At 42.5% G+C, this 53,679-nt stretch overlaps 2 protein-coding genes across 2 annotated transcripts; one reads left to right on the plus strand and one right to left on the minus strand.

Annotated features, from left to right (window-relative positions):
- Nucleotides 1-14,821: 14,821 nt before the first annotated feature.
- On the plus strand, nucleotides 14,822-42,263 carry pcsk2 (proprotein convertase subtilisin/kexin type 2). The gene is made up of 12 exons (XM_053436573.1): nucleotides 14,822-15,022; nucleotides 16,989-17,093; nucleotides 21,972-22,085; nucleotides 22,552-22,660; nucleotides 23,655-23,692; nucleotides 28,497-28,573; nucleotides 29,561-29,649; nucleotides 30,316-30,491; nucleotides 32,376-32,591; nucleotides 34,737-34,837; nucleotides 36,137-36,364; nucleotides 41,217-42,263. The coding sequence occupies exons 1-12, from the start codon at nucleotides 14,822-14,824 to the stop codon at nucleotides 41,704-41,706; spliced, it is 1,944 nt and encodes a 647-aa protein (XP_053292548.1). The 3' UTR covers nucleotides 41,707-42,263.
- A 2,216-nt stretch (nucleotides 42,264-44,479) lies between these two features.
- On the minus strand, nucleotides 44,480-52,824 carry LOC128453762 (filensin). Its single transcript, XM_053436841.1, has 8 exons — nucleotides 52,451-52,824; nucleotides 51,341-51,401; nucleotides 50,809-50,904; nucleotides 49,130-49,222; nucleotides 47,175-47,288; nucleotides 46,273-46,493; nucleotides 45,678-45,769; nucleotides 44,480-45,450 (listed from the first exon to the last, which is right to left on the minus strand). Exons 1-8 carry the CDS (start codon nucleotides 52,822-52,824, stop codon nucleotides 44,480-44,482), a joined length of 2,022 nt encoding a protein of 673 aa, XP_053292816.1.
- Nucleotides 52,825-53,679: the final 855 nt, after the last annotated feature.

Consider the following 53,679-nt stretch of genomic DNA (forward strand, 5'->3'; position numbering starts at 1 on the left):
AGACTTTAGGTGATTTGAGTAGCTGAACGCACACAAATGGGACTACCTCTAATACCTCAATATATATTGCACTGGAGCATAACACAAGTTCGAAATCATGGTGCTCTAGACCTGAAGAAATGGCTTGAAGAAATGTTATCTTGACCTCTGAATTTTTATTAAATACCCCTGCTCTAGAACGATGGATATAGGATATAGGGATTTAGGCATGTGTGTGTTTGTGTGTGTGTGTGTGTGTCTGTAGTGACTGACCTAATCGGTATTGTCTTAAAGGTGCTTGAACGATAGGGTTTGTCGTCTCGGATTTTCTCGAGTCAGAAAAGGCAGGTTTGGCCTGTTTGCTTTAAATCAATCAGTCAGTCAGGATGAATCAGTCACTGCTAGAGCCTGGGGATCAGCTGTGTCCTTCTCGCCTGATTAATGTCCAATTCATTTAGTATTAAAGTCTGTTTTCGTTTCAGGAATGTCTAACTACCAATTGGCCTGACACCATATGTGTTGCTGCAACACAATGACAATAAAGTGACAATATAAGAGATCGATGGAGAAGAAAATCCAACTTCCAAAACGTTTTTTGTCTTTTGGTGTTTATCCACCTTACTGTCAGTAATCTATCCGTGTGTCTGTTTCATGTCTCTGACTCAAGCAATTGCACAAGATAGTGAGATTCCATCCATTTTCTCTGTCACATAACCACACAAAGAAACCATTGATTTCATTTTGTGTTTGTTCAACCCTCCAAACAGCTCAGCACTCCATTGTGTCTCCTACTGGGGCGATTACTGCTTTATCCTGGTGGAGGAAAAAATACATCTGAGGATAAAAACCCTGTATTTTCTGCATATTACATTGTATTTGAGGTGAAAGGGGACAGTTGATAAATGAAATGAGGTGAAATTTGGTCCTCTTCACAGGTGGGCCATCTCTGTCACTGTATACTCACAATTTCAGTTGATCAAAGTACATAGACTCAGCCGAGCACTACTACTGGTTAGGTTTACCTTTGCATAGAAAGCAGCCTGAGCTCTACGTAGCATGGATTCCCCAATATGTTTGAAGCGTTGGTATGAAATTCTTGTCCATGCTGACCTGTGACATTAAGTAATTTCACAGCTAATATCCTTATGTTAAATGTGAATATTACCGGATGCTCCTGACCTGCACGAATAAGCTAGCTGACAGGTGTTCCTAATAAAGTGCTTATTGAGTGTACACACGTCCGATGAGTCTTATCCCTAAAATCTCCTAAATAGTAGAGTATTGTAAGTGTGTGTCTGTGTGAGTAAAGAAGATTATGTCAGGAGTGATTATTATATAAACCCCTTCATGCAAATCAACCCTCTTCTTGCTTTTCCCATCAGCTTCTGTCTTTGGATGGGGAGGGGGGGGGGGGGGGTGTTGCCAGTGTATGAGAAGACCTTCAATAATGATTCAAGAGACGCTTTATGTAAAGTAGCCGACAATCTCTATTTGACTAATGACATTCTCACAGGTCAAAGGTCATAAAGAAAAAGACGGGAAATGAACGAGGAAATTGAAACGCAGCCACCGGCTTGCAATATTCAGCAAATGGAAATCAAGATACCCTTTTCTGGCTTGACACACTAGTTACAGATTAACCATTAATATTAATGAACACTGAATTAATGTGTCAATGAAAAAATATGGCAAGTTATTCAGGTTCCAACTGGTGTGCAGCCACACAAATAAAATATGTGTCATTCACACCTCTTTCACTTATTGTTGTTTTGCTCGAAATATATATTTTACAGATCACCATCCTTAAATCCTTCAATTATGAACATGGAAGATCAATAATTTAAATTGTGCATAATGACCAAGTATTTCCCTATTTGTCACATGTCATGTTATCAGAGCCAGTTCTCTGACACCAAACAATGAGGCAAAAATGTCAGGGTGCTTATCTGCAAATGCTTTTCTGTGACAGACGGCCACACACATGCCTCCACATACATGATAATGCTGTGTGTTTGCGGCGATGCAGTAAAATCACTGTTTACTCAGAGGACGTGTCGATCAGATCTGGACTCTCTCTTTGTGTGCACAAGGGTTTTCTCTCACAAAACAATGCAGCTCGGGTTAATTAGCGACTCCGCTGTGTGTTAGTCATGGGTGTAAATGAGTGTTATATGTCTTCATGTGTGGGTGTCACCCCACCTATTGTATTCTGTCAGCTGGGATCGTCTCCGGCCTCCAGCAATGATAAGTGCTTATAGGAAATTAATTGATGTGTAAATGCCAGATTTGCAGAGGAGTCAAAAACCAGAGATCCCCTTATCTGTCTCCTGAATCTTTTCATTATTTTTATTCTTCTTATTGTTTTTCTGATTTTATGTAATTTGAGTTTCTTAAATTCGTTTTTATTCCACACGTTTATTAGTCATTTTATCATATCAAAATCATGATATTATTGTATTTTCTCTGAGCTTTGGGATAAACATCTCTCCAGAGACACCAAATGAACACACAATCCAACCATCACGTCTGGGCCTGACAAAGCTTTAAGATGTTAATTTATATCATAGCTACTTACCTTGTTAAACACACTGAGAGCACAAAAGAGCCTCCTCTATTCATTCCTCGGGTCGTATGATAGTGATTTGAAGGTCACATACTGCTCACAGTCTTGTCTATAACGTGTAACATAAATAATACATGTGTTTAGGTAACACATAGCTGGAGGTCTTGGCAAAGGCTGTCAGCTGCGTTTGATGCTTACGAGTCACGACAGAATCTACACCTGAAATCCAAGTAGAAAACGGCTTTTCAGTGCGTTTGCATTGTATCAGCGTGGCACCAATGGAAATGATTCACTGTATTTCTTCAGATAAAAAAACAACAAAGGATTTAACTTCAGCAGAGACAGAATACCTCAGTGTCTTATTATAAGAATATGCTGTTGAAGCCCATGTTTCCTGAGGAGTCTCCCTGCATCAGGCTGATGGATTGCTTTGAGGAGTGGAGAAATAAAAAGGCGATCATTTCATGTCTTGCTCTAGTTTTGGGAGTCGAGAGGGGAGGAACGCTTCCATCAGAGATCGTATACGTCCTGTCTTCAAATGTCTTTGCAGAGGGTTTTTCTTTTTTTTTTGCACAAGCCTCTGAGCTATGAATAGATCCCGTGTTTGTCATGACAACCAATTACCCATTACAAAAGCAGTGAGGCTAAGTAAGGCAATTAAGTGCTGAAACAAAAAATGTGTGTTGCAAGGATTTCTCGGTGTGTTCCCGTTCACTGTATGTGCACGAACACACAGCTCAATGTTCTCCCGTGGACTTTCCTATAGGAAGATTAGCCCTGTTGTCTACTGCCGATCATAATAATCACATTTCTACATTATGCTTTGTTATTTACTGGTAACAGTGACACAGTAATGTTTGGAAGAGTGAATAGGCATAACAAGCGGGAAGACAGGCTGAAAACGTACACACCACCCCATAATAAATAACAACAACAACAACAACAACAACAACACTAATAATAATAATAATAATACTCTTTATCTATATAGAAACCTTTTAAAACAAAGTTATCTGCTTAAATTGACCAATAGGAAACAGAAGGAAAACAATAAAAGTAACTCAGCAATTTTAAGATCACACAACATTAGAGGACAAATGCATAAATAAATAAAAAGTAACAGATAAGAAAAAGGTACAAACTAGATAAATAAAACATTGTAAAATAATTGAATTTGATGGACTTAGATCTAGGAGAAAACACAGCTATAAAATGAGGCCTTGAGAGTAATTGTAGAGCATTATTAACTTTCCAACTCATGATCATTGGATTATAACTTAAAGTATGGTATTTAAAGCGTAGCGGCTCATATTCTAATCTAGATGCACTGTGTCAGCGCGCTGCATAAGGCCGGGGTTCGTCTTTTAGGTTTTGTCATGTTTTCCTTTGAGTTTCATATCTCAGTCCCGCAGCCGCCGGAGGCCTGTTCCCAGAGACTGACATGACTGACAGTGATAAGAAAGAAAAACATGCTGCGACTATACTTCCCATTATGGAGAAATAATCATGTATTATTCCATTTGCTATATTTCCTATCACTGTATGAGCGGTGCATGCACATGCATACATTAGAGGTGTTACTGCGTTCAGCGGGAGGTTATCTGCGTCACCGAGCGGGTTTCTGTGTGCGAGACTTGTGAAATGCTCTCGTTAAATGATAAAGGGGTTAAATGAGAAATTGAGAATGGAGTACGTCAGAATAAAGCCACGTCCTGCTTTGTGCAAGCCACCTGCCTCTGAGCCATCCCAGGTGAGCAGTCTATCCCAGAGTACACGCTGTGGCTTTCCAGAGCCGAGGCAGGGGCTGTTTATAGACCCACCAGGTTTGTTAAGCCTAATGGTCCTTGTATTGATTGGCTGGGATATCCTCGCAAATCGCAGGGGCAGAATGAACAATGAGATCCTCATTGAGGTTCTCTAAACGCATTTCAGCTTGTAGTTTTATTGACTCTCCTGGAGCGGCCAGTGCAGAGTTTATTTACACACCCTGCTCATTGCCTGTTTTTTAAAATGGCGGGAGGACTCTGTGAGGAGGGCGATTGAAGAAGCATCGCACATCGTCCGCTGCACAGTTGACTGCTTATAATGAACCGAACGGCTTTTAATAATATCTCAAATAAAGTGGCGATGGTTTGTAAAGTTGCAGAGTGAAAACAATGAAACCACATGCAAATGAGTTACCTTCGCTCGATTAAATAAATGAAGCCACACTGAATAAATGTAGCAGCACAGTACAGAGGCTCTAATTAGCCGCGCTGACTTCACAGACAGTCGGTAGAACGGCCGGGCTTATCGTTGGAGCTGCTGTCGACTCGGTGCAGCCGCTGAGCCGTAAAGAGACTGTGGCTGTCACTAATCCCGGCCTGGATCAAACGACGCAGGGTCTCACATCTGTGCAAAGAGTTTAATGAAAGGTGTTAAACTCCGTGTTTTCCGTGAGAGTCACTGCTCCTCGGCCGAGCGGCATGGAAACACCCGCTCATCCACGCGCGTGATGCACATGCACACGTACAAAGGATATTTTTTTTCTTTTTACAAAACATTTCACTGCATCCATTGTTACCTTTGTTCCCAGCAGCCGAGGCTTAAATGTCAAGTTGTCTTATGAATGGGTTTGTCTCTAGGTTCCTGGAATTATTTACTCATTATCACCCTTCTTTTATCCCCAAATCTTTTCCCTCCTGGCCAGTTTGTTATTAAAGGATGCTGTTAGTGAGAAAGCAAGTGATATGTTGCTAATTGCCTGTGGCATAGTTATGTTTACTCAGTGCCCTGTGTGGCCTATGAAAAATATCCATTGTTTGCTTTCCTAATGGACTGTGCTCTTTGGCTCCTTCCATACTGTATGGCAGTGCTGGAAATAGGTTAGGAAACCTCTGAGATACCATTACCATTAGCCCTAATCTCCTTTTAAAATGGAAAAGCACGTCAGAGCACCCCCCCACACACACAGATTGCTGTGTATGCTGTTTGCATGATACAGCCCCACTGTCGTCCTCTCCTGCCAAGGTCACTCGGCCTGTCCCCTCTGTGTCGTCCCCCATTAGAAATAAGGAACATTTCTGACCCTGATGAGCTGTAACTGAACATTATACACTCTAGTCTCTAATGCATCCTCTGGAGGATACATGCACACCTTGCTTCTAATCACTGTGAATTCTCCGGATGGAAAGGGTGACCTCTCCTGCTAAGACACGGAGCTTAACACGGTTTGTGACAGTCACATGGTGATTATTTCCTGTTGTGCCTTAAAGGTCAGGCTGCCTCATCACACTCTCCAAAATGGCACACATTTAACACTGCATCATCCAAGCATCACAGGCATCAGATTGGAGGTGGCGGACTTCACTGGTGACTTAATGAGCGCAGGAGGGGAAATGGGGAAAGTTGGCCGTGCTGTGAACGCACCGCAGCTACAGGTACAGCTCAGGAGGCTTTGGTTGGAGAAAAAAAACATTTCTTTGACGTATTGTTTTCCGCAGTGACCGACCAAAATCACCAGAAGCATAAAGCATCGGAGGTGTTTGATGCCGGCGTGTTAGGGGACGCTCAGCATGACACACTAGTAATGGCAATTAAACCCCTGCGGCCCCGACAACAACATAATTTCTGAATCCACGCTGGGCACAAACTCGTGCCTCAAAGATGAGAATTGCTCATCCACGAACTCACTGTAAACTCTGAAGCACCCGCTGATATCATTTAGCTGATTACTGTGGCGCTTTTGACAAAGCACGTTATGTGACACAGTCGTGACTGCTGGTAAATGAGCTCCGCTTAAGACCCGGTCCACACAAAAAAAGGTCAAAACACATGTTCCCGAAATGCCAATCTGACTGTTCCTAAGTGACACGAATCAAATTATCGCAGACAGGTGCTGACACTGTTTGGACATTTTTCATTAGCAGCAAAGCAGGAACCCGGTGACCTTTTGGGAGCAAAGTGTGTGTGTTTACAACACGCTTCAATATGAACATCTTCATTTTCAAATGTTTGAAATAAGGTTATTCTATCTGCTACATATATGTCTTGGATAAAAAGACCCCTTACCATTTTATTGCAGCTGAGTAATATGACAATAAAAAATATTTGAATCTAGCGTCAGTGAACTATTCGTGAAAGCCCAATAAATAAAACTGCAAACTTGAACTGTCTCTATCTGGCCCCTTTTTTATAAACAGTCCATCTGTCCCCATTTTATAATGTCGCTCTGGACATGTTCTGTTGAACGTGAATGTGTGAGTTTGATAATTAATCGAAATCAGACTAGGTGTTTTTTTCCCTCTCTCTCAATGAGCGTGATTCATCCGTGAATTTAATTTGTGTGTTCTTTTATTCCCTCCTAGGTGCCGCGTTCATTAGACATCGCAGCGAACTCACCTCAAAATAAGTAACACAAGGGGAAATAATTGTTGTGATTACGCATAATCTTTGCCCGCGCAGTTGTTTTTCTTTTCCAATTAAACTAAATTAATATTCCGAGTATGCTCTGAAGGTAAAAGCAGGTGGCAGGGTTCTCTCGCTGCACCTCCATTGCTGTTTGTGAGGAAAGCTGTGGGGAGAACTGCTCTGCTACAGGCTGTGATGGCGGATAGCCTTTCCAGAGACTATTAATAATATAGTAATATTGAAAAAAAATTATTCTCTGTCCCCATGGCTGAGCCTTGTCACGAACTCGGCAAGTCTGTGTGTACAAGGATTAATGGAAGGAGCGGGTGAAAGAGAAAAAAATGGCTGCTTTGTATTTCTGGGAATAAGGAAAACGATTGTGTAGTTTATCTTTCCGGGTGGTGAATTAAACATAACGCAGCAGGTGAAATAACTTTGTGATGACTCCTACATTTGTTCCCTGCTTTTCAAAGAGAACAGCAAAGGTGTGGAGATAAAAAATAATGACGCTCACAAATCATAAAACAAACTTTATGTGATTGTAACATTATTATGAAACAGTATATGATAATATTATCGTTCGTAGTTTGCTGGGTAATAGGCTTTTTAGAAGAGTTGCGGTCAGTATTTTTTACATAACAAGGTTTTAGTGGTTACTCATTGCCCCATGGAGCCAACTGTGGAACCCAATGGAACGTTTTAACTCACTGTTTCCATTTCTTTGCCCACAACTTTAATGATTATGTTCACTCTAACTGCTTTTATAGCAAACACTAACGCCTCTGTACACTACCCACCCACTGCAGCACCAAACAGCAGCCAGGCAAAGACACTAACAAGCTAGTGGACATCATCCGGATGAATGAAAGACAATGTTTCTCTGTGTCAGCTGGATGTGTAAACAGGCATCACTCTGCGGAGAAGTTTACCATGTCAACTTAGAAGGATATAAAGTATCAGAGTGGTTGTTTCTGTGGCTCAAAAGTAACTGCAAATTTAAGATTTGACACATGAAGCTTATTGAAAGTTGTTCTGCACATCAAGTCTCCTTAGCCTCATGCACAGCTGCTGCTGTCCTTAATCTCCACCAGCTCGTTTTTCTCTTTTCATCCAATCACAACCTGGCATGATCAGGTCAAACCAATCAGTTTAAAATGTTTTCTCCCCATCCTGAGACCAATACGTGATCCACCTCCACCTCAACTATGGATACTGGGTCATCTCCAGTCAAAACGTCCAAACAGAATCCCTTCATCAAACTCAACATGTTCCTGTGTCATTCTTCACCCCCACCACCAGGGTTTGTAGGATCAGGTTATAAGTCTCCTTCTTCAAAAGCACCTAATTCACTGCTTCCATGGTGTTCAAAGTTTATTCCTGTTTTCAAAAAACTGTTATCCTCTTCTAATCTCCTAATTTTCACTCGTTCTTTTTCGACACCAGCATCAGCCCTTAGCACCAAAAGCTCTGGAATCTCATCCTTTTAAGTTGACCTTTTTATCTGCATCCCCTACATGTGTGGCACCTCTTTTTCATCCGGAACTTAGTTGTCGTGTTTTTGTTTGTATTTATGTCTGTTTTTCGTTAGTCGCGTGTTAGAAACGTCATCATCACGCCCACTCGTACGCTGCGGATCCTCTCCTGCTGTATTCTCACATAACTTCTTGGACAATCTCAGGAGTTATGACCAGTGTGTGGGCAGGAGAAAACCTGGAGAATGTCCTCAGCAACGGACTCAGTCATTTGGGTTCTCTCACACAGCCCCTCCAAATAATTTCAGGGGTTTATCCAAGGTTCAGTGCCTGTCTAAAAGCAGCCAAAATCTTTCCTGATTGAATTATGTTAATTTCAATATAACGAATCGGGTATCAATCAATAATCCCTTTTTTATCTTAAAATTTTGGATAGCTTTCGTCAAGTTGAGGTCAGATCTGTGTGGGAAAGTGAGTCGCTGCAACCTCTTCACTTCATGAATAGACTACATGTTAGACTCTCTGAAGTACAACAGTACTTCACACTTTTTACTATATTCGAGGTTAGCTCAAAGCCATAAAGGAGCACAGGCAGGAATACCAATGGAGTCCGCGGTTGGCCAGCATCCCCGCCGAGAGAAAATCAAAACATCACACAACAGGGTAGCGCTGGACCTCACAAATCAAAGCTATGGGTTGTGGTCAAATAAATTAAGGATATCCCACCAGGCGGTTGAATCTTTCCTGAGACAGCACTTACGGCGACTTGACAATTTTCGGAGATGGAAGAGTGGAGCGAGAAGGAGATGGGGGTCATGGAGGAACATAAAAAGTGTGAATGAATAAAGTATGATGAGGTATGACAAGGATGACTTTATTTCAATCATCTTCTGTGCCAGGTTATGTGATCCGGGGCACATCGAGACAGTACTTGGCCTTTCTTTCTTTTTGTCTGCCGCACCTCACGTCACATCAGGTTCCAACATACCCTGGTGCTGTCCCCTCTGCTCCCTGCTATCTGCCCTTCCAGCTGGCCCGATAGAAGTAATGGATCTGTACATCACACATTTACAGCCTCGTCTGCTTGTAGAGAGGCTGCAATTAAACCCTTCCTCCGCAGTGACTCACTGCGGCTGCAGGTCACTCTTGAATATCAGAAGTGTGAGACTTTACACTGCTTGCACTGCTGTGCACGCTGTCCAAAAGTTTTGTGTCCCTTTATTCACAGGAGTAAGAGTTGATTTTTACACATGAGTCAACCAAGACTTATTTAACAGGCGGCTCCCTTGTCTGTAGAAGACCACAGTTGAAGTCTAGGATTTAAAGCAAAGTGACACTGTAGTAATGGTATGTCATCACCTGTCATCACTCCGACATCGTGATGACCATGTGCTGTCTGCGGGTTTTGATAGCCGTCTACCTGTGAAGGCCGACATCTTATCTCGCCGAGCCAGAGGCAGACAGCGGCTTCCTATAGAACAAGAGAGAGAGAGAGAGAGAGAGAGAGAGAGGCGGGCCACGGAGAGAGGAGAGATCGAGCGAGGCTGCGAATGAAACCATCAGAAGTGCAGCTCCTGACACTATCCACGCTGCAATCAATGCAGATAGAGTACCCACAATCCCCTAACCCCCTTCTGCTCCATTCACTCAGAGACATCCCATCCCACAACTTGTGCAGCGGTGCTCACAGAGCAGCAGAGTGTGGAGCTGCCTCTGACATGACAGCTTAACTACAGAGGGGGACAAGAAAGGCCCATTTCTGCTTTTGTCTTTTTATCTCTGCCTCTCTGAGTTTTTTTTTAGAGGCTCTTATATTTTGACCGGCCCACGGCTCCATTTGCAGGACTTTAATCTCTCCGACCTCTTTAACACCAACATTGATGGGTATGAGAGAATGAGGAAGAGCGTCTTCCTGGAGAGCATCTGAGTGTCATGTTTCTATTAGTGCCAATTGGAAGCAATGCAAACCTGTCTACTGCTGAGTCATCTGACCCCAGAGTGGTGATTGTATCCATTTTTATTGCAAACAAAAGGCAGATGTTAGTGGGTGTCAGTGTTTTTGTGTGTGTGTGTGTCTGTGTGTGTGTGTACTCACTCATTGCTTTTAGTGACATACGTGGCCTTGCCCGCTGACATGGCCTTCTACTCACCTGAGACTGACAAACACATCAGAGCATGTCAAAGACACAAAAAGCTTTTAATGGCAGACTAATATAAAATTATTCCCTGACAATGTGTATGTGTGTGTGTGTGTGTGTGTGTGTGTGTGTGTGTGTGTGTGTGTGTGTTTGTGCATGCGCATGCCTGATTATCTGCTGAGTATCAGCTTGTAGGTGCCGACATGTTCTCTCTTGCATTCGCTGAAACTCAGTGGAAACACCGACAGGCATCCACTCCAGCCTGGGGGCGAATATGAAAGATTAAAGATCTGTGTTTCTCCGCTCCTCCTCCAACACTACTGAAACACATCCGTGCTTCTGAAAAGCTCCATTACTTCACAGATAATCTATAAGAGTTGTTTGATGGTACAGTATAAATCAACTTTTTAAGGTTTCTAGTTCCAACAAGTCACAAGTATCAAACAAACCCCATTACAAACATGTTATTACTATTATAATGGACAGATCAGTTCTCAATGAGATCCACAAGACACAAAAAAGAAAAGTCTGGGAGGGAATTAGGGAGTTTATTCTGCGTGGACAGATTAATTTGCTTTCACTGCCAACGATGCAGGTTTACCCGTATGCTTGATATGTGGCGAGGAATTAGCAAACAACAAAAGATGTAATGTTGAAAGACATCTCCAGAGCAAGCACACAGCATTTCCTGAAAGTACCAAGCTGGAGAAGAGCGGAAAAGCATAGTTCTGTATTTCATTTATTTCAAAGTAGGCCTACACATGTATTTTGTTCTCCTATTCATAAGAGTTTGGTGTTTTCCTTTGTTGTAACAGGTAAAATTAGCAATAAAATGTCAACAGTTTTCTTCATTGTTGTTCTATAATTTCATAAATGCAAAAAAACTTAGACTGACAATGGAGGAGAAATGGCCCATATTGATCTGTGAGTTACATTTCATACACAAAAAAAAAGGAAACCTCTAATCCAGTTGGTAAGATAAAGTAACATTTCCTCATTACATGAACATGAGCACAGACGCCTCTGCTTTGGGAATTATTATGAGCCTAATCTTTTCAAGCATGTGCTCAATCGAATTAATTGTAATCAGAAACATCTTAAATGTATTAGATATTCCACAGGTATTTCCCTAAGGTCTTCACTAATGTCTTGCACTTAATTGAAATAAACTGAGCTGGAACATTCGATGAAAGTGATTAAATACAGAAATTACCATAAAACATTGGTTTTAGATATTGGTTTAATATGTTTCATACTATACATGTGCAGATATTATCCTGTTGGTTAATAAACTCACAGACAAAGTAATCCTCCTTTATCCTATAAATGATGAATCATAATGAGCAATTCTAACCATTATGAAGTGCTAAAGCATAAAAACAGTGTACAACGAGCCTGTAGTCTGCATTAGGGTTCAAATGGATTCCAACTTATTTTTTATTACTCTTTATGGACAGGAGGTAGAGCTGTTTGTCCAACAATCAGAAGGTTGTTGGTTTGATTCCTGGCTCCTCCAGTCTGTATGCAGGGGTCTCCTTGGGCAATACTTAAAAAGCGCTTCCAAAAAAGCTCCTGCCAGTTATGTTTACTATGTGTATGATTGAAAGGGCTGTGTATAAAAGCTAGAATATAGAAGATCACTACATAAATACAGTTATTCTTCAAATCGTATTCTTCAACCTAAGCGCTAAGAAAAAACATATTATACACAACTGCTTGTAGATTATATAATGCAGACCTGAGTGACATTATTTCCACCAAGACACTAAAAATCACAGTCATACGTGAAGCAGAGCAACATCCTTTCACAACATAATTTGTTATTGATCTGTCAGATAAGCCCAGTGCTGTCTAAAAGCAGCATAAGCTCCAGCTTTTTTTCCCACAGGTTCTCTCAGACATATAGATGATGAAGAGGATACAGTGCATGTGATTCAGCCCTGTGGATCAGTCACAGGGGGCCCAGCAGTGAAGAATGGTGAAGTGATGTAGAAGGGAAGGATGCGGACTTGCCCGAGCTAAATAAATAATCTCTGGGCTGCAGGACGGCAGCAGTGTGGGAAGAGGTCTGCAGGGAGCATGGAAACAGTGATTAGTAAAGTGGAGCCACTTACAGAAACCCCCCCTTCATTATGGTTCCAGTCATCTATGATGACCGATTCCTGTGCCACTGCACTTCCTTGTAACCACGCATTATAGATAATAATATGTAAGAGCGAACATTGTACAATTATTGTGATTAATTGCAACTTTAGATTCTTTAAGTACAAAATATTGCATATGCATTTTTTTAACAAAGCTTCTTTTATTCTCTTCATGTTCACTTTATATTTCTTTTTACCAAACAAGTGAAATAATTTACCAATAAGACTGCAGAGCTTGAAAAGTTATCATTTATCATCAGAGAATTGATTTTGATTAGATTTTACGAAACTGTCTCTATAAAATGTATGCAATGCTGAATATTAGGGTTTCTGAATAAATTATGAAAGCCCAGGAGATCTTATTAGTTTTACTCAAGATCCAAAAAAAGAGAAAAACTTACACTTAATCCTCATGATCTTCTGCCAAAACACTTTAAGCCAGTCTGTGAAAAGTTTCCACATATATCCCTTAAAATGATCACTGGTGCTCTATGTTGACAATATTTTGAATATTAGCACTATATCTTTCCAAGACATTTCTCTTGTGTTTTCCTTTCCTTCTCTTTCCTCATCTCCCTCGTCATAACATTAATGTCTCATCAGCACCTGCTACTGAGTTGTCTTCTCACCCGGAGTCTGTGTGCTTTATCACTGTATAGATCGAGGCTGCGACCAGATCATGATTGTGATCATGGATGTGCCTGCTCACATATTCCACCAGTAAGGCTGTGATTTCAATTGTAATTGATGCTTCATCTCTGTTAGACATTTTTTTTGATAAGTACTCTAACAATGGCACACGCCTTCCTTTATGTTAGACAATGTCTCCTCTCATGGAGCCCATCTGTTGCACTTCTGTCCATCCCGGGAGAGACATCCTTCATTTGCAACTCTCTCTGAGCTTCAGGGTTAAGGGCTGAGGATGTTGCACTTTAAGCCACATGAGGCAAATAACGATTTGTGAATACGGGCTACATACATAAAATGTGATTGATTGATTGATATCATGATAGTCATATCAAATTAATCAAAGAAACATTCTTCCAGGGTTCCATGGAATAGTTTATCTTGTAGAGAGGCCTTGCATGAGGTGATCACCAAGTCTTCAGGGTTGAACTGAAAAGAACTAAGCTGTAGAAACAGCTGGCTGTGCAGCACAAAGCATGCATGGTCCTTTTCAAGGAAACCCTCATTCTCTCTCGCTCTCTACTTTACTTAAATACACGTCATTGTTAAATCCTTCAGCAGCAGCAGCTCTGTATCTCATTCATGTAGGTCATCGGCGTATAGCAGCAGGGAAGCAGGAGGAAAGCAGTCGGGCTCTAGTCTTTTAATGAGCCAGTCTTTGTAAGAGCAGTCCTTCTACAGCCCCCTAAAGACCTACTCTCCATCCAAATGACCAATTATCTTCCAGCAGGACTGTTCTTACATTCCACCACACAGTGAGGGTCAATCTGGTCACTATGGAGTTATATACAGTATGTCAAATCTAAAAAAAGAACAGTAGGGATAGGCCTGGTGTAGAGCTGAGTTATGTAAATCAACCTGCAAGGATTAAATAGGAATGTGGAAGAGGTCATCATGAGGATTTACCACTCTAGTCCTCAATGAGACATTAGGTGGACGTGTTGTCCAATCAGCTGCAGACACTAATCAATAAAAACGCTATCATGATGGGAGGAACTCTCCAAGGTGCTGAAAAGTGTCCCCGAGCTCATCCGGGGAAGGAATCTGGAAGACACACCCGCCGGAGCCCATTGGTACAACGTCACGAGCAGAAACTATCCGAGCGAGGAAGGTAAATTAATTACAAATGGAAGGAGGAGGAGGAGGAGAGACAGAAAGCTGAGGATGCAGGTTTTGGTCAAGCACAACGCACAAGCGCGCACATCAGAAGCGGAGTGAAATCCAACTCCCAGTGGTCTCCATCAGCTGGAAACGAGGGAGATGCGTCCGCAAAAGCTTTGACTCGACCCCCCTTTTGCATCCTCCTCCTCCTCCTCTTCCTCCTCCTCCTCCTCTTCCTACACCTCCTCCTCCTCCCACCGTCGGCGAGGAGCATCCCGCACACTGATCGCACTCCGACGGGCAGGCAGGCTGCAGGCAGACGGGGCTGAGTGACACGAGCCAGACACGATGCGCGGATCAGCTCGACACGGGACAGCCGCGGGATTTACGGTGCTGCTGAACGCGCTGCTGCCGCCGCTGCTGCTGCTGCTGGCGACGCAGGCTGCAGACGGAGTGTTGACGGACCATCTCCTGGTCCAGTTGCACGAGGACGCGCAGGATGAGGCGCACCAACTTGCAACACAACATGGGTTCCAGAGTGCCCGAAAGGTAGGGGTGCTCTACGGCCATGCACTATACTCGCACCATACGCTTATAGTGTTGAGAAAACAAACATCAATTAATATTCTATAATTGCGAATCTACTATTTAAATCAAACACTAAAAACACGAGGCTGTTGGGCAACGTTTGTTTTTGTGTCTTACACCAGAAACAGTGACGGACAGTACTCAGCAGTTTGCACAGAGCAGAGGAGAAGACACCAAGAAGCTTGTCTGTGTTTTCTTTTGCTTTGACTCATTATACTTTTTCCCAATCTGATGACGTCATTCCTACTAAAATGCAGGTCCTATTAAGTAGTTTAATAGGCCCATGGCTGTTGATTCAACTATTCCCAGTCCATATTCAGAATTAGGCTATGTGTAAACAATGTAATTATCCAATGTCCAGAAAAGCAAAAATACCACTTGAAAGCCAAAGAAAAATCTATTAGAAAAACAGGGTTTCTTCAGAGTTTTGGATTTTCCATGTTTTATTTTTGAATTTGTAGTCATTCAACCCCATTAATGGATGAGAACTAGCTTGTTTATTTGTTGTTGTTTTATTATACGATTTCCCACCAAAAAACCCACCTTTTCTCTCTTTCACACACTGAGTGCACAATGTATTCACTCATTGCTTTTAGTGACATACGTGGCCTTGCCCGCAGACATGGCCTTTAACTCACCTGAGACTGACAAACACATCACAGCATGTCAAAGACGCGTAACAAGCTTTTTAGTGGCAGACTAATATTAATTATTCCCTGACATTGTGTGTGTGTGTGTGTTTGCGTGTATATGTGTGTATGTGTGTCTGTGTGTGTGAGTGACTGACTGGCTTGTCAAATGTCAAAATAAATGTTTGGGTGAAATTGGCTGGAGCTGTAGCCAGTGAGGCGCAGCAGTGAACAGAGGAGTGTCTGAGCTGCTGTGAATGAGGATTCCACCTTTTTTTTTTTTTATACCTCCACAAAAAAAATATAACATTTCCAGTCTGTAACGCGTCACGTTGTGATATCTGCTCCGTGGCCGTGCAGCCTCACCACTCCTGTGATTGCCTGTTATCTTTCTTGTATAGGCTGCAGATCCCCCCCCCCCCCCATTCCCACCCACACACCCCCATCTTCTGCCTCCCTGCCTCCCAGGTTATGTAATCGGCAGCTATATTTGTCTTGATGGGATATGCATCATTAAACAATGTCTCTGTGGTTTGAATTCTATTCTGTTGTTGCTTAATTAAGCAGACCGGGACACAGAGCCGACACACACGTACAAATGTGAGCACAAACAGACTGGAGAGATGGAGAGAGACACATCTGTAATAAGCTAGTATCCAATAATAAACCATAATTGGTGTAAGAAGATTCAATATAAGTGCATTATTTCTAATTGCTTTTCTCTCTCTCTCTCTCTCTCTCTTTCTCTCTCTCTCTCTCTCTCTCTCTCTCTCTCTCTCTCTCTCTTTGCATCACATACGTGTTTGTCTACTGGGGCAACAGGAGCAGAATTAAAGAGCAGTGCAAGATAAGAATAATCCTCATCCTTCCACAACAATTTCATTTTCACATTTTCACATTTTCACATTGGATGTGACAGGCGCATCTGAGAGCATTTATTTTTAGGATTGACCTGCACCCTGGTGGTTACTAAAGCATATGGGGGTCTTTAATCTGTGCCCAGTGCCGGAGGGAAAGCTCTGGATGATGCGTCTCATTTCCCTGGCCTCGTGATTTATAAGGGTTGATTCCAGCATTGTTCTCTAGTGCCTTAAAATAGCTCCTCGCTGAAAGCCAGGGAAAGAGCTCCCCTATTCCCACCTGGAGGATGACCCTCTGTCCTTCTCCTCCATTTATATTCTATTGCATTGTGTGATTTGCCGTTCTCACAGTGTCTAACGGCTGCCTCTGTGTTTGTACTAATCTCTGCTTCTGTACTCCTCATCCATCGTCTTCCTTTCTTTTTTTTTAAAAACCAGCTTTCCTTTGGAGATGGGCTCTTTCACTTCTATCCTCAGGACTCCTCACAGAGGCGAAGCAAACGCAGCATCCGCAGCAGACAGCGGCTCCAGAAAGACCGCAGGGTGAGCATACACACAGAGATACACACTGAGGATAGCGCAGCGTGTGTTTCTTGCCTACATGTGCCCACAGCAGCATGGCTATTATTATTATTATTTTGAGGCGAGTATTTATGTTAAGCACAGCGGGACATCCTGTTCTATATGTTACCCTATGGAAGTTGGATGCACCTTGCAAAAAGAAATTAGTACATTGTGTTCTTGTTTTATCCATCGTTGGGTCTTAGATAGTCTGTTTGTGTTAACGCTCCAAATGTGGAAACAATAGTCAGATACAAAAAGAATCAACACAACCGTGTCAAAGTGAAAAGTATTGGAGGGGCGATGCCCTGCATGCATAATATATACTCCAATCAAGCAATGATGCCTTCTTTATGTTCTAATAATATCATTTCATACTGACATTCTTTGAAGATAACTGATTGGTTAATCTAAAGAAGCTTCATATTGTGTCTAAAATTTGAATGGTTGCAACAGTTAATACATTACTGCTCTCTATGATGTCAGAGTCTGATTTAATAGGGATGTAATGATGATGTAATGCATAACTCATTTTCAGATCTAGGTTATACGAGCCTTAGGTCATGTCTAATGTCCAATAGGAAGCAAATGTTTTCTGCATAAAATGCATTTTTTAAATATATATGACCTAAATTTCTGTCTCCATCATGACATCAATTATCATATGATCATTTTCCGATCAACAAAAGCTTTGGATTTTCTTCCAGTTATTTGCGGAGATGTCCTGCTCAGCTCAGATTTTGGTTGACTTTGACCTTGACATCTCGAGCAACTCCAAAAGTGAGTAATTTGGAGAAACCCACCCAAATGGTAAGCTTAGAGTTATTTTGTGATGGGTGAAAACAACACCCTGCTAGCATGAGGCAAACAGGGTAAGAAAGCGTGGACTTTGTGCGTGTTTACTTTACAGTACCTGATGATGTCACAGTCCCCACTCGTCTTGTTGTCTTTGTAACATTTATTAGAGCACCTGAGTGGGACTGTTTCCTCTCAGAATCCTCGGAATTCCCTTGTGAACAAGAACATTTCAGAGCTATAGATGATATTTTGAATACAGGGACTGAAGAACGTCGTTGATGATTGGGGTCGTTGCTTTTGCGATAGATAAATAAATCATTGCATGTTCTGGTCTTTCTTTCAGTATTACAGATCCTCTGGGCTTTCTGACTTTCTATTCTGTCTTCTCTCAGCTATCAGGGCAACTTAAAAGCTGCTGAGACGCCACTGATTCAATATCTATTTCTGAATATTGCTTTAAATGTCATTCCTGTTCGAGAGTTTCAGTGTTTTTATGTTGACGTGAAGCTGATGATTTCGAAGCTGATGAATCAGTGCTTCATGACAAATTATACTAAGTCATATAATCAGTAATGTAAATAAGTAATCAGTGACTCACATTAAAATTATTTGCTAGATTTAAGCTGTAACAATATGTATTGAGATGTGGTAATACGAGACAAACATCTTTTATGAGAAGCTGAATTCAATTTATTACTTCATCTTCATTATTATTTTACAATCAATGAATCTGCTTATTTTTTTATGGTATTTAATCTATTCAAGGTCAGAAAATAGAAAATTAATGTCCCTCACAATTACCCAGAGTGCTTGTTGGCAATTACTTTTATTTACAGTCCAGAACCCAAAGATATTCAGCTCACTGTTGATGAAGACACGGCCAAGCTGCAAATGATCACATTTAAGAGGCTGGAACCAGTAAATATTCTGCATTTTTGCTTGAAAAAAGGCCTGAGACTGTTCACTTATTTTCAAAATAATCATTTTATCCACTTCGTGATATAAAAGATCTGCTGCGTCTCATGTGAATCTGAGCACTGGGCTTTATGAGCTCTGCCCACAGTTGGGTGCAGTGGAAGTGGAGGTCTCTGCTGCAGACAATCAACCGACCTATCTAATTGCAGTTGTGAGAGGCACTAATGAAAATAAATGCACGCCACTCCACCGAGCTAATAAAGCTAATGGAAGGGAGACAGCGTGGACACAGCGCTCGGGTCCACGGTCCAGTGCCGGGTTTTAATCAGATGCTCCACGTGCACATATGCGACACGGCAGCTATTGATTTTTGTGCATCTCTCGTGGATGGATGAGGTCAGCGAGTCTCATTTAACGTCGACTGTTTATCATACTGAAGTGTCTCCCCGACCATTTTTCAAGACTTTAGGGCGGACGTATCTCAGTCTTCCTCATGTGGTTCTGTCAACAAGGAAGGAGCTCGTTTGCTGCTTTAGAAAATGTTTTAGCAAAAAAGGTAAACAAATAAAGGTGAAAAATTGAATTTCAAAATTTGCTGTCATATATTAAGTGGTTCTTATATTTAAAAGGAGTCGTTCAGTCGTGCAGCACTGAATTCACTGTAGTGAACTGGATGGATTGCTCAGTTTCCCGGGAGCCATGTTGGACTCTTAATGTGGCCTGTTGACCCACTTCCTCGTGTCTGTGCTCTTCGTCTTTCTCTACACTTACTGGTCCTTTTCCTCTCTTGGCCTTTTCCATCTCAAGCGCTACATTGATTGCAAATGTGACGTCCGTGTATTCACACATCCCTGCCCTCGCCCCATCCATCCATCCATCTATCCTTCCAGTCATCCATCCATCTATCCGTCCATCGATTCATCCATCCATGCATGATTCCTTCCTCCCATATTTTTTTCACATGAGGTAAATGCATTCAAAGTCTGTTTGAGGCACATACTAGGAAGTGGGGGTGAATAAACACATGTGGAAAATAATAATCTTAATAATAATAATATTAATAATGATAATAATAATAATAATAAAAATGAAGAAGAAATCTTTGTGAAAGAGCAGTATACCTTGATCCTGAAAGGAACATGTCTGGGGGAAGAAAGGAAATAAGGACGAGGTGAAAAGAACGAGGCGGCCATGGCTCTTTGATTTGAGGTGAACCGAAGCGTTGTGAGTTGCGAGGAGGCAAAGGCGGAGAGTGATGGTGGTGCACGGGCACTGTTTGATGTTGTGAGTGGGCAGTGTCACATGCTGTCTCAAGGGAAATACCGGCTCTCCTGCCAAGTGATGGAATAAATGGATGATGGACGGAGTGTGTGTGTGTGTGTACTGGCAGTCTCCCTCCGAATGTGAATTATATGATGGGATAACAAATATAACATGAGGCTAATTCAGAAAGCACTGGTTTCCCCCTCAGCATTTCAAAATCCTCCAAGAAAGAAACATGCAAATGGAGCTGTGGATTTCCAGGGCGGACTTGTTATTTAAAGGATTTACTGACTGACTCCATTTACACTGTGTGTTTGCCTCCTGATGGTGATGCTGATGCCGCTTGGAGTGTGCCATAAAAGAGAGATGTGGCTGAATAGGCTGTGGCCGCTTTAAAAGGCCGTCTTAAGTGCTGCTCTGCTCTCTTATCTGTGGCGGTAAACACAGCGGACAATGGCCGGTTCCCTCAGATGCAAAAGAGTGAATTTGCTCAGGGATGAGCACAACAGGAACATTTAGTGGGCAGGAGCACGTTTTCACAACGCAGCTTTGGAACTGTGAAAAGACGACATTTCATTTTTATTAGCATCAATAACTCCGGTATGGAAGCGGCATTATAGGGATTTCTTTTCAATGAGGTATGCATTTATGTGTAGTGTTGAGAATTTCCTGTGAAATGAAAAGCCGGCTTCAAGCCTTTCTTGTTATCCTACACACCCACGCAGGCATTAAGAGACAGGGAAGGATCTAAACCTTCATATCAAATCAATGACATTGATCTGTGACAAACAGATTGTTCCCTCTGCCAAGGCGGTTGTGTTTTCACCCCCGTCTGTTTTCTTTGTTTGCTGGTTTGTTTGTTAGCGAGATTCTGCAAACGCTCCTGGAGGGATTACCACGGAACTCAGTGGAAGGAAGCAGAATGGGTCAGGGACAAATCCATTTAATTGTGTTTTGTGTCCGGATAAAGGGGCGGCTCCAAAAAATCTGCCATTTTCGGGGGGATATTTATGAGTTTGTGCAATTCAGTCCAAATAAAAATCGGAATGTAATGAATCTAGATGTGGTTCCATCGGGGGACTGTTGGGCCTTGACGGAGGCATGTGCTCTACTGTATGAGCTTCTCTTCAGGCTTGGTTTAGCTATTGATTACTGGAGTTGCATTTCCTTCACCTCCGCCTCACCTCCTCAGTTGGGTTACCTCGTTTGAATCTGATTAAATTCACTAACAACCTCTCGGGGGACAGGGATTTCAAATTAGAAGGGCTCGCGTTGATCACTGTTGACCTCACATCTACTGGCAAATATGATGTCAGGGAAACACTGGGAGTGTAATCTGTAGAAGAGGTAAATACAATATTAATAATGATAATCGCCCTGCTGACTGTCCCCATGCCAATCGAGCACCTGTATTTACGTGTAAGACATTTATCCCCGTCATTTACCGGCTGCATCATATCTTATCTTCAAGGTATTGTGGCAGTTTTCGCTACGTATTTGTAATATAAAGCACAGCTGTCCGTGTCATTGGCATTTCTGATCGTAATTGCTGGGGCTTTTTTGCCGAGAATGTCGTCAGAGGAAAAACATCTCCATCATTCGAGGGGGCAGGTGAGCTTGGGAGCCTTGGCCCTCGGATTTGGAGAGGATGACTAGCCCCTTTAATTTACAGTAGAGCTGGGTTTGGTGATTTTGTGCAGAGAGCAGCTGCTGCCTCCGTCTCAGCCGGTCGCAAGAAATCCTTCTGTGTTTCCACTTTTTATTTACATTTTCAGCTGCTCTGCCCCTTTTGCTCTTTGCATAATCCCCATGTAAATGTTTTATAAGACCGTCATTTACCTCCAACCGACAATGAACTCACATTTCTTTTTCTCTCTCCTCCAGGTGAAGAATGTGTTTGACCAGGACGGCTTCGACCGTCAGAAGCGAGGCTACAGAGATCTCAATGACATTGAAGTCAACATGAGCGACCCTCTGTTCACCAAACAGTGGTATCTGGTGAGTAATCAGCCCGGCAGCTGCCTGCGTGCCGCCTGACCTTTTCGCACCAATCCACATTCTTCCACCTTAATTACTCGGAGGCCAGGCATATTCCCCACTACTTTCTGAATCAATGTTGTTATTCATTCGTTAATTAGCCTGGCCAATATTGTGCGTGCCACCTCACCGCTGCTTTCATGCCGCTTAGTTTCCTCCCCTCTTGTTTACCCTAACCTGACTTTTATGGCACGGCGAGCTTGCTGTCATTCATCTGGCGAATGCACTGTATCTCTGACATTTACTTCCCCTTCCTCTCACCTTCCCTCTCCCACCCCCGAGCGGTCCTTATCTATTGCCTCCCCTTCCCACACAGACACACTAACACACACACACACACACATCCTCCATGCTGACTAATTTCCTAATGGTGGCTCACCTGGGTGCCGTGAGTCATGGATGTTCTCCATGTTGTCTGAATGATTAGATAAACACAGGCCAGGCAGACGGAACCCCTGGGCTGGATCTTAATGTGGCTGAAGCTTGGAAACTGGGCTACACAGGCAAAGGAGTCACCATCGCCATCATGGACGACGGTGAGCGTGACGTGCTGTTGTTTTGTCCCCGGGACAAATTAGATTAAATACTTTGCTCTTATCTGTTTAATAAACGACACCATGAGGACTAACAACAGGTCACTTTCTAGAGTATGTGAGTATGTGACCACTGGTGTGCTGGATATGTTATGAAAAATATGTACTGGTGACTCACTTGATTAAATTGCCATTCAACAACTGTACACAATTTTTTAATTATACTTGCTTTCCATTTGTAAGCCTTCAGTGTTGTTGAATTGTCTCAGCTTACGTTTCATTAAATCTTTAAAATCACCAGATATGAAGTTAGAATTGTATTTTTATCTATTTACTTTCTTGTCTTGAGATGTGAATACTGGCCCATTGCTAAATATTCACAGCAGCAGCTATACAATATTCTATACAATACAATAGAATTATATTTTATATTTTATTCTATTGTATTGTATTTTATTGTATTCAAATGTACCGGCTGCTATGACGACTTAATTTCCCCTCGGGGATGAATAAAGTAATCTATCTATCTATCTAGTGGCAGAAAATCTTTGTGCAATATTGTGTAGGGCTAACACTTACTAATACTTATACTAAAAAAGGAAATGAGTAAAAAGTAAAGTAAAAAAAAGAAAAAGACACACTGATCCCATGGTGACGCTCACATTTCAAGTTTAAAACCCAAAGATATTGAATTTATGATATAACCGGTAAAGAAAAGACAACTCTTTTCAATATAACTTTTGATACTTTTGATTGATGATATTCATCAATCAACTTAAAACATCTTCTGGTCAGCCATTTTCTTTCAATCAGTTTATTAGTTGTTTATTATTTTTGTTTATAGTAGCATTGTTCCATATCCAGCGTTATCTGTTTGTTTGAAGTCATTATAAAAACTGAACAAACATGAAACTTTGTTGTAACAGCAAAAAGACACTTGAGGTCACACATTCCTTATCATGCATAATCACTGATTAATGTCAAATTCACATTTCAGGCATCGACTTTCTACACCCAGACCTGGCATCAAATTATGTGAGTACCTCTGCGTTTCCAAAATTCCTACTTTCCCTCATTTGTTTGAAGTGCTGCTAATAAGTGAAGCAGGGGTGGATTTCATGGGCTCCACGCGGCGTGCCAGTGGCACTGACAGGTGCTTTCCGGGTTTGCGTTCATGGCTGCCGAGTCTCCTTGTATTCCTGGAGGACACGGAGACAGGCAGACGGCCAGCCAAGCTGTTTAATGTTAATGCACACTGCACTGTGGCAGGCACAATGGCAGGCCGATCTGTCACAAGCGGAGATAATGCCAGGGTGGTTGGCGCTGCATAATGTGATGCTCTATCTCCAGAATACTGATAAAACCTTAAAGGACGAGAGGTTCTGCTAAACTGGACAAGCTAATGCAGCAGACTTAGTTTGATGGGACTGTAGAATTTGCTTTGTCCGCTCTGTATCGTTCTGTTGTTGAATCCAGACAAATGACATCTTACACAGAATTTGATGATGTGAGTGAGACTTTAGGTAATGTGCTACTTATCCCACCTGTTTGTTAATATTGTGTTGCAAAGACATTTAAACACAATGATTCTGGAGTAGGTTTCCTCTTACCCCAGTGTTTAGGTCTTTCCACCTCCGCTAATGTGCACAATGTGCAATCAGTTTAAATGTGCTTTTGAAAAAGAGTGTGTATGTGTGTGTGTATTTTTTCTCTCTGTGCATGTTCCTGTGCACCTCCCACCATGTTTGCCTGTGTTTGCATGTTTCTTGCCTGTGAACAGAGATGAGCCCCGGCCCAGAAATAACACTCGGCCTCAGCTGGGGCGATGCAGGAGCATGGTCTACTGGATAGATGGATCCTGCTGTGCATAGAAGTGTTTGTGCATGTGTGTCCCTCTGTTTGTGTGTGTGTGTTTGTAAGTGCGAGTGCATGCAAGAGAGAGACAGAAGCACTGTATGCAGCTCTATTTTGTTACCCGTCGTCATGGTGTTTCACAAACCCACAAAGATCTCCTACTCTCAGCTGAATAAACACATGAAAAATAGAATATATTTTGAAATCGTGATTTTCTTTTTGTTAGATCAGAGCTGAATGTGGGCCTTAGCCTGCATGTGTGTATCTTCTTTTGAAAGCCAAGTGTCTGTTTATGAGATAGAGGGCTCCGTGTCTTTCTGGATCTAGCACTGATGCGATAATCCTTCTGTAGCAGCCCATATGATACATTTGGACACGGTGAATCAATTTTGAGATTGCGTGTCCCGAGATGAGTTATTTCTAAACTTGCTAGTTCAATTTCATGGCATGTTTATCTGCTAATGCTGAAGCGGTCTGAATAAACAAGTTCACCTGTACAGATTCTGGTTTTACATTACTGACTGATATAATGGAAGATATGCTGTACTGCTTATATCCAGCCTTTAACAGATCACAGAATTCAGATGGTGGCAAAAAAAGACAATTAGATAAGTGGAGTGTGATCTGATTCCTGGACACAGACTGTCGTCTTTCCGTTTCCACACTTAAAAGCACATGATCGATCCTGAGTGTGTTCGGGTTCTACATTATTCTAAGGATTTCTAAGTAATGGCAGCATTAATCAGGGGATGACCTTTTTCTTTTCCCTCTCGACGAGAACCGTCTTTAAAGGAGCTGAGGTGTGTCATTGGGTTTTATTCCCCTTGCGAGTGATACGGCATAGCAAATATAACTCTGTACGCCCTGGGATGTTACCATGATTTTACATTTCCGTGAAGTTCATCTCATGTGTTGTTTTTGTTTGGATTGGTACGAGCGACGTGTCTGCAAAAGTAGCTTGAAGGGATTTTCAGCATGTTGTCGGGTCATTATTACACCCGATGGCTTCAGGCAACATTCACAGAGACATTTACAATGGAAGGACAATATCTGTTTTCACTGTCTACTCTTCAAAAGTTAGCTTGGACCTCATGTTGTAGATTTTTTTCTTGATACTTAAAAACATCTGGCGAAGGACATTCAAGGTCGCATTGTAGAGGAACCCTGCATCAGCGCTCCTAGATTATAGATAAGGTTATCAGCATCAGATAAATGGCCGTTTATTCCGGGCCCGTAACAAGGCAGGAATAAAACACAATCAGAACATTAGAGGCAGTGACAGACTGCATGTTGGATATTTGCCTTTTGGTGGTGGAAGACGTACTCAAACCTAAAAAGTAACATGTACAAACCAGTAGAAGTTCTTTGTTAAACAACAGAAAAGATAAATATTGAGAATATCAGCCTTCAAAGTTGCTCAAGTACTTCACAGCTGTACTTAAGTGGAGTAAATGCACTCTCTACTACAGTGGAAAGCTTTTTATTTTTACTTTACAATGTGCCATCAAGCTGATGACGTCCCCCTCATCCTCTTTATAACTATCATTTTTCACCATATCTGAAACTAGACACACAAGCCAATGATGGCTTCCGCTAGAGCAGCATTGAGTCATTGCTCTTTCCTGTGGACGGACGAGGGTTGCTGGGGAAAGGTGAGGAGGCTGATGCTGGGCACCATCCATTAACCTGTACCTGGCTGTTCACAGGACAGTGGAGGAAGAGCAGAGCTTGATTGATGGCAGGAGATATGAGGTTGAGAAGTGCTGCCAGTGATTCATGGACAAGCCTCATTAGGTCATTTATTACTGAGGCTCAGCACTTTTCACTCCAAGTAAAGGAAAATAAAAAAAAACTCATCCATTTCTATTTCTGATGTGAGCAAAAACATGTTTTCTTTCTACTCTTATATAATGATAACATTTTACAGTTCTTAGACTGTAGAAGTCGTTGCTAAAACCCAGTTCACCCTGTTCACTGCTAAATTCGTCAGTAACTTTGTAGGTAATGTTGTACGTTCACGTTCGTCTGAGGGAGGTTATCAAGATCACAAAATACAATAATGTGGGCCTGACCAACGACAGCCTTTCTGAATAATCACGGCAAGGTACGGATATTGATGAACCTTCAAAAATACAATCAGATGACCCCTGTTGTAGTGCATACAAATGTACAAGGCCAGAAAATTAGCTTGAAAATTAGCCCACACTTTTTAAAAAAGAAATGAGGTAAAGCGTCATCTTAAATGTTCATTTATCTTTATATTCTAGTATCAGACGTATCAAAACACTCCCTCACATACACATCCACTGAAATGGGATACAACAATGTGACGTATAGTGTCTCTACTCATCATGTTGCTTATTTTACAGCATTTAGCTTGTCTGTGTCTTACATGTTAGCGCATAGAAAATTCTAGATGGCTGTTATGTGCATTGCCAAGCATGGATTCTGAGAGAAAGAGAAAGAAAGAGAGAAAAGGAAAGAAAGAAAGAGAAAACTCTTGTTCAAATGACACCTTTCTATTTATGGCCACGTCTACTTAAACAATCGCAGAGCTACGCATCTCTCTCCATGGCCACTTCGTCATGCAGCAAGCATTTCGTCTTTCCACTAGTTACCTGCTCCACGTCCTCATAATTACGATGTTTCTCTACTGGGTCACTAAGCTTTCGCTGTTTTGCTTTCTCCCTGTCGCTGACTGAGTCATCTTGTCTAAATGCCAGCGAGCAGGGCCAACGGGCCGGAGCATGGAAACAGCCCCCAGGATTGATCTGGTGTGTTCGGGGTGTGTGGCTCTCGAACACGGCTGTGGCTTCTCCATGCCCATGACCGCACTGGAGCACCTGTTACGGGCTACTGCAAAGATAAATAGCACTGCAAGCCTGAATATGCTTTTGGCAGTGAGTTCAAGAAAGACAGAGCAACACGTATCAGACTTTCCCAAGTGTGTGTGCGCGTGTGTGTGTTCTCCAGATATGGCTGTTCTAATAATTATGTTGACTGCATTAATGATGTGTCTGCGATATCTGCTTTTTTCCGCTGCTGCTCGTTCTGATCCTATTACTTTCGGCCATGTGGAATTATTTCATTTTCTCAGCTTGAGATCCCTGCTGTGATCACACATTATTGCAGCATTGCTCCGGAGTAAAGATTTGCGACTACATACCGCATGGTGTTCACATCAGTGTTCATGTGTACTATTTGCCGTTGGGAGTTTATTACGTGAAACCAAAACAAATGTATTCTAGTGCAATTGCCCTGGAATCAATTTTTAATGATTTATGAAGTTTATTATATTGAGGTTTTGTTGAAAATGTTGCACAGAGGTTGTTTTAACGTTAATGGTCATTAAATATTAAAACACCTCGCATAACAATTAATTAAATCCAGGTCTGCTGTATTAATAAGTAATAAGTAATTAGTATTTTGGGATATGTAATTATCTCTTTTTTTTTGCACAAAGTTACCAGAGACACTCCACACTACTACCAACACTTCTAAAAGTTGTGAAATCCACAAACTCTTTAGAGAAGACTCTACTCTACTCTACTGGACTGTCTCCTCGGCATAACAGATATCAGGAATTGAATCCGGGATATTAAGTGTCTTATATATATTTGCCAGGACTCGGGACACCAAGCTTGAAAGTGGGACAACCCTGGATAAACAGCTGGTCACAATATGTTTTCCACTGGTTCCTGTGCTGAGCTAAGCTAACAGCTGCATTTAGCAATAAAGTGACTAATCTTATATTAAACTGGTCCTTTAGACCGTGTAAGTTACTGCTGAATGTAACAAATAATCTATAAGCAGCACTTTTCTTACAGTAAGTCACATTTTTGGACTCAAATCACCCCCAGCAGGTGCATCCAGGTGATAAAGAACTCAGAACTTCATCATGAGACGCTTTCCTCTGCCGTCTCTCCTTCTGTTTTTCTGCCTCACTGTTGTTGTTTTGGAAAATGCATCCATTTGGTCCTTTCAGAACGCCGACGCCAGCTACGACTTCAGCAGCAATGACCCGTTCCCGTTTCCACGCTACACAGACGACTGGTTCAACAGGTAAAGCTCACTCAGCCAACCCCTGTTTACATACTTTCTTTGTTTCTGTGTGCACGGCACGTGTACGCCCTCCCTCTGAGTCAGGCAGCTTTCCTTCTATTGATTTTCTCTCAGCCTAGTTCCATTAAGACATAATGGTGCAGTATAAACAGAGCTGTTGTCCAACCCAACACAATAGAACACATAATGCCTATTTGTTAGCCGCTCACTCGGAGGAGGTGAGGTAGATAAAGGGGGACTAACGCAAATCTCCTCTTAGAGTAGCAGTGTCCACAGTGGTGACCTGCTGTCTGATAACGCCTTATCTGCCTCCCATCTCCCATCACGCTGGGTGATCCACTGCCACCGCAACACATGTCGAGGAGAGGAACAAAGAGAAATACATTCTTCCTCCGCCACTTCTCCTGGTCCTCGACTCCATCTGCTTAGACGTGTTAGTGTGTGTGTGTGTGTGTGAGGGAGTGAGAAGGGAATATTTGAGGTTGCCAGTGTAGCAGTTGCCGACTGTCGGGCACAACTCGCTGGCTAATCAGTCGGTTGTTATAAATAGCTGCCTGTCTGTAGCAAAGCATGCTGGGAGAGAGGGGTTGACTCTCTGCAGTGTCCCTGTGGGGAGCCGAGGGATGGAGAGATAGACACACGTCACATGGTACAAGCAAAAGCCGATATGTGCAAACACTTTCCGTCTGGCTCAAAGAAATGACAGAAAAAGAAAAACGATCAATCTTTCTCGCCGTCCATGAGCTATAATAATATTCATGTTTCAGAATCACGGATTGTTTATGCTAATTTTAATCGATTTTGGGCTCCAAAAATGCTAAACCTTTTCTATTAACAATTCCCTCGTTCTACTCAGACACAAGGTCAACAATAGCAGCCATCTAATCTGTGAAATCTTATCTCAGAACGTTAACCCACAATATATCCCCTTGTAAACAAATGTAAATGAATGCAAATCCTGTGTTTTCTGCATCTCTGTGTCACCAGTCATGGCACACGATGTGCGGGAGAGGTGTCTGCTGCAGCCAACAACAACATCTGCGGCGTGGGGGTCGCCTACAATTCAAAAGTGGCAGGTGTGTGTCATATTAAAGCTGCGTATTGGACAGTGAGAGGAATAACAATGAGCCGACAGTGATGATAGCAAACAACCGCTGTGATAATGGTATGATGGAAGGATCAAAGGTATGATGAGGGTGATTCATTCCGAGGGGAAACGCTGTGTGAGGCAGAAAATGTCGGTATAATATTGTGGAAGAACAGATCGGCATTGGTTTGGATCTACTTTATAGAATTACTGCAAATTACTGCAGAGTTCAGACAGAATCCACATATGACATTTTTTCTGTGAGAAACTCGGTAGAAATAAAAGAATGTTTAGATGGGTTTAGATGCTAAAAATACAGAATATGTAAAAGTACTGTATTGACCCTGTAGATAATGAAAACCCCATCTAAGTGTTTTTAGTTTTTATATTTGGCTAAACTACACTGAGCTGCATACAATGGTCTAGAAGTGCAAAACACAAAGTACAGAAATATTAACTTCTAATGGAAAAGGGATGTACCCACCATCGACAATGCTCGTCGCTGATTGGACAAACACAATATCCATCTTTTAAACAGGAAGGAAATGCTGCCAAAAGGTGTTATTTGATTAGTAGCAGCAGCAATAATAGCACAATAAACCAACATTAGCCTGAGTTTACATGTCAGATTGATATGGAGATCTTGCTCCGTCAGGCATCAGGATGCTGGACCAACCTTTCATGACTGACATCATCGAGGCATCGTCCATCAGCCACATGCCGCAGGTCATTGACATCTACAGCGCCAGCTGGGGACCAACCGATGACGGCAAGACGGTGGACGGACCCAGAGAGCTCACGCTGCAGGCTATGGCTGACGGCGTCAACAAGGTAAGGGCGTCTGTGGACGGTTATCTAGACATGCAGGCAGTTTCTGTAAGCTCCATTGGGATAAAACCCATTTACGTTGGTATCACCTGACCTTCTCTGTTTGTAGGTTAGAGCTAATTGCCTCTATGTGATGGACTGGCGCAGACTTTGGCACAATGAATTGTAAAAACTTTGGTGATCCCTGGATGTCCCCATAGCGCCAGTATCGGGTCTCTTTAGAGGCTGTCCATCCATCATAGCATCCCATAATGTGTGGCTCTACACCTCCAATGGAATATTTTTGTATTAGCTAACCACAGAGAGGTTTCAGGGCCTCTGGAGCCCCGAAGGGCATCAATCCTGTTTCCCCTCCAAGGACACCATGGCAAGGTTAAAACTCTCCAAGGTCTGCTAAGGGGGCTTAAATGTAAGCCCTCTGGTTGCAGTCATTTCAGACACAGAGACACACACACACACACACGTACACACATAGAGAGTTGCCATGCTAACAGTGCCACTGCCAATTTCTTGCTCGATTAATCCACATGCACCGTTTGCCGGCAGGTGTGCGTTGCTCTGAAATGACCCTCTCTCGGGCAGGGGTGGCTGAGGAGGAGCAGCTCTGACTGTAATCTCTGATCATGTAAACACAACTAATCAAGCAGCCACTCTGCAATCTGCCTCTCGGATTCTAATGATCACTTATAGAAGCTTATGTTGGCTGAAGATGATGGGCACTGTGCAACATTTAGAATTCAGCATGTTGTGCAATACTGAGTCACACTGAGAGCCTCTACGTCTGCATCTTAGTGGTAATAGTAGGATTTTTCGAAGAACCATCTTTGATTTTAGTGCATGACAAAGTACATGTGGAAAATGAAAGTGCCGTTTTTGGCTTGTGCCGGTCGACAGAAGGCTTGAAGCTCAGCGAGGCTCAGATCTTTGGAAGTAGAGAGACAGAAATAAGCGATGAATTGAAGGACACGACACTTCTCCTCCACTTGATCCTTTGTTCTGTGCGGGAAGCCGTCGGCCCTTTTGTAGAAACAGGTGCGTTTGGTGGAGAGGACACTGAATGGAGCCGGAGTCAGATGTTTGGTCTCAAGGCGCTCCATCAGTGACTATGATGACTTTTTACTCTGTGATCCCATTTAAACATGCTGCAACAAGTATCTACTGACAGGTCAAAGCACAAATTAGTCTGATTTAAATGTATCCGTTTACCTGATGTTACTCAAAAGAATTAAAATAATCAGGTTCATCATGTTGTCTTTAAAAGAACAACAGCTCTTCCATCAGCTCCTTTTCTTGGTAAGATCTACCTTTTATGGTACTGCTGGATAGTGTTAACGATATCATTATTACGATGGTTTACTTTAAAAGTGATGGCGGCTTTTGCTCACTCAGTGTGAAGTCGAACGAGGCACTTCACTGTTATTTATAGCAAAATAACACACAAATTAAACACCCACCCTCTGAAAGGCCACAGCAACTGCTTCCCTCTTGCAATTCCTCCAGACGCACGCAGATGCACATAAACACACTAATTCATCAATCATTTGGAAAGAAACAATAAAAACATTATGTACTTTTGAATGTGACGATCGCAAGGCAACATCACCATCTTAACCTAGAGGCTGATAAACTGATTGTCTTAGAAATCTATTTACTGATTTGTTTTCCAGTTGTTCTAACTTTGTTATCCAGTTTCCTTTTTTGATCAGTTGGATTCGGATCATGTCCATAATTCATCGGCTTGCCCACGCTGGCACCTACTGGATAATTACACTCCAAATTTCCAAATTCCTAGCTCTCATTTGGACCATGTAAATCCCCCTCGTAACAAGCAGAACTGTGACATATTCTCAATCCACTCTAATGAGGATGATAATGATCTCGTTTTAGGGACGCGGAGGCAAAGGCAACATCTACGTGTGGGCATCGGGAGACGGTGGTAGCTATGACGACTGCAACTGCGACGGTTACGCCTCCAGCATGTGGACCATCTCCATCAACTCAGCCATCAACGACGGGCGCACCGCCCTGTACGACGAGAGCTGCTCCTCCACGCTGGCCTCCACCTTCAGCAATGGACGCAAGAGGAACCCAGAGGCGGGCGTTGTGAGTGTGTTGAAGTCAAACCATCTCCTTTTCCCTCTGTCGGTCTATGCCCTCAAAGATGACTTGTTTCTGTGGCCTTCGAACTCGCCTCTTTGTTCATAGATTGAGCTGTAAATAGCTTTCTGTTTGCCCTGGAAGCAGTGCATGCTGGGACTTTCAGGAGATTGGATGAGGCCTGGGATAAAAGCCTGAGAAGCTGCAATTGCTGGCTGGTTGAGAAAAATGGTTTCGTTTAAAGTGGAGAAACGGGTCTGATTCCCTTCCATCCAGGTCCATCATTCGGCTGTAGATGCTCAGAGAGGCCACCATACTGTGACTACCAATAGAAACAATTGGAAAAATGTCTTTATTGAATAATTACTAACTAGTTATTATCGTTGGTTCTTGTTCACCAGTGTATTTGTGCCACTTAAAGTAAACACGTTTTTCTTTATACTCCCAATATCATGACCTTTTTCTTCTCAATTACAAAATTATAACTATACTGTTATGATATTATTTAGCAAATTATCAAGAATTTCCTTTAAAATGGCCCTACTACTCACGTCATGATGACAAGAGGGAAGACCAAATAGTTTATTTTCTTTTTTTCTTGTTTGTGCTTTGAAAGAAAAGTTACAAATCAAGCAAGCGAATCTAGTGTGTGACCTCAGCGCAAACAAATGGACTATAGCTGTAACCGGTTCAGAGCTACCTGAACATTCACCTGGGGAATCGTCTCACCAGCGGGTGAATCCCTGAAAAAAAAGTAGTGGATGAGTCACCAGAGTCAAACAGAGAGAACCCATACCACCCATGAGGCAGCTGAAGCTTGAAGGATGAGTCTCTCTACCTTTTATCGAGGACAGATGCCAGACACGGATTGTTATTGTCGGGATAATGGACCTGCTCTTATTTGTCTGCTTCGAGAATATAGGCTGACATTCTCCACAATGCTTTAGAATCTTCCGCGTGTATACTCAGAGTGAGCGGGGTTTGTGTTTGTGATTATGCAAATCACCTTTGGCTGTTGACAGAGCCACAGATCTTCCCTGGGGTTCCCCGTCTAATTGCAGTCAATCTGTTATCATTTCTAATTAAGAACCAAATTAAATGAATAGATGCCTATTTAGGAAATATAAACACAACTTGCCGGCCAAGGTGTTTATATAGCAATTCAGCCAATGCACACACGTCCCTCTTATTTATCCTTTGCTGGATTTATTTTAAAATGTACACTACATCAAACAAGGAATCATGTTGGTTGTCTTTAAATGCTTTAAACATATTGAATGTCTGCGTTATTACTATTCATTAGGTATAAAATTCATCAAGCGCAGAAAGGGGTTATGTTATGCAGTATTTTAGGGGAAGAAAGAGACTGAAGTACTTTATGAGGAAGAGTGAGCGACGATCTTTGGTGTCTGAACTCTATCTTCACGAACAACAAGAGCAGAGAGCGTTTGTCACGAGCAGCTCCCACCATCACTTCGATCTGCTAGTTTACTACAGCAAAGTAACGGCCTGTCATCAAACAATATAGAAGTGTCGTATAAAGTGAAAAATAAAGTACGGCTGATATATTGAGTTTACCGGACCCATCTTTACTGGACAGATGCAATATTTATTTACTTCCACTTTCTTGAACATTGAGAGATAGTGCATTTTTTAGGCATAACTTGGCTTATTATATATACACACAAGTGAAATATAGTGAATCAATTATTTTTAGGGTGGTCTTTTTTTCGGTCACTGTTAAGGTAACAAATATTCTTCTCGACTTTATCAGAGAACGAATACAAACAGTTTGAAACATGCATCTGATATGATACATGTGTAATAAAGGAGATCTCTGAATGCCCGTCCACTTTTATAATGTCGAGCATTATTTTGGTAAGTGCTGACTCCACTTCTGAAATATGGTGGCTACATGGAAATTATCATTCCATACGGTTTAATTTGGATCCTATCACAATGCTACCATGGCAAATGTCTATCAATGGCAAAACAGATGAGGGTGATGCCATTGTTGTCATGGTCAAGGGAAAAAACACAAATAAATACTAATGACAGCAGGAATACAAAGTGACACATAATTACCCACTGCCTTTATTTTCATGGAGCATCTTATTAAAATGCATGTTGGTTTGTTTCTTCTGATTTCAGGCCACTACAGACCTGTATGGGAACTGCACTCTGCGTCACTCCGGCACATCGGCAGCCGCTCCGGAGGCAGCCGGTGTATTCGCTCTGGCTATTGAGGCTAAGTATGTGTTTTACTGCCCCCTCCACCTGTCATAATCATCATTATTGATTTTGACACCCCGTCTGTATAAAACATTATTATCTCAGCTCGTTCAACTCGGTTTAATTTCACAATGACATGCTTTCAGCCAGTAAATCTTGATAATCTTTGATTTGAAAGAACACTGCTCTTTGTGCCATTCATTCCTGAGCTGCCGTTTCTTCCTAAGTACAACTGTGAAGCTCTCATGTGGCATTGATGTCTTCATCTGTCAATCTCCATCCTGAAATCCTTTATCCTCATTATCTCTCTGTGCGTCCACACTTCTCAGAAGCACAAATCGTCTCGCCGCCCGCTCCACCAGATCGCATATTTATCAAACATTAAGCTGAATGAAAAGTAAAACAGCACTTATTCCATTCGCCCACAAAGTACAGACTCACAGTGCTGGTGCCAAGGACAGAGCTCCCATTTGGAGCTGTCTTATTTTTATCTCAGTACAAGGCTGAAAAACACTGTTTATATTGTTGAGATGCGCTCAACGCTTATAATTTATTCATCACTGCACTTCCCATATGATGGATGCGGAGACACTGTGCTGGATGATGAAACACACCGCAGCACTCGATCGTCTCAATCTGATGAAAACGAAAGTCTGCGATGACGACTCCAGATCTCGAGGAGGAGTTGATTTTATAATCCTTGTGGAACCGAAAAGAAACTGTAAACACATGCCAACTTAAATAAACCCAGCCACACATCATAAAACAAATATGTGAAATCTAAAACCTGGAGAACTTTTCTTCTTAAATCCCTGCGGATCGCGTTCTCTCCCCTCAGATGCTTCATTCCTCACATTAGAGGCTGACAAAGCACTGCTGCCGTTACCTAACACCAGCGAGCGGAGTCGAATACAGAGAGACTGTTTGCTCTGCACACACAGTAATGATGTTGCCGATGGGAGGACTGGATACTCGCCCCGTCCGGCGGCAAATAACCACGAGGCTGTTAGGACGAGTGCACCGCCTTTTTACTGCCCAAACACACTTGAGCCGTGCAGCAGCATCGGCCAGCGAGTCCACCAGAATAAAGCCGTCACTTCACACAGTCGAGATAAGGGAAGCACGGACAAAGGCCCTAATCTGCCCCATATACAGACCCGATGAAGTTTATATAATGAAGCAGATATAATTAAGGCACAATCATGAATCAGAGAGTTTCTATTTGTTCCTTTGAGCCTGTCTTACAACACTATCTCTTCTCCATCCCTCTATCCTTTATCCCCTTGTTCCTTCTGCCCTGTGAACGCTCATGACCCCAGCCGGGACCTGACGTGGAGGGACATGCAGCACCTGTCTGTCCTGACCTCCAAGAGGAACCAGCTCCACGACGAGCTCCACCAGTGGAGGAGGAACGGCGTGGGCCTGGAGTTCAACCACCTGTTTGGCTACGGCGTGCTGGACGCTGGGGGGATGGTGAAAATGTCCAGGGAATGGAAAACTGTGCCTGAGCGTTTCCACTGTGTAGCTGGATCCATTCAGGACAACCAGTAAGTTACTCTTCCATTCTTTTTTACTATGGATAATGCATTTTACATTTAAACATTATACTTATGCTAGGATCTTGTCCCTACCAAGATGTTGAAGGGAAACACAGCCGAGCATAGAAGACACACTCATCTGATTAGTGGGAAATCCTAATAAGGCCTAATTCAATCAAACATGTGCAATGGGAGTGTCCACTTCATAACCCTGCGATATTTAGTTAGGCTGCTCCGCCTGTCTGATAGTGCTGCAGATTTGTAATGATTTAGTCTGGTAGCTGCCGCTGTGCGTGGGACGGTGCATTCGTCTTCTGTCCTCTGAATTAGATTTCTGCCACAACACCCCTGCAAAAATATGTAGCAAAGTCGTTGGTATCTAGTATCTATTTTTCTCATTTCCTAAAAAAGATGATAGATGAAATTAAAGTCCCCCTACGCTCTGAAATGAGATTTGCTCGTTGTTTCTTCTCTGGTGTACTTTGACCTTATCTCTGCTGAACGATGCGTGTGTGGAGTTTTACCATTCTAACCTTCAAGAGACACAAATAACACATTTTGTTTTCATTACATATGAATGTTTCATTACAATAATGTTACCAAACCGAAAGGAGTGAGTCAGTCCACAACTCCTTCAAGACAGGTCTCAAGCATTTTAGCAGAGCAGCAGATTTTTCATTTTACAGCTCAGAACCTAGAAACACCAGATGATCATATCATAACTAGTTTGGAAGCCAAACGTGGTCCTACATGCTCCTAGAGAAGTGTGGCATGGAAACTTCAAGTGTTGAAAGACATCTTGGTCAAGTAGTTATACGTCCATCCATACCCCCCCCCCCCCCCCCCAACAGGGCCTACAAACAGAAAATAAACCGGTAGCTCATCCAGTCACAGGTTTGAATCTGTCACTGCTGTGTGTCCTCCCCTCTCTTCATGCTACAGCTCAATACCCCAGAAGCTATCATTGAAAATAACAGTGATAATTCTCCACTTGTGTTGCCACAGCATTTTTTCTCAAACAGAGCACAGTCTGCATCTGTGATGTGGATTCTATTATAATTAATTCATGAGGCCTTTATGAGGTTTTTAACGTGAGCTCTGTCTCGTTTCTATAACGTTAGAGCTCGATCTGTCTCTGGATGTTTTGAATCAATTCAGTCTTGGCTCTGCTACATCTCTGCTCTCATCTTTCACCGCTGCAGCTGTGGTTGGAGCATCCCTCCTGTCGTCGTGTCCTCCCCGTGTCCACACACATTAGGAGAGCGACATCCTGCCTCCCTCCCTGCATCTCCTCCATCTCTCCCTCTCTCACTGTCATATGTGCCTCCCGCCTCCCGCCTCCATCTCTGTCATCTTTTTAATTTCCACTCTCACCCCCTCTCTATCTCCCCCCCCCCCCTGTCCCCCTTTTGCATGCCAAACAAGAGCTGTCCTATCCGTCCATCCATCATACCCCCCGGCTTCAAGCTCCCGTGTGCGATGCCCGGTGGTTTCCTGTGACTCGCCCTCTCACTCGCTGTAATTACAGCACCATAAATGGTCCAGTGTGGCGCACACTGGAAAACACTGTCAATTAAACTGACTTACAGCCAGGAAGGGATTCCAGGTGGAAGTGTGCGTGTGTGTGTGTGCGTTTGTTTGTGTGTGTGCGACCTAACCCCGGAGCGCTCACATGCATTGTGTCAAGTGTCAATGTGTGGGCGAAGATAAAAAAGCAAAGTGAATACGGTACGTCTGTGTATTTTTTTTGCCACCGTCCACACCTCAGCTTTCTCATTTCGTTCTCTAATCAGCGCTCCACAGACGATGCAGTCACGACAACATGATGTGAAAGTCGCTCTTTATAAGTGTGTGTGTGTGTGTGTGTGTGCGTTGTGTGTGTGCGTTGTGTGTGTGCGTGCCTCCCCTGAGTGCAGTGCCGGATAAAAAAAGAACATCCCTGAGGAGTCATATGGTTTTATTGCATCCTTGAGGACAAAACATGCAAATGGTGCACGGATAGAACTTGCTGTTGTATGTGGAACGGATTTGGTTATACACATTCAATGATCATTAAAGTATAACATCATCTCCCTGCTCCAACATAGAAAAACCTTAATTATGTGAAAGAATAACTGCTCATTAAGGCGCTGTTTACGAGGGAGAATGCGATGTGTTGTTCAAGCTATTTTTTTCGAGCTGTGCACACAGAGCTGCGTCGCCGGCTGAGTCGTGCTTCTCATCGGTTCCCTGTTTCCACAGCAGCACCGCGGGGCTCCTCCTGCCTCTATTGTGGCGAAGATATAATTATAACAAGCCACCTCTGATGATAGTGTATCGCCAGAGAAAAGCAATAAACACCAGCATAGCCGTGCTCACAAGCACTCTGCTCAGCACGGATCTGATACGGCTGCTCTCTCGCCGGCTGAGCCTCACTTAGCTGGAGGAGAACTTCTCGTTGTGAACTGGCTGTCGTGCAGGGCCCCAGTGAGAGGTGGGGTTGTTTTTAATCTCTGCTGGGCCTGCCCTTCACAGGCACCCCGACTCAAATTACATATTTAGTTATGTCACTGCAGTGCCCGTTCCAAACAAACCTGTTTGGAATGTTTGCTTGGCTTGTGTGCCACCACTGCTGAACAAAGAGCTGTTGAACATATCACTTGTCCAAATTGCACCAAATTTGACTCTGCACTCCGTAAGGCCCTTAACAATACAAGTGCCAAGTGTGAGGCCAGTAAGATGAACGGCTCTCGAGATATGTGATCCACATACAGACAGATATGGTCTAGAATTAGTAGATAGATTCACTGTCATACATTCAAATTTACTGATGATAAGAATTAAATTCAAAAAGTAATGACAGCATCTTCGAACTGAAAGGTCGGTGGTTCGATCCCTGTCTTCCCCATTGCTCAGGCCCTAGTGTCCTTTGGCAAGATACTGAACCCCATAAATTGCCCCATCTCATAAAGAGAAGTGCTGCACATAGGTACACTGTATGAATGAGTGAATGTAAATCACTTTGAGTCAAGAAAAGATCTCTATGTAAACAGACCATTTACCAAGACAATGAAAATGCAGAGTTGGCATTAAATTGTAAGTTTATATAAGTTATGTAAGTTATCTCTTGAGATGTGAGTGGAAAAAACAGATTCATATTTGGTTATGTCAAATTTCTCAGTGAGCGAGCAGTATGAACTGGGCTGTGAAACTCCCACTGGAAATTGTTCTGTTTTTCTGGGAATAGTAATTTGCTTCATCAGCTCACCACTGGGCCTCACCTCTCTGTGCTCAGCATAGCGCTCTATTAATCATTTTCTGAGGCCGCCGCCGCCGCACCACACTGTCTCGCTCGTTTTCTTTTTGTCTCGTCTATGTTGTCTCTTCTCTCCAATCCCCCCCCCCCCCCCCCCCCCCCCCTAATTTCCCACCGCCCGCTATTTGCTTTCGGCCTTTAATAATGTTATTAAGCCTCTTTAGCCTTTGGTCCCCACCCCTGCCCTGCTGTGTTCTCCTCAGTCTCTCTCTCCGTCAAACAGAGAGATGAGTACGGTGAGTTTCTCCATTGACAGAGGAGGCTGCTGTTACACTCTGATCTGTTCATTGTCCGAATGAGATAAAAAGAATCTCATCATGCAGCTGAAATCAGGGGTTGGTGCAGTTTATGGACAAAAAGATGCAGATTTACAGCCGAGCAGAGAGAAAGTGTCGACTATATAATAACCTTTTAAAGTTTTAAAGATCCATCTCAGGGGCAATGAGGCATTATATTACAGAGGTTAAACTTTCACTTATAGTTTTGCAGATGGCTGTTTCCAGCTTCTAATGCAACAGTTTTCACTTTTTCTTTGTTTTATATCCATTTAAATTTGTTGGATTAATTTTCTGAAAAAAAACAAGGGGCAGGCACAGAAGGAAATCCAACAGTTCAGGGAAACAAAGCAGGATCAGGAACACAAGGCAGAAGACTCGACAAAGACTGAACTGAGGAGTTGACTTAGATTAAAACTCAAATAACAGCAAACTCACAACAGGTGGCCCAGGACAAGCAGGTGAAACTGATCAGGGCGCAGCAAACCAACAAGACTGGAGGGAAACACACACAGGCAGGAAGGAAAGTGAACAGAGACACATGAGGAATGACCCAAAAAAAACAAGGCAACAACGAATTAAAAACAGATAACATGACAGATGAGAATTCTATTTTCTGATTGAGTTTAAAGTTTGGATAATTTTCAGATTAGGCCTAAATAATAAGCCACTGCCCTTGTGTATTGTGTAGAGCACCATCCATCCATCCATTCCTCCCTTCATCCATCCAACCATCCATTATCTATCTTCGCTTATCCTTAAAATAAAAATGTCATCATTACCAACCTATGATTCAATAGATATTAAACACCTTTCTATTTATTAGATCTGTGTGCTACGTATATGATGGTAAATTATGTGAAAGGAAACCATAATAGACAGAATGCATTCAAATGATTTCAAACTAGTGGGAGAATTATGAGGTAAATCTGCGAGGCACCAAATATAAGAAATCTGTGTTGTCGACCAAACAACAAAATATTTGATCACCTCCACTAGTGATAAATCACACCATGAAGCAGGCAGACATAACAATAATCACTTGCATTGTGTGAGTAGGGAGCAGGTTCAAAAAGAGCCTTGATGGGTTGGATGGTTCGATAGGAAAAGTGGGTCAAGTGCTGTATTTTCTTGGACGTTGAAAGGGGAGCGGAGCCGGGTGAAAGTAGACTGAAAGAAAGGACAGTTCTTTCCTCTGCTCTCACAGTGTCAGGACATATTGATATTTGGCCTTTCTCCATCTCTCTGTTACATAGTCACAGTTTTTTCTAATCTGCTTCTGCTTTTCCAGTAAATTCCAGTCTGGCAACAAGGTGGTCCTACACATCACCACAGAAGCCTGCCAGGGGAAGGACAACTATGTCCGCTACCTGGAGCACGTCCAGGCGGTGGTCACCGTCAACGGCACCCGCCGCGGAGACCTCAACCTCAACATGACCTCGCCCATGGGCACAAAGTCCATCCTACTGAGCCGGAGGCCCCGTGACGACGACTCCAAGGTGGGCTTCGACAAGTGGCCCTTCATGACCACCCACACCTGGGGCGAGGACCCCCGCGGGACCTGGGTCCTGGAGGTGGGCTTCCAAGGCGAGGAGCCACAGCGCGGAGTCCTGAAGGAGTGGACTCTCATGCTGCACGGAACACAAAGTGCCCCTTACATAGACCAGATAGTTCGTGATTATCAGTCCAAACTCGCCATGTCCAAAAAGGAGGAGCTCGAGGAGGAGCTGGATGAGGCGATAGACAGAAGTCTGAAGAGCTTGATGAGTAAAAACAACTGAAATCCCATCTGCATGTCGCCAACTCTCTCTTTTCTCTCCTCTCTTTCTCCCTCTCTGCAATCTCGCTCTATCCTTCTCTCTGAATCTCACGGCATCCCCTCGGTTCTTCTCATTATCCTCCCTTTTTGTCTACCTCTCCTCCCCTCTTCACTCCGCTTTTTGTTATCAAGTGTTTCAATTAGCCCCCCAGCCTTCGATGAATGTTTCATGTAATCCAATCATGATAAAAGTGTAACCTTCGATAATCTGTTTCGACATAGAGAAAGCGAAACTATTATCACGTGAATTTTTACACTCGACAGAATTGTACATACGCTAAATAAGATCCACTCTTTCATGCTCTTGCTTTGACTGCCCTGCACCTCTCTTCTGCCAACTGTTATACAGTTTGTGACTGTAAATGATTTCCTGTGTCATTCTACTTAAAGTTGAATATCTTGCAAACAGAGCAGTGATACTTCTTTCTGTTTATATTTTTGTGACATGCACTGTTTATATAAACAAGGAAAGGAACGTGTGATTCATTTTGCAGCCTGTGGTCCTCAGTTCATATTTCACAATCCTTGACGTAAACTATATAATAAATCTATTCAGCTGTTTATTAAAGCACTCGAGTGATTTGCAGCACACTAACTGGACACTAGCCGGACATACTGAGGGAGAAGTGGCATCATTCTCTGTCATTTCAATACCCTAAAAAACAGCTAGTATAATTTTGTTTGGTTCAAAGGGATATTCTGAGAAGGACTCTCTACCAAACGATATTGTGTCCACTTTTCATTTTTACTGTGATGAAAGGTGAAAGGTCCCTGTAGCCCATACCAAAGTAGTCCTCACTCATTTACATTTTCAGCCACATATTGATTATCAATCTGTGTAGAGAGAGAAATGATGGCTACTCAAAATGTGTAGCAACATGACCTCTTGCAATATCACATTATGGAGTCCAACCGTGATCTCATTTGTTTAAAATGGCGGTGATCAGTAAATACCTGCAACGTGTAACACAAATCTCATTATTAGCATATTCTTCTTCTTCTTCTCTTCCCACTCTTCGGCCTCTATGTTTTAGCCTTTCGGTGTTGTAGCTTTATGAGTCACAGCGTCACCAGCTCACTCGTATTCCTCACATTAGCATCATTTCCAGGGGTGAGGAGCCTGTTTTCAATGAAAAAGTTCCCAAAACACAGAATGACGAGAAATAGGGACTAGCTGCTTAACACATTAAAATACTTAAAAGTGAAGTTAAAAACATAACTCTGAATGAATGCTAGTGTTGCTTTGTGTCTCTTGAAGTGCAACTGTTTGCGAGATCAGTTTATAAAGTAATAATATGTCACATTAAGAAGTTAACTTGTTTCCCATCTGACCGAAAATTTGTAAGAATGTAATAAAATAAGACCAAAGTAGGAGAAGAACATTTCTTAATGGCAAAAGCAGGGAAAAAACCATGGGCCACATGATTTATTGGACATCCACCAATTCATTATCTCTACCTGGTCCAGGAGAGGCTGGAGTCAATCCCATCTGACATTGGGTGAGAGACGAGGTTCACCCGGGAATGGTTGAATCCCAAACCTTCCAACGGCCCCGCTTGAGGTGCTAACCACTTCACCAACGTGCCACTTTGACGGAACATGAAGACAATTGAAGAAACTCGACTAATGCCACTGTCACAGGGTGAATAAACATGTTCTCAACCATTATCTCAATCTCTACATATACCAGACTGTCACAACTTGATCATAATACTTTTCGCTTTGTTTTGTCTTTACAGTCTCTATTTTCTTTGTCTTTAGACATTTTAATACTAAAACCTATTTTGTTTGAAACAGCTTACTGTAGTTTAAGAAGGTTAGAAATTAATAGCTTTCTATCAAATCTCGTGCCGTCTTTCATTTCTGAGATTATCTTTACGTATTTCTCTCGCCAACCCTTTTCCTATTGATTATTCTCTGTTCTGGAGAGAGGTTGGATTATTTAAATTACAAAAGGACATTGTGAACTACTTAAGATCACATCAAAAATGTATGAGATCCCTGTGGATGCTGCGGTACATTGAGATTGAAAGAATTTATAACCCAAATGGATACTATAAAAGGGAAGAATGTGGTGCATTCTTATCCAATGAATGATTATTACACTGTAATACACAGATTTCTTTGTCCTCACATGCACATACATTAGGAGGATATTTGACCTATCATGTAAGTGTGTGAGGTGATTGCTGCACATTATCAACAACAAACTGGACAAGGTATTTTGATGTTTGAATCTTATTTATTGATAAATATATCAAAGCAAATTATTACACAGCAAAATTGTGCTGAGGGCAGGCAGTGGCATCCAATTGAACAAATGAGTTCAAAGGGGAAATTCTAAGACAGTTCAGAAGGGTGGTACAACTTCTTTTTTTTAATTAGTTTTTCTTTGAATTTACATTGGTGGCATTGAGATTTTTTTTTCATTTTCCCAAGTTTTCAGACAGTAAAGGACTCATGAGCATGAGCAATGGTTATTAAGTCGAACAACAGCAGCACCTATGGAACCAGCCAAACGTATTCTGGACGCAAGACCAGAGACTGCAAGCAAATGGAAGAGCATTGAATATCAGAGCAGGAATGTGTAGGTGGTCTCGCTTAGAGACCAAAACACTGGTCTTATTACAGCAGTTTTGAGGAGCAGTGGTATTTATGTTGTCTGATACCAATCATTTTATCTTCCCGGACCCTGTAGGACCCTGTCGGAGTTTACTGAGTCTTCATGTTGGGCTTCAATGTTTCTTCTTGCTGGACTTCTCGATCATGGTCTCCACCACCATGGAAGTCTCCTCATAGTCTTTGATCTTGCGGTCGTTGGAGTACTTTTCCACAGACTCCATCACCTCCACCTTCTCATAGCTCAGGGCGTCTGGGGTGTAGGTGCCGGAGCTGGTGCTAGTGCTGGAACTGGAGCTGGAGCTAGTACTGGCACCACGAGGTGCAGGCTTTGGAGTGGGTCCACTTGGGCCGTTGTCATCCCTGCTTTTCTTGAAGTGATCAGCAGCTGGGGTGGGATCTTTGGACCCTGGGCCAGAGGGTGGAGGGGCCGGGCTTGGATCTTTAGGGTTAGGGTGAGGCTCTCCGCCCTTATGCTTACCTTTACCTCCATTGTCTTTACCTTTTCCACCCTTATTGTCATCCTTTCCTCCTGGATTTACAGGCAAGTTGGGGCCGATAGGCATGGGGTCTGGAGTGGGCTGAGGAGGTGGCAGGGGGGGAGTGGGTATTATGGGTCCATAAGGCTCATAGGGAGGCACCATTCCATCTCGGATGGTGACATAGATGTGGCCGGCTGATGGTGTGGACGTGTAAAAGCAGGGATCTGAGTAACTGCCGTCGCCGGTGACCAGGACGTACCGACCCTTGGTGTAGAAGTCAGCGATTGGCTCAGGCTTCTTATACTTCCTCAGTCTGTCTCTGACAATGTTACAAAGGGTGTCAAAGGCTTTGCTGATCTGAGCTCCGTCTGGGACATCCTGTGGAGACGCACCAGTGAGAACAGGCCTCTGCTCTTGTCTCTTCACCCTCTCCTCCTGCACTTCCTCTACTTCTGGAGCCTCCCCAGGGGCTCCCACATTTATGTCCTCATGGCCACTGTCTATCACATCTTTCTGGCACAGCTCTCTCTTCTTCATGACCTTCTTGGCCAGGAACTTCTGCCGGGGCTTGACGCTGGTGATGTCTTGGATAGCCTGAGTGATATCTTGAAAAAAATTAGGTCAAACATTAACGACCTAGAACTGCTAAGAAAACACAAAAACCTGCATGTACTGTCACACTAAAGACAATAAAGACACTTTGATTCATGATTTGTTAACGTCCCTCTACAAAAAATCATACAGTGCTTGTCTCTGGGAATGGCAGCTGATTGTTGCACCCAGTAGTGATTCTGAATTGAAAGCAGCTGTGATGTGCTCATGGTGCGCTTACCTCTCCCCCTGCTTGATGCAGTCGGTGTGTGAGTGTAGCGGTAATTAGTGGTGAACAGGGTAATGGGAGTGCCAATTATCGCTGAATTCAACCTGCAGGGAAAAGAGCAGTGCAATGTCACCAATTCAACCTCCATGAAGCAAGCAACGAGAAACCGGGTAAGGAAATCCATAATTCACGATCGTCAAAAAAAAGGAGTAAACAGGAAATTTATCTAATCTGGTGTCGATAATTGGATGTGATGCAACTAATCTGACATGAGAAAGACCCCACTCTGGTTTTGTTTTGCTAGTGCAGTGGAGGGAAACATTTGCTTTCACACAGCACCATCTGCTGTCTGATTCTGCACCTTACATGAACCTAGTTACAGTAATGTCTATGCCATTAGCAAGATGACCCAACCTCTGTACTAGGTCAGAGAGGCACTTTTCGGGACACCGGAACGTCCTGTTCAAAGTCTTTCGCTGTCTCTCCCTCTCTCTCTGTCTGTGTGTGTGTGTGTGTGTGTGTGTGTGTGTGTGTGTGTGTGTGTGTGTGTGTGTGTGTGTGTGTGTGTGTGTGTGTGTGTGTCAGCATCCAGCCACAGTTAGCCCACCTGTTATCCTCATTCTCGATGATCCTCTTGTACCTCTCCAGCTCGTTCTCAAGAGACGTCTGGTACATGGACAGGTGGCGGCATTCGCTGGTGAACTTCTCCAGGGACCTCTCGGCTTCCTCGATCTCCTTGCGCAGAGACTCGATTTGCTCGTTGTACATCTGGATCTCGTCGTCGTAGCTCTCCTGTGTGTTTTTGATGGTTTGATCCAACATGGAAGTCTGAGCAAAGAGACAGAGGCAAAAGTTCATTATGAAATCCTGATCGATAACCAAAGACAGAAAATGATATCATTAATAATGCGTTTAGTGCGTGTTGCTAAAGAAAGTAAGAGAAGAAGAAGATTGATCAGCATCTGAATGTGGTTTAATGAATCACATTGTCCATACAGATGAAGGATTGACTGAGAATCATAATGAATCAATGCAGAAGAGAAACTAAATCTGATTGTGCTGCATTCGATTACACTAAATTGAAGCAGTGTTCTACTTCTGGTGAGGAAACGTTACTATCCTGTCATAAAATGGTCATGGCTGACATCTAGTGGTGTTTCTTCAGCCTCTAGTATTAAGCTATTAGCACAAGAGAGGAGGCCTATTTTAATTAATAAATCAATTATATTTTACGAGTTAGTTTTGGATACTAACACACACCACTACTGCCAATAAGTACTCGTGGTTTTCCCTTCCTTCAATCACAGCAAATTATTATCTTTTCATTTTGGACTGCTGGAGGGCACCCTGATTTCATTTGTAATGTTCTTGTTACCAAAATTGAAAACAGTTTATATTGAGTTATTGTCAATTTGGCCCGTCAGAGACAAATTTAATAGCCTATAAAACAAGCAATAACAATTAATCTGCACACACTCTGTTGTTGTCATGGTGAACATTGTGACCCACCTCAGTCTGCAGGCGATGCTTCTGAGCCTGTAGCTGACAGAGGGCGCTCTTATATTCCTCCAGCTGGCTCTGCAGCCCCGGAACCTTCCTCTGGGACAGCAGCTTCTCCTGCTCCTTCACAGGTCGAGCACAAATCAATGAGAACATGCAGGGACGTGCCGGGTGTCTATAAAGGGCATGAGGGCTACACGGCACAACACTCTAACGCAGCTGGCAGTCTAGTCTGCGTCTGAAATCTCAGTCCTAAAAGCTTCACTGATTGATTTCTGAGTTTTAATGGCATCAGAACAATTGTGTCCTGTGCTGTGGTGATTTTTTGTGTTTGTGTACTTTAAAAGTGAACCTACTGAGTGTTTTCTATCCCAGAAGGTGAATTAATGATGCTGATTTGGACGGATGTGTCCTTAGAGCTTCACTTGGTACATTGGATTGATGTTGACTATTGTACGTGATAGTTCCTAACTTTATCAATATCTAATCATTTCAGTTAAAAAAGTTGAACATGTTTTTCAAAAATGTTTTATCAAGACAATCTGTTGTTTGTCCACATTTTGGATCCGTCATCAGCAATTCCTCAAACTTAAATGACATCTGTCTCTACCATCAGGTACAAACCAAACAAGTGTACCAGACCTTATCTGTCATGGTGACAATACTAAATACATGGAAGGTCACGGACACGGAACAGTCATGGTTTTGCTAAAATGCATAAACATAATGTATGCAGTTGGTTATATTTAGGAAAACAACACAATCTGGGCCAAAATAGTCACTTCCCTAAGGTTCCTTAAACTTTGTCATGTTCTCTATTACAGTAATGAACACGTGCTAATGGCCGTGAAACAAAGTTGATTCCTATTTTCACACAGGAGGCGAACGGTGGTCTCTTAAGTGGAGGTCTTGCAGATAATCAATGGTCTTGTTTTTTCATTGGTCAGTCTCACCCTCAGCCTACAGCTTTTAATAATCTAAAAAGCTCACGGCTGCTACACTGGGAAATAAATGATTTAACCTCAAACGAACTTCCTCAAACTGAACTAAGCTTTCACATTTGAATGCATTCATGCTTCCTAAACTTTAAGATAGCTATTCTATTGAGTTATACTTGCAAATGCAAATTCATATACTTATGGAGTCATTTTAGCTCAGAGATGGATTAAAACTAAATATTTGATGAGGAACGTTTTGCAATACTTTGTGCAATATTTTATGCTTTGTTTCATATTTCTCTGGTGAGTCACTGAAGTCAGACTGAAGTACAAATATATATAAGTTGCAACCTAACTACTTTCCCCTAAAAATAATATTATTGGTGTTAAATAATGAGGGAGAACATCGTGTCTGAACGTATTTGTCTGATGTCTATCATAGTTGTTCATGTATATCAGACTGTAAAGGCCATAGCATTATTGTATAATTCAGAATTAAAGAGATCTGCCATTTGTTATGTTCATTCCCTATTATTTCAGGGGTTGCCCAGCATTGCAGTCACAAGCGGTGGCTCTTTGTTTCTGCCCACTGACATTGAATCAAGCACAACTATCCAATCTGCTACACAAACACAAATCACAGTGGCACGCTTCCTCCCAGAATTAGCAGGCACGGCAGTTCTCCCTGGCACTTCCTTCATTATTTGTCATGACACTCTGGAACTGCGGGCCTATCCACGTGTCCCAGCGACTGTTTGTTTGAGTGTCTGTGCTATTCACATGTACACACAAACACAAACACACACACACACTGAGAGAGGCACGTACGCAAAATACACAGACATCCAGGCTCGGGTAACCAACTGGATCCACTAGTCTGTAACCTCATCAAACCTAACACACAAAGCCAGGGCTGACACACATGCAAACACCATCTTCTTGCCTGGAGACAGCAACACACACACACACACACACACACACACACACACACACACACACGCACAGAGACAGCGTTAGTGACCTCACCTCAGAGATGCCCACTGACACATTGGGAACGAGGGGAAGTGTCTGGTTGATTTGCTGCAGAATGTTTACGTAGGTCTGGATCTCTGCGAGGTTCTGTGTTGGGGGAGATCACATGGAGATTAAACACACAGTGCGCTACTTTGCAAAAGAAAGAACATCCCCTGTGTATTTCATTGTCTCAAATACCTCCTGCTTACTGACAATGCACGTCTCGCAGAGGAAAAAGGTTTTAATTTATCTGAAATATATTTAGAAATGGTGCCCGCATTTCTTCAAACCGAATATCATGTTATCTATTTAAACTGGTACCTGCACAATGGGAGGCTCAATAATAAGGTGCAAAAATATATTCCCTCTTTCCACAAGAATACTTCAAATCTCAGGGGAGCAGGGCCAACAGTCATGAGAGATGACTCTCTTTTCTTTCTAACCTTAATATAGTAACAGTGGTGCCCTTTTGATATGCTATCTCAATATTGCCACAGATTTATTCATAATGAAAAGCAGCCTTGGGTGAAACTGAAACAGGAAATTTCACAGCACGAAAGTCTGAACGTTATTTCTGTTGGCTTTTTTTATGGGACGATAACAGTTTTCTTTTCATCTCGGCCTTTCTTGCTGCACCTTCAAGCATTTTCTACCCATGATATGTTTGTCATCTGACAGAAACCAGTGTTTCTATGTCTCTGCAATCCTTTCCCCACTCATGTCACGATAGGTTAACTGTTGCTCAAGCGCCATCAACGAAACAACACCTCCTTGGGCGCCCGTGTCGAGGTTTCGTTTGTCGTAGTTTGAAGAGACGGGGTGTTCGCAGTTGGCAGTGCTCCAATCACACGATAAAGAGATAGAAAGAAAACACAAGACTGTGGGTGATAGCCTTACTGAGAAACCCACACACAACATTTTGCCTTTAAAAAACAACGGAGATATTACAATAGGTGATGGAAGACAAACAGAGCTAGAGAAGAAGAAGACATAGTGATAACCCAACACGGCAATAAATCAAACAAAGAAGAAGAATATTACAGTATCTGCTTTAATAAGCAATCCTTAAAGTCGTTTGTCAGAGAGTGGCTCTAACTGGCCCAGTATCAATTGATAGAGGACGCCAACATTTCACCATCAAGGCAATTGCCCACTGTCACTCCTGTATGCTTCTGTCATTTGCATCAACAGATATAGTTTCCTGTCCACAAGACTCTGCACTGACTTTTATTACTGACAATCAAAAAAGGATTTCAGAAATATCTGTACATTTCCCAGTGAACTGTTTTGTTTTCCCTTAAAATGCATTTGGCGAAACAAATGAGTGGTAAACAAATAATTTCTAGGACACAGAGTTTGTCTGTGGGCGCATGCAACCACATAGATTGTGTAATTGAAATGTATGTCCAGTCATAGAAACATAACCAACAAATATAAAATGCAATATTCATTCGAAGAAAGATTCCGTTTCTACTTGGATTTAAATTGATGATTAATTTTGAGTTGTTTTATTTAATACTTCCACATCTTCACATCCTGACCTCAGACTACTGCCAGTTCACAGGAGCTTTTAAAGTGGTGGGACAAATCAAAAATCTTTATTGCAGGATTATATGTCATGTGAAGGAGCAGGGTTTTCGTGCACCATGGCACAAGAGTATATTGTTTATTAACCTTTCGAGGTCACTGACCTTCTTGTGTCGATCTCTGGTGGAGTTGATGTCATCCTGCAGGAACTGTGATTGGATCTGGTACTCCAGGTTTCTCAGCAGCGAACTGTCAGCCTCCTGTGAGAGGAGAGGAGAGGAGAGGAGAGGAGAGGAGAGGAGAGGAGAGAAGAGAAGAGAAGAGAAGAGAAGAGAAGAGAAGAGAAGACCAACAAAAGGGAACCAAGGAAAAATCTACATTGTGAAGCGTAATGTGTTCAACAAAAGCCCCAAAAATGAACTGAAACGACACAATGCAGCCTCACAGCTTCGAAAAAAATAAAACCCAGTATTATACGGGCAATTTAAAATCAGCTTAACTTTTCTTTTTTTCAGCACTTATATCGAAAATACATTCTCTTTGTGCATAGTTACTATCTTTCTTCAATCAGCATGCTCCATAATCATTCTGCTGTCTCGTTTCACACGTTTGTGGAAACGCTCTCATGCAGTGTTATTGAAATGCTGTTATTTCTTCCCGTTGACGTCATTGAACTGAATTTCATCCACACATTACCTTGTTTAGCTGTTCCAGAGTGCCACGTAGCTGCTCTTGGTAATCACACTCGTTTCTATATCTGAAACATAAAACATCTTGATTAGAATCACTGTACGAACACAAGCTAACGATGAACCCTAAGTGCACGGGGCCTAATCAGCTGCTCACACACACACAACAGTTGGGCTGGGTTTTTCTCAGACCAATTGGGAGTTAATGTTGTGTACTCACATTGACAGAACACTGATTAACAAAGGCCTGTTACGTGTCATAGCCATAAATCACAACTACACACGATGAAAGTCGTCTCTCTTCACCAGCTGATACAACCACGGTGGGTCAGTGGGTTTCTTAGCTCTTCAATCTTGCAGTAGTGAAGCTTATCTGACTTCAGACATGTTTGTATGGACTTGTAATTACATTCGTTGCTCCACATTAATCACAAACACTTTATATCTCTTTCTCTAATGGTGAATGACCATGCAGATTCTTCCCCTAACGAGGTTTTGGGGGAATTGTCCGACCAAATTAAATACACTGGAGCAGAATGGGATTTGTTTACGGCTTTGAAAACTGTTTGTTGTGGGTGATTCCTAAACCTTGTTGTGAACCGTTTTCAATGGAACAAATAATCCTCATGTAAACACAATATGCTCAGTGGATTATCCAGAGTGATGTGTTTCTGAAATGTTGTCAGTTCAAATGCTGATTGACAAAAGCACCTCAAACAAGATCACATGCTCCGCCACTGGTTGGCAGAAATGGATGAAGTTGTTAAATAGAATTTGGGGAAATTTATTTCAAACTAGGTACATTTGTCAACATGCCCATTTAATTAACTTTTGTTTAGCATCTTTAATATTGCTTAATGAAGACTGTGATAAATTTATGAAGACTTTTCTTAATTAACCACCTTATTATAACAATAGAAGGATATAAGAATGTAATGACAACTTTAACATCCTGAAAATGTAAATCTATTTCTTCAAAATTTCCTATAGTCCCTGAAATGAATCACTTCTGTAATTTTACAATCAACATCTTCACTTTAATACTTTCACTGGATCTCTGAATTTAAAAAGTTGACCTTTGACACACTGATACACTAACCAGCGCCCACTCTCTTACTTGCTGGTGAAATCATCCATCATGCGGCAGGCGTCCCTCAGCTCTCTGTCCAGCTTGGCCCGGTCGGATGACAGCTCTCGGATCCGCTGCCTGTTGACATCAGTCTGCTCTGTGAAGGCCTCCTCCAGGCCGCTTGCCTCTTCCATTCGCTGCAGCGTCTCCAGCTGCTTGCGGAACACGGCGTTGCGCTGCTCCAGGACTCGCGCCCTGTTGATGTACCGGGCAAAGCGGCTGTTGAGCTCCTGGAGGCTCTCCCAGCCCTGGATGGCTGAGATACCTGCAGAGGACTCAGAGTCCTCGGGCTCCTCAGTGAAGACATCTGAGCTCTCGTACTTCTCCTTGCGCACTTCGCGCAGGTAGCTGATCTTGAACATGGTGGTACGCTTCTCTCCCTCTGGGCAGATGGTATCCCTGGAGTGCTTGGTCCCCTGCAGCACCTTTATTGTGTGAAAACTCGGATGGTCACCCTTGGCTGTCTCATGCTAGACTAAACGCTGCACAGCCCTGGCTGGCGGCGAAATAGCCCCCAAAACCTCCCCCTGGCTGTGGCCACGCACGCTGCGAGCCTGGGACCTTCCAGGGAGCATTGTTTCTTTTGTGGCTTAGAAAAGCCGTGCTGTTGATGACAAAGCAGAACCACAAATGCAAACAATTGACTGAACCGCGAAAACACTGGGTGGTCATGCACCATTATTTTGGTTCTTAGTCAGCTGCTTTCTGGATCCCTGTTTGATATAGCAGATTGGATGGTGGCCCAGCACTGGACAGAGAGAAAATTTTGTGCAGTGTTTGAATTGTTTGGACTGGAAAACTATTCCTGATGTAAGTGGCTCAGTGTTGACACACGGAGCTGTGCTAAAAGGTGGAAGCTGGTTGTATTTTGGCTCATAACCTCAAAAGCATTTCATCAAACACCTGCATTACAGAAACATGTTCCTTATTGGTGATTAGCAGTCAGGCCCAGTTGAGCAGATGCATGGTTACGCAAAACAGGGATGTTCAATTATCGTTTCAGTTTTATCTGTTGCCAAAATAGAATGAAAAAAACATTCCAAACAAAAAGATAAGAATGGACTGAAAAAAATAAATATTTGAGAAAAAGTTTCAATTCCCTATCTCTACACATTATGTTGTTTGTTTAAGCAGAAACAATCAAAAAGCCAATTTTCAAAATGCAAAGTGAGTTGCAATGTTGGGAAAATGTCTCAGAGGCAAAGATACTCTTTTGT

Source organism: Pleuronectes platessa, chromosome 12, assembly GCF_947347685.1.
Source record: "Pleuronectes platessa chromosome 12, fPlePla1.1, whole genome shotgun sequence".
Classification (NCBI taxonomy): domain Eukaryota; kingdom Metazoa; phylum Chordata; class Actinopteri; order Pleuronectiformes; family Pleuronectidae; genus Pleuronectes; species Pleuronectes platessa.

Coding starts and splice junctions, on each gene's coding strand:
- LOC128453762 (XM_053436841.1), bottom strand. CDS start 52,824: ATGTTCAAGATCAGCTACCTGCGCGAAGTGCGCAAGGAGAAGTACGAG. Junction 45,770..46,272: donor ATCGAGAATGAGGATAACAG/GTGGGCTAACTG, acceptor TTTTCCCTGCAG/GTTGAATTCAGCGATAATTG. Junction 45,451..45,677: donor TGCATCAAGCAGGGGGAGAG/GTAAGCGCACCA, acceptor ATTTTTTTCAAG/ATATCACTCAGGCTATCCAA.
- pcsk2 (XM_053436573.1), top strand. CDS start 14,822: ATGCGCGGATCAGCTCGACACGGGACAGCCGCGGGATTTACGGTGCTG. Junction 29,650..30,315: donor CTACAATTCAAAAGTGGCAG/GTGTGTGTCATA, acceptor TTGCTCCGTCAG/GCATCAGGATGCTGGACCAA. Junction 32,592..34,736: donor GGAACCCAGAGGCGGGCGTT/GTGAGTGTGTTG, acceptor TTCTGATTTCAG/GCCACTACAGACCTGTATGG.